Source organism: Danio aesculapii, unplaced genomic scaffold (assembly GCF_903798145.1).
Source record: "Danio aesculapii unplaced genomic scaffold, fDanAes4.1, whole genome shotgun sequence".
In the NCBI taxonomy this organism is placed as follows: Eukaryota; Metazoa; Chordata; class Actinopteri; order Cypriniformes; family Danionidae; genus Danio; species Danio aesculapii.
In genome coordinates, this window is record NW_026613662.1 from 472 (window position 1) to 72,560 (window position 72,089).

Here is a 72,089-nt window from a genome sequence, read left to right on the forward strand (position 1 = left end):
GCAACAGGTACAAATGATCATCTGACTCTCAGAAACAGCAAAATCCTTTGAGTAGCATTTCCTCAGCTCAGAGTCTATTTGGTCCCTCTCTAAATTGAGTTAAAGTAACTCAGCAGCAGAGTTAAGCCGCGGTCATACTGCACTGTTCTCCATTTATATACACTCGAATGTGACAGGAAATCAAGCTCGTGCGACATGTTTTGCAGTTCACTGCATTGCAAAGTTCAAGCTTGATGAACTCTGACATGCGAAATCGCATCATGTTACTGTAAGAGACAGCGATTTAATGTTTTTCCCCTTTTCAAAATATATACTCCACATAAAGACTTTACAAATAAGCGTTGCACAATATAAATAAAACGGATCTTAATAGGAATTTCAGCAAATAAACACCCTTAATGTGTTTATGCCTTTCATTATTTCATTTAGGGAAACTCCTGATATAAATAAGTTATATCTCTGAACTTTAATAATAAATCTATATAAAATGCTGCGCTCGCAATGACTTCTGGGACTTCTAGAGCGAGTTCAGTGCTCAAGTCTGCATTGGTGCATCCTCGATATCAAAAACACATCCAGGAAGTTTCACGTGTCCTTCGTTCTCGAGTATTGGAACCGAACTTTGGCAGTTGATGATGACGTTACGCGAGAACACAAGGATGCAAGATCACTGAAGAATGCATATTGAGAAACAGCCATGACCTCTCTGGATAGAAATGTAAAAAATTGCTTGCTTTCTTAAATGTCTCATCATCTTGTTTATTGCTTGACATATCGGCTCATTCTCATCCTGGATCACCAAACATGCAACAGACTAAGCCAGAAGAACCCGATTAAACTAGGTCATGCTGTGCTTTTTCTCTCATGCTGGCTTTCTTTATTACACTTTTGTGCAATACTCTCTGGTCAGCGCCCTGTTTTCCCTGTTGTTTGCTGCCTTATTGTTTGTTTTCTCCCATTGTGGAGTTTTCCTTTTTTGTTTATTTCTCTGTTGAAGCATTTGGTATATCTCAGTCTGAGAAGAACCTCAGTTGACTGTCCAGGTTGTGACAATATTCATTATCACTTATGAAACATTTTAAACAGCATTTGTTTAATTCTAGTTTTAATGATGAAATTTTATTTTGCACGCACATGTTCCTTGTACAAATTTGTAATGATAGAAATCTGTTTAACACTCTGGAATGGCATAGTCTGGAATTGTAACTTTCATCTTAAAAAACCTATAAGTTTTAATCACGTTTAAACTTATACATCTAATGTGTGAGGGAGCCGTAGGAGACGACATGGAAACAGTGTGAATCCAAATGCTGAAGGTTTAATAAACTAACACCAATGCAAAGGCGGAGTCGTAGTCATAAACAGGCAAATGTCGGTACAAACAATCAGGCAGTCCAAAACAGGCAAACAAAGCAGAGTTCAAAATCCAAAGAAGCAGTGGTCAAAGGCAGGCAAATGATCCTAACAACAAGGCAAACACAATAGTAAAGAAAACGCTCCGTAAGGCAGTGGAACTGGCAATACATTGCAAAGATAAGGTCCACATGGTGTGTTTATATATGGGGGTAACAGGAAGTACCACAGAGGAAGTGCAGAGTCATTATACTAGAGAGAGCTCCCTCTGGTGGTGGGATGAATGAGACTCTGCCTCATTCATTACAGAATCTCCCCCTCTATGAACACCTCCTGGTGTTCTTCTCAAGGGCCTGCCCCTGGGGCGTGGAGCGGGACGATTGGGATGTTGACGATGAAATTCCTGTATCAATGATGGGTCCAGTATGTCTTTGGAGGCCACCAAAGATCTCTCCTCTGGTCCATAGCCCTCCCAGTCCACCAAGTATTGCAACTGACCCCCTCTACGGCGTGAATCCAGGATATCATTGACTGAATATGCAAGTGCTCCGTCAATCTCCAGAGGTGGTGGAGGTTCGGGAGCCGAGGTGCCAGACAGTTGGGGTGGGGTTGCCTCCTGCGATCTGATTGTATCTGTTGAGCTCTTATTGCTTTTTGAAGCTTCAAATGAGTGCTGTCCAACATCCGTTTGCTCCGTTTAATCCAATCGTCCATTAATGGCACCATAGAGGGTTCTCCTGACCATGGGAGGTTGGTAGCCCAACACACATTGGAAAGGTGTGAGACCTGTAAATGAGTGAGTGAGGGAATTCTGGGTATATTCCCCCCATGGGAGGAAGTCACTCCCTTTATTCTGTTCTCTGCTGCAATAAGATCTCAGATAACATTTGATTTCTTAAATAACCCTCTCCACTTCACCGTTAGATTCGGGATGGCATCTCGACATTAAGCTGACGTTAATGTCCAGTTGTTTACAGAAGGCTTTCCACACCTTAGACGTGAACTGAGGACCCCGGTCCGAGAAAATGTCCTCTGGGATCCCGTAGGTTCTGAAAACGTGTTGGAAGAGTTTGACAGCTGTCTTTATGGCTGTGGGTAGTCCCTTTAGTGGGATTAGTCGGCGCGCTTTAGAGAAGCGGTCCACTATTACTTATATAGTTGAGAATCCATTGGATGGAGGCAGGTCTGTAATAAAATCAATGAATAGATGGGACCAGGGGCGGTGTGGTATGGGTACAGGCTGCAGCAGACCGGTGGGAAGTGTACGAGGGGTCTTGGTTTCGGTACAAATATGACAGGCTTTAACAAAATCAGTGGTATTTTTATTCATGGAAGGCCACCAAAATGCACTTCGTACCAGAGTTAGGGTTCAATGAATCCCTGGATGTCCTGAACCTAGTGAGGTGTGTATCCATTGGAGGGTGCGATTTCTGAGGGCTTCAGGAACGTACCGTCGATTAGGTGGGCATTCTGGTGGGGAAGGATCATCCTGTTGTGCTCGTTGTATTTCCGCCATTATGCCCCAACTTATCTGGGCAATGACCACTGTAGATGGAAGGATAGGAGCATTAGCTTGAGGGAAAAAATATGATCATGTCGGCGAGAGAGAGCTTTGAGGTTTTTAAGAACAAAGACCACCAAGCTTGCCTGGGGTTCATATGTTTGGCTCCCTTGATGTATTCTAGATTTCTATGGCCTGTGATAATTTGAAACGGGTGGACGGCTCCCTCGAGCGAGTGACGCCATTCTTCTAAAGCTGCCTTCATAGAGAGGAGTTCCTTATTTCCCACATCATAATTTCTTTCGGTAGTCGTTAATTTGCGTGAAAAAAAGGCACAGGGGTGGAACTTACCAGGGTTACCATGGCGTTGAGAAAACACTACTCCAATACCACAGTCTGAACCATCCACCTCCACCACAAAGGGTAATTCTGGGTTAAGATGTTTCAAAATAGTTGTAAAGCTACTTTTTACATGCTCAAAAGCCTTGATGGCGGCTGGGTTCCATGTTAATTTTCCAGGTTTACCTTTTAGGACTGATGTGTGTGGTGCTGCGATAGAAACGTATCCACGGATGAATCGTTTATAAAAGTTGCCGAACCCTAGAAATCGTTGGAGTTCTTTTATTGACTTGGGGAAAGGCCATTCGGTGACTGCCTGAATCTTTAATTCGTCCATTTCCACTCCCTTGATGGCTCACAAGGTATCCTAAAAATGACGTTTTATAGACATGAAATTCATGTTTGTCAGGCTTGGCAAACAGCTGGTGTTGTTGTAAACGATTTAACAGTTCTTACATCCTTGTTGTGTTGCTCTAGATTGGGAGAATTGGGATGTCATCAATATATGCAATGATGCATTTGTTCAGTAAATCATGAAAGATTTCATTGATGAATGATTGGAAGACTGCTGGTAAGTTTGCTAGCCCATATGGCATAACAAGATACTGCCCACTAGTGGTCAGAAAGGCTGTTTTCCACTCATCTCCTTCTCGGATTCGAATTAGGTTATATGTGCTCCTGAGGTCGAGTTTGGAGTAGATGTGAGCCTCTCGTAGCTGTTCCAATGCAGATGAGATAAGTGGCAATTTGTATCTGTATTTAGCTGTGACATTGTTTAACCCCCAATAATCAATGCAAGGACCGAGACCACCATCTTTCTTTTCAACAAAGAAAAATCCTGCGGCTCCTGGTGAGGTAAAGGGTCGAATGTATCCAGATGCAAGGACTTCCTAACGAATGCTTTAAAACTCTAAATCTCTTGAGCATGTTCCTCATCTGTTCTATTTCTTCTTGTGATAAGTAGAGCAAGTTTTGCTGGAGCAACTAAACAGTTGATGAACTGCCATTTCAGTTTGTGTTTCTGACTATAGCCAGCTCCAGAATAAACTTACACTGAGTCAAATTCTGTCCACATCTGCTCAACATATCAAACTATTGTGTTCAGCGTCTACACTCCAGATAGCGATGATCCACAGTCTCTCTCTATGTCCACAGAAGATACACTTGTCGTGGACACTAGAGTTAACAACACCTATGAAAGCATTAACTACCACAATCCCCTGCAGAATCCTCCACTGTAAATCCCCAACACGTTTTGTCAATGGTGCTTTATACAAAACTCTCCAAACTGGTTTCTCCCTACAGTACCATCAAATATCCATTCTTTCTGTTCATCTGCCTCTGTCTTCTCTCTGATCCCTGATAATAATCCTAATATTAGACATTTGTTTGGACATGATGTGCTCTCTTCAACAAGCAGCTTTTCTCTTCATTCTGCAGGCTGTTCGCTCTGCCAGTTGGTCAGACATTTGTAAGCTAGCCTATAATAAACAGCAAAGTTATTCTGCAATCAGGTGATGTGCTCCTCAGGCGCAGTCATCTGAATAGTATCTTGTAGTGTGCTGTGCTGCAGTTTTCAGATCTTGTAGTGTGTGCACGTTTAAGATTTGAGATAATATATGGGTCATTCCTGGCATTCGCTAATATTTCAGCTTGAGCAAACTCATGTTTAAAAGTGTATTGATTATATTGTTAAATAGCCTACATAATTAGGCACAATTTAAACATTCACAACATCATCTTTTCCCTCCTCAGGCATTAAAGTCTTTATAATATTTTCTCTTTTATTCTTATTTGGACAGCCATTATTGCTCATATGTCCCTCAAATCAGTTTAATGGCTAAAATATCACATTTCTGAGGAGTTTTAGATTTATATGTGATTTAAATTACAATTATACAACTTATGCATTCTGTGCTCTCTTCATTTCTCTAAAAAAGTTTTATATGTGGATGTCTTACCCAAACCACATATTCACAATTTTAGGCCTTAACATGCTGGTTGGTACTCAGCAAGAAGTTTTTCTATATTTAATTGTTTCCCAATATGAATGACACAGGGTCGAGAATACAGTGACGGGGTTGAAGACTGTGACAGGTTTGAGGGGACACTTTAATTTCAATTTTCATGTGTTTTAATTCATTTAAAATTAAATCTAAGACTTGACCAAAACACTTTATTTTAGTAAAACATTTAGCAAAGGCATTAATCACACTGAGAGGAAATTAAACTTCATTAAACCAAAATACAGTCAGAATTCAAGAAAGTAAACTGCTGCAGGTAACTGGACCGTTAGTAACCTTTAAAAATGCTGATGTAGGCCTATGTTACCAAATATATTGCTGAACAGAACCTACAGTGAACAGGAGCAACAGGTAAATCATGTCTAAAATTTTCTTTCCTGGAACATCAAGAAAAACTGCAGCAGAAAACGTTCTTTTTAATGAAATTGTTCATGAAAATTCTTAATAATGAAGATAAAATTAAATAGCCAGACAGGCTGGTCTGTGCTCTGAGTATTTCAGAAACTGCTGATCTACTAGGATTTTCACGCACAACCATCTCTAGGGGAGGAAATATCCAGTGAGCGGCAGTTCCGTGGGCGCAGATGCCTTGTTGATGCGGTCAAAGGAGAATGGCCAGACTGGTTCCAGCTGATAGAAAGGCAACAGTAACTCAAATAAGCACTCATTACAACCAGGTCTGCAGAAGAGCATCTCTGAACACACAACACGTCCAACCTTGAGACGGATGGGCTACAGCAGCAGAAGACCACCAGGGGATTCAACCAGGGATTCCTAAACCTTTTGAAAGCTCAACCCACTTTATCTATAATATTAATATGAATTCTGCCCTTAATGACCACCTCTCTAAAGTTGGCTAATTGTCACATGACATAGAGATAAACAAATTAACTATTTACATAATTAAAGTCTTTTTTTACTTCACATGTTCTGATTTTATCAGCTTTTCATTAACTCATGATGAAACTCGTGACACATTCAATATAAAATCTGCTGCTGATACGGGTGCCATGTCTGATATAAGATTGCATCACAGTTTAAGTGAAAACACTGCTTCAAATATTCTATCAGTGACTAAATGAAGTTATAGTCAGTATATATTTACTGAAATGTTTTTCAATTAAAATTCTTGATAAATGAGGAGAATATCTCAATCCTGTTACAAGTTTACAACCCCAAAACAATGAGATGTGTAACAGGGTTAAGTGTGATGAGGTTGAGTTTTAAAAACAAAATGGCCTCCTCGTGTGGTTTAAAAGAGAAGGCCCACATGGCAGCAATTAAACAACAATATGTCATATTGTTTGGAAATTAAAAAAAACTATCATAGTTAGTTTTACGTTACAGGGTTGAATTGTTAAGCTTGACCGTACCCCTTCCTAACCATAATAAATAAAAGAAATTAAATAAATTCAAATATATCTTGCCTTCTTTTGCACCATGCGGTTAAAGAGAGCTGAACGATGTCACTTCCTGTCTGTGATGTAATAATACATATAAATTGCTATAGGTGGAAAAATGCTAGCGTAATAGGGTTGAGTTTAAATTGAGGGACATAACTTTGTAGCCTGTTTTTATATTTTAAAAAATCTTATTTGTTATTGTATTTTTATTTATCACCAGAAAAGAACTCAAATAAATAGTTGTAATTCTGAAAAAAAATGTAGACACTGTGTGCATTTTATTAATGTTTTTCTACATGCGATTTCAGAGAAGTGCCTCAGGGACATGACAAACAGCTTGGTTTGTGACAGAAATGTTGAAAGTTCTAACAATTCTTTTTTTTCCTACCACACATTTATGCATGTGATAAAAATGTGCCACAATTCCACAAACATTCCACTGAACGTTAAATCACATGTAAATCTCTCATAACCTCATTCACTTACTGGTTTAAGAAATCCAAGGGGCGAGGGCCGGGACAAATTTAGTTTTTAGTTTACATTCACTAACATGGCTAGCAAGCCTCACTGATCTGGGCTACATCACTCTGTAAATGTGATTTGCATTTGTCAGATATGCTTCAGGCATTAGTGATGAGCCAGTCTAGTTAAAACACAATGACTCTTTGGTAGAATACTGAGTAACTGTTCTAATGCCCAGTCTTACTTTTGTCCTCACAGATAAAACTAAACAGAATGCTACCACAGCATAACAAACTTAAAGCATGACTTTCAGGACTGAGAGAAAAAAAACAACTATTAATTGAAGTAAAAGCACAAGTGGCCAGCACTTCTGTTGACATATAGTACATGAAGGGCTTTGTCCATGAGAGCAATAGCCTTGACCCCCTCAGTTCGGTATTCTGCTCAGTTGGCTTCAGCTCTTGTGACTTTTCTTGACTACTCAGCATTATTCTACACTTTTTGTACAAGCAAGCTTCCCCTGAAAGTAGATTTTATTTGTTTTTATTTTAGGGCTTGGTGCTTTCTATCCATCCAATATGTTGTCCAGATGCAATTTAATGTGCATGTCGATTGAACTACTTCAGCATTAACCCCATAAAAATAAGCTGACAATTTAGCCTACCCAATTCACCTGTACCGCATGTCTTTGGACTGTGGGGGAAACCGGAGCACCTGGAGGAAACCATGCAAATGCAGAATACTGGAATATAAATGACTCAGGAAGACATTTTCATCAAATCCAAAGGTAAATCTTTGAAGGAAGAGAAATGGGGAATAATCGTATGGAGGAAATGGTCATAACCGTCTCAAAATAGCACATACAGGACAAGAGAAAGTATTATTAGACATAATCTTACATTTACTCTGGAAAATATACTAGGGTCAACATATGTAGGCTTTAATAATTCACGTCTGAAAGAAACTGGGCCGTTAGAACGAATTTACAATTGAATTTTATGTTTAAACACAGTTTTCCCTTGGTTTTATAGTGTGGTTTGTTTTTCTCGTCTCCCTCCATGCCAGACTCCTGTTCCACACTCCAGTCCAGCAGGAGGCGGTAAAGCAACAACAAATAAGTTTCATAACCGCCAAAAAACTGAAGAAGAAGAGGAAGTTGACAAACCGAAAGCGTCAAAGAGCTCACCTCATGTTCCTGCTGCACAAGAGCATCTGTACTTCTGCATGTAAGTTTAACACTTCTACATTACGCTTATTTGTGGAGATGATGAAGGGTTTTATATGTGTTTATAAGCGAGTTTATAAGCGTGATTTATAGGACTGTCTGCTCCTGAAGCTCAAACGCCGATTAAACACGGTTCAAACACGGTCATTTTAACAATGTAATGGGTTATTTTTATCCCTTGAAAGTGTTTGTGCTCTTCTATATCAGGTTGACTCGATAATTTCACATCATTCAGCACAAAATAAACTTTAAACCGAGACGCGAAAGTGAAAGCAGAGCTTCCGTAAACAAAAGAATACGGATGATCCTTAAACTGCATTTTAAGAGTTCACACTTAGATATTGTTTGACAACTTTTAGCAGGTTTGGCATGCTGTCCTGGGAGAGAACCCTGAGCTCGGAGATAGGTGAGCCCAGGGCTCCCGCCTGGTCCATAGAGCATATGAGGGGAGTACGAGATCAGGTGGTTCTCGAGAGCTCCCCGTGGAAAAGGAAGAAAGGAGGAGAAGGGGTGGATGGGGGGTTTCTTCGGAAAACGAAGATATGAGAGTAGTTCTAGCTAGGCTACTTATAGTGAGTTGGGGTTAATCTGATTGGCTAACTAGTGAATGTAGATGATTGGCCAGCTGCAGTCAATCATATCACGTGCTCCTCTCGAAATTAGTTTGAAAACTTCACTTCAAGAGTTCACACTTAGATATTGTTTGACAGCTGTTGGCAGGTTTGGCATGCTGTCCCGGGAGAGAACCCTGAGCTCAGAGATAGGTGAGCCCAGGGCTCCCGCCTGGTCCATAGAGCATATGAGGGGAGTACGAGATCAGGTGGTTCTCGAGAGCTCCCCAAATGCAGGAGACTCGGGACAGCAGCCGTGTATTCGAAGAAACTCCCCAAAAGGCTTGGAAGGCTATATCCGGCTGCTGGATATAGTGGTTTTTCAGAAGGAAAGGTAAAGGGGGCTCCTGTGGGAGGAAAAGGTAATACAGACTTCTGCGGGAGCCCTAGCAGGGTTGGCGTGGGCTATGAATACTCCTGCGGGAGTAGAGACTCGGGGAGACCCCTGCGGGGGTTAGAGCCATGGGGTGGACAGGAATCCTGCTGGGGTAGTTAAAAATGGCGAAGGGTAAGTGAGGACTCCAGCTGGATAAGGGGGGTGAAGGGTGGCTGGGGTGGGGCATGGACTCCAAAGGAGTGGATTGCTCAAGGAACACTCCTTGCTGAGATAGAGCTGGGAGGTGGCAGCGCTATATATAAATATATATGTTTATATGAAAATATATAAATATATAATGGGGTAATCTAGTGCTTTGGGGGGTGGGAGATGGGTGGGGGGGGGTGGGGGGGGGGGGGGGGGGGGGGGGGGGGGGGGTTGGACTCCTGCGGGAGTCGAAGCTCCTGGGCACTCCTGCGGGAGATAGAGCTGAATGTGCCATCTCCAGCTGGAGTCGGGAAGAGGAAGGGCAGGTGAAAGCCCCAGCTGAAGGGTGAATGGCAGTTGGGCGATGACCCCTGCGGGGGACGATGCTCGGGACCACTCCTGCGGGAGTTAGAGCTTGAGGGTGACGGCACTATATGTAAATGTATATTTATATGCGTGGGTGCATATATATATATATATATATATATATATATATATATATATATATATATATATATATATACATATATAAATGAAATAAAATAAATGAAAGGTAAATGTGTAAAATAAATGTATAAGGAAATAAATTAAGCAAGGGCCGGGGAGGGTCGGTGACGTGACTCGTGCTCGTGTCACAGCTCGGGGTTGGTTGAGCTATTTTGGCCAGCTCCAGTAGGAGTCGGGAGAGATAAGGGGGAGGTGAAGACTCCTGCTGGAGGGTGACGGGCAGAATTGGTGCTCTGGGGGTGTTCCTGCGGGAACAGAGCGTGATGGTGGCAGTGCTATATATAAATTAATATTTATATGCGTGGGTGCATATAGATATGAATTTATATAAATAAAATAAAACAGTGAGCAAAAATAAGGCTATATTATATGTCATTGTTAAAATGACTTATAATATGTAAAAGCTAGGGCTGGGGGAGGGGCTGTGAGATGATTCCTGCGGGAACCGAAGCTCGGGGTAACACTCCTGCGGGAGTCAGAGCCGTGGGGGGGGCAGGGTCCTACAGAAGTCAGGGAAAGGTGGAGGGGTGGTGAAGACTTCTGTGGCAGCGGCCAGGGGGGGCGGGGGTGACAGGGGGGGGGCCTGGGCGGGAAAAAACTCCTGCTGAAGTTAGGTGAGTGAATAGGGAGAGAAAGCTGAGTGCGACTCAGAGCCAGAAGGAAGAAAGAAGGGTTAGGTGGCTGGGTCGTGCCCGCGCCCTTGGGTGGCTGAGTAGCTCCTCCGCCCTCTGGAAGCCGAGATGGCTGTGTCTTGTCTTATTCCTGGATTAGGCTCGTGCCCTTGGCCGCTGGGTTTAAGGTGTCTGCTGGTGAGGGTCCTTTGGGCTTCCTTTAGATGGCTGTGGCTGAGTCGAATGTAAGATTTGAAGGCGTCGGAAGACAACCTTCCTAGTGTTTGTATGTGTTGTTGGGATAGCCCTTTATGTGCAACTGTGGTGGCGGCTGCAAATCTGACTGGAGTATGATTCTGGTGGGAAGCCTGAATGGTGGAGGACTGCTTTAATGTGTTTTTGAAACCAAGATGTGTCACTGGATGGTGTGTGTCATCTATGAAAAAGGGGGGCTGGGGGACTTATGCTTAGCATTTTCCTATAGTGTATGTATGCTAGGAGTGTTTGGAATGGCTTGTGGGGGAGGGAATATTGAATATGTAGATGCATTGTCCTTTTCTGGATTGATCTGTTTATCTTGATTGATTGTTTCCTCGTCAATCAAAGTTAAATTTGTGATGGTGGGTGGATGTTGGGATCAAATTAGATGTTACTGTAATTTCACAACATCTGAGAAACTCAAAAACAAGAATAAACATTGCATCTAGAGTGTGATCTGTATGCAAGGATAGGTATCCTTTCGGAGTGTGGAAATGCATTGGAGAGTATGTAGGGAGAGATGGGCAGTCTGATGTCTGGGAGGGTGGGATGCCTTTAATAAAAAGACCGGTTTGTGAATTAGCAATAGAATCATAAATGGAGCCGTACGAAGCTTGTGAAAAATTATTTATTTTTTTTATTCCATTTAAATAACTCTTGATAGAGTTGGCTTAAATTGTTGTGTGAATGCAAGTATGTGATGAATAGACTGATTGTTTGTGGGGGCAAACGGGAATGAAGTGTTGTGTGGGGAGTGAAATGTTTGGATGTGTTCTGTAGTGAGGAACAATTGAGATGTTCTGGGATTACTTCCTAAAATATATTTATGGGTGTTGATGCAAATCATGTATGCAGCGATTGTGGGAATATCATCTTCAAAGGAGGGATGAGGTCAGGTGCGTGTCTGCTTCTGGTACCAGTTTCTAGAAACAAAAGCAAGAAAGGGAATCAGCAATTTCCTTATATAATTAGGAACATGTACAACAGTTATAAATTATTATTATTATTTTTTTTGTGTGCTTTCATTTCATTTAGTCCAAATGAAGAGATGGAGAAGCAGCCTTAAAGCATGATAATGATAACGCCTTTATTAGTGCAGTGGACAGCGGCTTCATTGTAACAGTAAATGAGAATCTTGGAGGCGGACTATTAATTTCTCCGCGATATGGTCTGTTGGTAGCGCGTCGGCAGTCCTGGTAACATCCCTCTAAGCCTATGGAGGTGGCGGCGTCTGTGTAATAAAGATATGTACGGAGGATGAAATTGGATCGCTTATAAATAAGTGGGCAGCAATTCCAGCGCTTAGGAAGGAAAGCATAAGCCGGTCGCACGCCATAAGCGCTGTTCGGTGATGTGCTGCGTTGCGCCATGCATTTAGAATTCTAAACATATGTTCTGTCAGGGTACGCGCGCCGGTGCCGCAAGTCGGGGGCTGTCCGCAGTGCCTAGTCACAATTCAGGACTCGACGAAGCGCTATGTGAATAATTTAGTTTAAATGACATATGAGTTTGTGTGTCTGGTGTGCATTAGCCTACTATCCCCTGTCATGTGCGCACCCCGTCGCCGCGCTGAGCGGTGCCTCCGGTGCACGACGCCCTTCAGGCCGAGATCGGATAGAGATATATTCTTATTTAATCCGGGGACTGATGCTGCGAGCTGAGGGTGGTGAGTGACGAAAAGGCATCCCAGCGGGATAATGCGCGTGTGAGTTTTGATGTCCTGAGATGGACAGTTTGTGCTTAGCACAATCTTTTCTCTTCAAGAAGATAGAAGGGAACTAAATTTCAGTCGATTTATTTAGGTATGGATGTATGCAATTCTGCGAATCCAAATTGATGCTTAGGAATGCAAGAAAGTGCTTGAGCCGGAGGTTCTTCCACGATGGAAATGCCAATATTAGAAAGACTTGTCACTAAGTTTTCTTATATCTTCGGATATATTATATCTTCAGAACTTATATCTCTGTCACTAAGAGATACAAGAAATCATCTAGTAGATGAACTACGTGGGAAGTATAAATGTGGTTACTTCTGCGTCCGAATGTTAGACAGACTGCGAAGTAGAATTGTGATGCCTGATTAATGCCAGAAATCGGAGATACCAGAGATCAGGGTTTAATGGAATGACTTAAAGGCAGGGGTGATGTTGACTGCGAGCCAAGCTTTGCAGCAGACTAGATTAAATAAAGAGATTGCTTGGTTTATGGCGTGGTAATTTAAGGCATCTTCGTTCGGCGTAATGAATAATGCTGAAAGAGGCGGAATTATGAGGAGATGAAAGATCCGTTATTAGACGTTTTTAGAAACGTTCTAATGCCCATTTCAGTAGGGCTAATGTGAATGTGCTTGACAAAGGAGCAAGAATGAGGGGATCGAACATAAATTTATTGTCGATCTCTTTTTCTATAATAGCTCTGTGATTTCTGGTTGATGGAGGGCTGGGAAGGGAGCGCCAAGATACCGGGCTTGGATCCGTTATCCAGACCTGGAATGAGAAATTCAGAAAAATTAGATCAGGGTGCAAACGTAATTCAGTATAAAGATTAAAAAATGTTGACAGAAGTTGACAAGTAATTTGTTTTCATTAGACTTAGCACTTGGCTGACGGCGTGCTTGTCGCCGCAGTAGTAACAAGTGTGTAGAAGTGAGAGGAGGGAGAGCTGGGATAGTGTCTATAGCAGGGTAGATGGGCGGGTACGTAGCCGGTGGATCTTGGGATGGAAAATTCTTATGAGCTGGGTTAATGTAGGAGGTTTGGAAGAGAGAATTGAAGAGGGTTTAGAGTGGTAAGGATTGCTGGAAGAGGAGGGCTGGAGTTTGCACTGGATTGGGGAGCTGCAGGCTAGAAGAGTTGTGTTATTGTCCGGGGGATTCCTTTAGGGCTTTCTTTGGTGGCCCGGGGTGGCGCAGTGTTTGTGGGCTGTAGTACGTAGGGTTTAGGGGCGTAGCAGGAGAGTGTGGTTGTAATGTCCTAGGGGGGCGGAGTCGGTGAAGACATGGATTCGTAAGGTCTTTATGAAATGGAATTTGTGTTTCCGGCGTCTAGGAGTTTGGAGAAGTTCCGTGACTGTCGTTTGTTGGATACGAGAGACGTATGATGATGCTGGAGAAGGTACGTGGCGGTTTGAAATAGCGGGAGATGAGGATTGTATAAAACACTGTGTTCTGGCTGGAGTAGCTAGGCCTTTGGCCTCTTACTGGAGCCTCAGTCTCGGGCCGACTTCCAGGCTGAGCTGAGTGTTGTTGAGATGGGGCTGATGTTTCAGGGAGCGCCGAGCTTTCTTTCTTGTCCGTGGCTGCGCTGTTGCTGTTGTGATCTCCGCCGCCTCCGTTGTTGTTTTCGTTGTAGTTGACGACGATATGATGATGATGATGATGATAATAATAATGGTGGTGGTGTGGTTGAAAATAGTAGGAGGTTGGTTGTCAGTGAGTAGCTTTCGGAGGAGCTGGAGCGGACTTGTCTTTAGTTTCTTCGGAAAACGAAGATATGAGAGTAGTTCTAGCTAGGCTGCTTATAGTGAGTTGGGGTTAATCTGATTGGGTAACTAGTGAATGCAGGTGATTGGCCAGCTGCAGTCAATCATATCACGTGCTCCTCTCGAAATTAGTTTGAAAACTTCACTTAACTGGTAACGTTTTAGTACTAACTAACTACTAACTAAGCTAATAAATAGTTAAAATAATAAGTTAATAGTTGTCTAAAGCAGAAGTTATCGTGACAGACACATACATATCAAATGATCAAATCTAAAATATCTGAGGTGTCAGATCAGGGATTAAACCAACTGCATTAATCTTAATCATTATATATATATATTTATCTGCAGTGAAATGACTGAAAGTCGGTTTGTGGTCTCCCTCATCATGTGGTCTGTTTCAGTAAGGTCTTGTTTGTGAAGTCAGCAGTGATTGCTATAAAGTGTGATGTTCTTAATCTCAGTATATTGTCATCTCCAGGTGATGGTCAGCGGCTGATTGTTTCCTCAAAGCTCTGCTAATGTCTGCATTGGTGTTTTAGCTGCAGTATGGCAGAGGAGCGAGTAAAGGACTCTCTCTCAGAGAAACACAGGTATTGACTCTGTTTTTACACTATTATTTCAACACTTTCTCTGAAGAACAAAGAGCAACAACAATGCACTTATTTGTGTTGCTATTGCTTGATTAAATGATGGACAAAGCTTCAGTTTAACTTCAGGAAATGTGTTTAGATCAGTCTAGATTACAGACAGCTTGAACTGGTGTCATATTTACCAGAGCTCAGTATGTGTCGTATTTACCCATGATTCCTGTGTAACAGACCTGATCAGACAGACCTTCAGCCAACAATTAGTTAGTGCTGAATTAAACTACACAAACTCATAAAACTCTTAAAGGAGACTGAAGTTTGTCCTGCAGTTTATTCCTCTGGTGTGTTTGTGTCTTCAGGGTGAGATCAGGATCATGCGTGTCTCTGAAGAGTGACCGGTCTAAAGAACATGATCCACCAACCTTCAGAGAAAAAACACCATCGTCTGCCATCAGGTATTTAGTGTTTTACATTATTGCTAACACATGGACTGTTTCAGTATTCATCAGGAGATTTTTATTATACTTGCACAACATTTTAAAGGCACAGTATGTAAGAAACACTGGAATGGTGTTATATAATTTTCTGATTTGAATTATTCTGCATTCATCCATAGTCCTGATAAGGACAGATGTCTGACCATAAAACATTTCCTTATTGTTTACTGTAAGTTTAAATAATGCATGTGAACAATTCAGGTAGTACAATGTCCTCTTTGTCATGGCCAGTTTGAAATAAAGAGACAGAAGATCCATCTGCAACATCCATTATATAAAAATTCAAACTATAAGATGAAGATCAAAGCAAAACAAAATAATCCAAGTAACAAGGTGGCAGACAAACAACAAAAATAGAAACCACAGAACCGAGAGACAGAGATGCAAACACATTGAGCCTAATTTGTTAATCCAATAAAGAAACAAGCGCAGATCCGAACACAAAAATCAACTTATGACAAGGTTTACGAAACATCTTGATTTATGAAACAACCATATGCAGACAATCTAATCTAGGGTTTACACAGAATGGTCCGACAAAGAGGAAATATCCAGTGAGCGGCAGTTCTGTGGGTGCAAATGCCTTGTTGATGCCAGAGGTCAAAAGGAGAATTGCCAGACTGGTTCCAGCTGATAGAAAGGCAACAGTAACTCAAATAAGCACTCGTTACAACCGAGGTCTGCAGAAGAGCATCTCTGAACACACCTTGAGGCGGATGGGCTACAGCAGCAGAAGACCACACCGGGTGCCACTCCTGTCAGCTAAGAACAGGAAACAGGCTACAATTCACACAGGCTCACCAAAACTGGACAATAGAAGATTGGAGAAACATTGCCTAGTCTGATGAGTCTCCATTTCTGCTGCCACATTCGGATGGTAGGGTCAGAATTTGGCCTCAACAACATGAAAGCATGGATCCATCCTGCCTTGTATCAGCGGTTCAGGCTGCTGGTGGTGGTGTAATGGTGTGGGGGATATTTTCTTGGCACACTTTGGGTCCATTAGTACCAATTGAGCATTTTGTCAACGCCACAGCCTACCTGAGTATTGTTGCTGACCATGTCCATCCCTTTATGACCACAGTGTACACATCTTCTGATGGCTACTTCCAGCAGGATAACGCGCCATGTCATAAAGCGAGAATCATCTCAGACTGGTTTCTTGAACATGACAATGAGTTCACTGTACTCAAATGGCCTCCACAGTCACCAGAGCTCAATCCAATAGAGCACCTCTGGGTTGTGGTGAAATGGGAGATTGGCATCATGGATGTGCAGCCGACAAATCTGAAGCAACTGCGTGATGCTATCATGCCACTATAGAGCAAAATCTCTGAGGAATATTTCCAGTAGCTTGTTGAATCTTTGCCAGTGATGATATGGAGCCATATGGCACTGCTACTCATGTGATGCTGCGTTTATACAACAGTGCAACAGCATAATCATGTATATATAAAAAAAGAAAATCAAACACGGAGAGTCTAAAAACCCTTTTGTATGAGGAACTACTTTCTTCTACAGCTGACATCAGAACAGCAGAAACCGTTTCTACTTCACTAATGTCACTTTTATAGTATTTTAGTATTTGAATGATTCTCTAGCGTAATGTCTAATGTGATAACAAAACAGCTGATTTTGCTCACATTTATTTCTCTTTTGCAATTGGGAGATTATAATAATTATCCCTGAACAAGCCAAAACAGCTCTAACACAACCAGATTACTGTTGTGTTTGTGATAAGGAAAAACACTAAACACCAGCAGGCATTTCTTCTTTCATTCTGATTACTGATCTAGTCTGCAGTGATGAAAACAGGAGACTCATTAAAAGCAGATGGCCAACCAAAAAGTAACTCAGAGTTACATGTAATGAGAGAATCGCCGATGAGTCACAGACACCTGTGAGATATTTGGCATGCTACATATCTGGAGCTGTTGGGGATTTATATCATGCTGTGTGAAATGTGTTCTGACTGTAAATAACATCAGCGATCACCTACAGCCAATAAAAGAGCAGCATTCACTAGTACGGCTATCTGCAGGCCAGCAGGAGGTTGGGGGAGAAGTTAAAATAGTTTTTTTCAGTTTATTTGGACACAGGAAATGGTGGAAAACTAGTGTAAATCTGGCAGGAGGACCCGTGTCTGTTTGACATGTCATCTGAGCAATATCACAACCGGGTCAAAAAAGAAAAAGTTGAAGAGAAATTGCTAATTCCCTTCAAAGGCCATGAGAGCAAATATGTAGATTTTCTACCCCATTAAAGGCTTCTCTCTCATTATGTTGTAATAGCACAATATATATTTTTTGTTTTTGGCTGTGAGACGTAGTTTGGACAAAGTTGTCAGCGATTCTTCCTATTGTAAAGTCATGCAATGTAAAAGCTCCTATCGCCGATCCATCTTGCAAGCAAAGCAGTGATAAAACGCTAGCCCAGATAGTCATGCAGTGTGAAAACATCCGTGACACGACTATTTGAAAATCCTGCAGTCTGAACTCAGCATTAAGCTACGGTCATACTGGGCTTTGTGTGTGCGAAATTCTGTTGTACTGCTCTGCGAAAAGGGGCAGGTTTAAACAAGATGATTAGACATTTAAAAAAGCGAGCGATTGCCCCATGTTTTAAATTTCTGTCCAGAGAGGTTGTGTTTTGATCCTTGATTGGTCTCACGCAGTCAAGTGATGCGATTTCGCAGGTCAGAGTTCACCAAGCTTGAACTTTGCACCGCAGCATTAATCTATTCTCAAAGTTGGGTTAGGAGCTGGGTCTATTCTATGCAAGCTATGATGACTTTCACCTTGATATTTTATCACTGATGTATACTTCTGCATTTTCCAGTGTGTGTGTGTGGTCCTTTACTAACAGCCGTATGTGGATCTTGGTGTAAAATATATTGAAAAGTCCTGCATGACAATAATAGTTTGATTGCGGTGTTTACTTCAGTAATTCCACTAATATCTGCATACTTCACATCTTATTTCCATTTCTGTTTAGTTCAGTTATGACTTTAGTCAGATTAAGGTCATCAATAATCTCTGTTTGGAGTTTATGTAGGCCGACAGTTCAACATTCATGTTTAACTGAATAAACAGTGATTAAACACAAGCACATCTTATTGAACATCATTTATTTTCATCGGCAATTATCATAGTAGAACAGTTTCTCAAGCAGTTTGTGATGCATTTTTTAAAGGGAGGTGAGCCCCTGGTCTAATGCGCCACCTAGCTTGACAAACCCGCTCTCAAAGACATTATTTGGGTAGCACACATATTCTGAAATCCTTCTGCAGAATTCAAATGAGCCATTTTAATCTAGATTAAATCAGAGACAGGGTCTTCCATGTAAGTGTTTATCAATAAATCTACATGTTTGATAACTCCTGTGCCTTCCCGAGAGAGCCCAGGCATGACAATATAGAGCGGAAAGATTAGGAACTTCATTTATGAGCAAATAATGAACAATTTGAAGTGTGATACAAGTAATGCTTCATTAACTACACTGAACACTTAAACTAATCTAACACACATTCAGTTGGTATAGAGAGAGGCAATACAAGTTAAGAAGTATTGTTAGCTAAGTAAGCCTTAGCTAATTGAGCTCATAGGAAATTATGAGTAATTAATCATTCATAATTCTCTATGAGCTAATTTTGCTACAAAGAGACAATCAGGAGCACAGAGGCTGATGGGGAAATGAAACCCCTGTGCCCTCTAGTGTTCATAAGAGAGACTGCAGCAGGTGGTGACACTTTTTTTTTCTCTGGTGTGTTTGTGTCTTCAGCGTAAGATCAGGATCATGTGTGTCCAGCTCTGTGTCTCTGAAGAGTGACTGGTCAAAAAATCATCCACCAAACTTCAGTGAGGAAACCTCATCATCTGCTGAAAGGTATTTAGTGTTTTACATTATCGCTCACACATGGACTGTTTTGAACATATTAGTCCAAAAACATGCGCTATAGGGGAAATGAATAAACTAAAATGGCTAGTGTGTGTGTGTGTGTGTGTGTGTGTGTGTGTGTGAGAAAATGAGTGTATGGGTGTTTCCCAGTACTGGGTTGCAGCTGGAAGGGCAGCCGTTGTGTAAAACGTATGCAGGAATAGCTGGTAGTTCATTCCGCTGTGGTAAGAGGTGTGTTTGCCTCTAAATGTATTATTACAGTAGTTTTATTTGTTAACAGTGATGAATATGAGACAGCAGATTCAGGAGACGAGACTCACAGGAGACACAAGAGCTTCACTGACAATCTCCAGTGGATCTTTCAGGTAGGAAAAACTCATTTGAGTCATAAAATCACTGAAATAACTCCATGAAACACAGAAATATTTGTTTACAAGACTGTAGAGAACTAAATCTTGTACCCTTGTAACCACACAACTAAAAACCTCTGCAAAATAGTTTTAATCTATGGAGCGCCATGCATTAAAATATATTTTCTCTCTTGTTTTCTTGTGATCACGACTTAATTTTTCTTGATTTCAACATAGCAAATAGTTGCTTTCTAGTTATACCAAAATTTTTGCTTCTATTTATTTATTTATTAATTATTGTTATTATTATATATTATTATTATTATTATTATTATTATTATTATGTCTTTCTGGAATTACCTAATTTTTCTGGTTCTTCTAAGATGTTGCCCTAGACATGCATACCGTACCTTCATGTCGCATTATTTGCAGGGATTCACTTTTTAAAGTAATAGTAAATCACTTGCAGAAAGGACACATTAAGGCTTCATCGAGGCAAGATGGCGGCGCATACACATCGCAAGGCTTAGTGTCTCTCCAGCTTCTGCAGTTTTGCAGTATTATTCCTGCTCATTTCGGGTCTGTTCGTGCAGAACAGTAGTGCCTTTACATCGTACACCTGACAGGAGATCTTGGTTTGTACTTTCCGGACAGTTTTTTTAGCAATCTTCGACTCATCCCTAAGATCGCCAGAACACCCGGGTCTGAGTGCCCTGCCCGGCCGGGCGGAAGTGCTCGAAGGCGGTGTCGAGACCGTAAACAAAGGCGGGGGAAGCACGGCGGCCTAAGAGCTAAGCTAAAGCTAACACCACACCGGCTCTCTTTACCTAGCATCTTTCTCACTAATGTACGGTCACTGGTGAACAAAATGGATGAGATTCAACTGCGCATCAACCACAGCAAAAGATTATGGAACTGTAATGTCATGATTTTCACAGAAACATGGCTAAACAGCGGGATACCAGACAACGCTATCTCGCTAACTGAGCACCACACATTCCGAGCAGACAGAATGGCGGATGACTCCGGTAAGACCAGAGGCGGAGGATTATGCATTTATATTAACAAAGCTTGGTGCACAAACCCTGTCGTCGTTGGGAGACATTGCTCTGTTAACCTGGAATTTCTAATGGTTAAATGTAGACCGTTTTATCTAACAAGGTAGTTCACATCCACCGTTGTAGATGCTGCTTATATTTCTCCTGATGCTGATGCCAAGCTTGCTATGAATGAACTTCATGCAGCCATTAGCAGCCAACAGACTGCTCACCCGGAGGCTGCTTTTATTGTTGCGGGGGATTTTAATCACTCAAACTTAAAGACAGTGCTCCCCAAATTATAACAAAACATCTCTGCCACACAAGGGGAAACAAACTTTAGACCAAGTTTACACAAACATGGCTGAAGCATACGCTGCGACCCCCCCCCCCCTTCCCCCACTGGAGTATGTTTGCTTCCCAGGCCACATGTGGCTCTCACACAGACATTGACAGTTACACTTCCTCTGTTCTGGAATATATCAACACCACCATAGACAGTGTTACAACCCAGAAACAGAAAACTACATACCCGAATCAAAAGCCATGGATGAACAAGAAGGTGCGCCTCCTGCTGAAGGCACGCAACATTGCCTTCAGATCAGGGGATGCAAAGGCCTACAGCACTTCCAGGGCTAATCTGAAGAGGGGAATCAAAAACGCCAAGCACTGTTACAAGCTAAAGCTAGAGGAGGACTTTTCCAACACTGATCCTTGGCGCATGTGGCAGGGCATCTAGGCCATCAGCAACTACAAACCCAGCCAGTCCACCCCCACAGCCACAAATGTCTCCTTCCTGAACGAGCTAAATTACTTTTAGGCCCGCTTTGAAAGAGACAATAAAGAACCAGAATCACTTCTTCCGACCACTCAGTTATCACACTCACCTCCTCAGAAGTCTACAGCCACTGAGTCGGATCAATGTGCGTAAGGCTGCTGGACCAGATGGTATTCCTGGGCGCGTCCTCAAAGCATGTGCAGAACAGCTCGCTGGGGTATTCACAGACATTTTCAACCTGTCTCTTAACCTAGCAGCTGTGATTAGATTAGATTAGGTTAGATTCAACTTTATTGTCATTACACATGTACAAGTACAAGGCAACGAAATGCAGTTTAGGTCTAACCAGCAGTGCAATAGCAGCAAGTGCAGGATACAGGTATAAGTTATAAAGTGCATTTATAGAAAAACTATGGTAATATTTACAGATGGATGTACTATGAACATTATATACAGGTTGTATTAGCTACGAACAGATTTACAATAAATGAATATATGTACAGGATGCTATTAATAATCAGGAGTGTGCAGATAAATAAACATAATTACAAATGTCCATGTGCAGTGGTTATGTACAGTTCAAATAAGTGAATCAGTGCAATGTAGTTTAACTTTAAATGTGCAAATGTTAAATAGTGCGGTGATTGTGAGGAGTATAAGTTAGAGGAGTGTGGGGGTGTATTGGGGGGCAAAAGAGTCAGTGAGGGGCAGAGTTCAAAAGGGAGACAGCTCTGGGGATAAAGCTGTTCCTCAGTCTGCTGGTTTTTGTCCGGGGGAGCCTGAAGCGCCTGCCGGAAGGCAGGAGAGAAAACAGTCTGTGAGCAGGGTGAGAGGTGTCCTTAAGAATACTGCGTGCTCGGCGCAGACAGTGTTTCTTCTGGATGTCCTCAATGGCTGGCAGTGTAGTCCCTGTGATGCGTTGGGCAGTTTTCACCACCCGCTGCAGTGCCTTACGCTCAGCAACAGAGCAGCTTCCATACCAGACTGTGATGCAGTTGGTCAGGATGCTTTCTATTGTGCAGCAGTAGAAGTTCACCAAGACAGCTGATGAAAGCTGGTTCTTCTTAAGTTGCCTCAAGAAGAATAGGCGCTGGTGAGCCTTCTTGACCAGGCTGGAGGTGTTGGTGGTCCAGGAAAGGTCCTTTGAGATGTGGGTCCCCAGGAACTTGATGGATGAGACAGGCTCAACGGCCATCCCATTAATGTGGATGGGATCATGTGAGCCTGTTCGTCCCTTCCTGAAGTCCACAATGAGCTCCTTGGTCTTGTTGGTGTTAAGGAGCAGATTATTGTCAGTGCACCAAGTGGCCAGATGCTGTATCTCCTCCCTGTTGGCAGTCTCATCATCAGTCTCGTGTTTGATGCTCATCCATTTTGTCCACCCAATCACCCCCACTCTACTCTAACTTATACTCCTCACAATCACTGCACTGTTTAACATTTGCACATTTAAATTTGCACATATTCATTGCACTACATTGCACTGATTCACTTATTTGAACTGTACCCACTGCACATGGACATTTGTAATTATGTACACACCCACTGTACATATACATTTGTAATTATGTTTATCTATTTGCACACTTCTGATTATTAATATCATCCTGTACATATATTAATTTATTGAAAATATCTGTTCATAGCTAATACAACCTGTATATAATGTTCATAGTACATCCATCTGTAAATATTACCATAGTTTTTCTATAACTACACTTTATAACTTATACCTGTATCCTGCACTTGCTGCTATTGCACTGCTGGTTAGACCTAAACTGCAATTTGTTGCCTTGTACTTGTACATCAGAATCAGAATCCGTTTTATTGCCAAGTGTGCTTCACACACACAAGGAATTTGTTTTGGCTACAGAAGCTTCCAGTGTACATAAAGTGACAAGTGACAACACAAAATAAATCTGGAAAAAAAGAAAATAATAATAATTAAAAAAAAATTTTTTTTTAAATGATGAACATTAAACAGATGCGGTTAGTGAAGAAACCTGGATGTTGAGTTGTATGTACAGATTGTTATAAATATACAGGTTATAAGGTGCTGTGTACAAGTGCGAATGTAGAAAGTATTGCATTGTATATTGATATAAGGTGCCGTGTACAAGTGCGTATGAGAAGTATTGCACATATATATTGCACAGTAGGGGAATATTTAACTGTTCATAAGGTAGACAGCCTGAGGAAAGAAACTTTTCCTGTGTCTGGCTGTTTTTGTGCTTGGTGCTCTGAAGCGCCGACCAGACGGTAACAGTTCAAACAGGTAGTGTGCTGGGTGTAAGGCGTCCAGAGTGATTTTGCGAGCCCTTTTACTCACTCTGGAAGAGTACAGTTCTTGAAGTGTAGGAAGGGTTGTGCCAGTGATTCGTTCAGCAGTCCGGACTATTCGCTGTAGTCTACGGAGGTCGAGTTTGGCAGCTGAGCCGAACCAGACGGTGATTGAAGTGCAGAGGATGGATTGGATGAAAGCTGAGTAGAACTGTACGAGTAGCTCCTGTGGCAGGTTGAACTTCCTCAGCTGACGAAAGAAGTAGAGTCTCTGCTGGGCTTTCTTCACAATAGAGTCTATATGAATGTCCCACTTCAGATCCTGAGAGATGGTGGTGCCCAGGAACCTGAATGACTCTACTGCAGCCACAGTGCTGTTCATGATGGTGAGTGGGGGGAGTGCAGGGGGGTTTCTCCTGAAGTCCACTATCATCTCCACTGTTTTTAGCGTGTTCAGCTCCAGGTTGTTGTATCTGCACCATAACGCCAGCCGCTCCACCTCCTGTCTGTATGCAGACTCGTCACCGTTTTGGATGAGGCCAATAACAGTAGTGTCGTCTGCAAATTTAATGAGTTTGATGGAGGGGTCTTTTGAAGTGCAGTCGTTGGTGTACAGGGAGAAGAGCAGTGGAGAAAGAACACATCCCTGGGGGGCACCAGTGCTGATGGTGTGGCTGTCGGATGTGATTTTGCCCATTCTGACTAGCTGTTGTCTATCTGTCAGAAAGCTGGTGATCCATTGACAGACAGAGCTAGGAACAGAGAGCTGGGCCAGTTTGTACTCAAGCAGTGATGGGACGATGGTGTTAAAGGCAGAACTGAAGTCCACAAACAGAATCCTTGCGTAGTTCCCTGGTTTGTCCAGATGTTGTAGGGTATAATGCAGTCCCATGTTGACTGCATCATCCACAGACCGGTTTGCTCTATAGGTGAACTGCAGGGGGTCCAGCAGGGGTCCAGTGATGTCCTTCAGATATGCTAGCACCAGTCTTTCGAATGACTTCATGGCCACAGATGTTAAGGCCACAGGTCTGTAGTCATTGAGTCCTGTGATCTTTGGCTTCTTCGGGATTGGGATGATGGTGGAGTGCTTAAAGCAGGATGGAACTTTGCGCTGTTCCAGTGATCTATTAAAGATATGTGAGAAAATGGGAGCCAGCTGGTCAGCGCAGGTTCTCAGACAGGCTGGTGAGACACCATCTGGCCCTGGTGCTTTCCTTCTCTTCTGTTTACTGAAGATCTGACGCACATTATCCTCACTGATCTGAAGAGCAGGGGGGGGGGGAGAGGAAGATGGCTGGAGGTGTTGATGGCTGTGTAGGGAGATGGTCCAGGCTGTGTTGATGTGGTGTTGATGGCTGTGTAGGGAGATGGTCCGGGCTGTGTTGATGTGGTGTTGATGGCTGTGTAGGGAGATGGTCCGGGCGGTTGTGAGGTGTCTGGTCATAGGTGTCAAACCTACAGTAGAACATATTCAGCTCGTTTGCAATATGTTTATTGCTGTCGATACTAGGGGACGGTGTCTTGTAATTAGTGAAATATTTTAAGCCTCTCCACACTGATGCAGGGTCGTTAGCTGAAAACTGGTTTTGCAGCTTTTTGGCATAGCTTTTCTTAGCCACACCAATCTCCTTTGTCAATGTGTTCCTGGCCTGATTGTACAGGATCCTGTCACCACTCCTGTAAGCATCCTCTTTGGCCTGACGAAGCTGTCTGAGTTTTGGTGTGAACCATGGTTTATCATTGTTAAATGACAAGTAGGTCCTGGTAGGGATGCATAACTCCTCACAGAAACTGATGTATGATGTTACAGTCTCTGTGAGCTCATCTAGATCTGTGGCTGCAGCTTCAAAAACATTCCAGTCAGTGCATTCAAAATAGGCTTGTAAGACCTGCTCTGTGTCGTTGGCAGTGTTGTGCAAGTTACTTCCAAACTGTAATACATTACAGATTACTTATTACTGTGATTTAAAAGTAATCCCTTACCTTACAATATTACTGTCTCAAAATTGTAATATGTTACATTACTCTTATATTACTTTTTAGTTACTTTCACCAAAACAACTACAGAATTAGAACTTAACATTCTAAAATGACTAAATGTACTGCAGAGCATTTTACATCCAGTAGAAAGCGATATGATGTAGCAGAACGACGGTGACCTATCCAGGCTACTAACAATATAGTATATATTTGAAAACGTGAAGGCTCAAGACAATGCAAGAAAGGATAAGTCTGTTGAAAGTATGGTAAAGGTAAAGTGATTACCTGGCAATATCTGTGAATAGCTTGGCTATTTTCATATTAGACACAACAGGCCTATATGTAAACTCCAATGCCATGACGAGATGCATTTTTTTCTTAATCTTGCCATTATTCTATTCACTTTAAATTCAGGTTCACAACACAAAACTGTCATGCACAAAGTGAGCATGATGAACATAGCTTTCTCAATATAATGCTCGTGCACCGATTTCCTCTGTGGACAAAACTGCTTGTGAGCTCTCAAATATACGCTGCTCGCGTGCAAATTTTCTCATGCTCTCTCAAATATGCACTGCTCACGCACAAAATTTCTTGTGCGCTCACAGTACACTACTCGCTCAGTGAGATTATATGCAGACTCACAATTTGTGTCTTGTGTTCCCTCTTCCTTTCATGCTTTTTGATATAATTTATATTTGTACACTATTTATTAACAATAACCAAAATACTAAAATAGACTTACATATAACATTTTTAATCTAATCCACTATAACCTTTTTTGTTGTTTGTTATATGATGAAATATTTCCAATTTCAAACACTTAAGACACAGAGAAAAGAAGTTGAATGCAAAGAATACATTTTTAAAAAACATTTATTAAACATCCAAAAGGTGCACCATACTAATCAAATAAAACAACATTTAAACAAAAGTAAATGCAAGCAAGCAGAAATGTAACCGATAAAAATAGGGGAAAACTTGATGAGGTATTATAGCCTACTGAACTATTCACTCCTCAAATAAATCTCACTATCAATCCCATTTTATCATGGCAACTAAAATAAATTGAACACGTCTCTGTTGTCTTCCACATTGCTGATGAGATTGTGGAGGACATTTTCCCCGTCATGTACAGTGTTTTGAACAGTTCTACAGTAAAATACTTCAATTAATCAGTTGTGCTAATACTAGTTGCTATGGTAACACAAGCGTAATATAAACAAATTACCCAGTGCGGAATTTTTTTTTTTTACAATATAGGATACTATACTACAATTCACCACAGTTTACTGTAGTAAAACTACACTTTGTATTTCATTTTATCAGTTCACTATTCTTAATACTACAGTATGCTGAAGCATTCATTAACAAATTGTAAATAATACTAGCCTAAAACATAGGCAGTATATCTAACACTCAAAAACACAAGTATTTATTATAGAATTTATCATAACCTTTTAGTGTTTCGTGTATTGCTAATAAATACTGTAGCAATATATAAACCATATCAACATTCTTGGGATAACCAATTGAACAGGAGGATCTGGAGTGCAAAAGCACGAAAAGAAGAGGAAACATGAGGCACAAAATGTGAGTCTGCATCATCTGACGGAGCCAGAGCAGATCATTCGCACGTGAGCAGCCGTGTTTTGAATGCATGCGACTGCGAAAAAAAAATTGCGGTCGAGTTGTCCACGAACAGAGAATTACATGAATATGCTCTTGTAAAACTGCGCTTACGACTGTTGTCAGTGAAATAACGCCATATGCACATACATCCATCTCGCGAATGTACTGTCTTCTGCTCATCTATTTTGCAGCTCTTCTGCTGCACGTCAGGGCTTGACCTTACTGTGAACCGGGCTGAGCCATTAGCCTCGGACCTCGAGCTCAGAGGCTGAAATCATTCCGCGTTCAAAGTAAAAAAGTTCCAATAGCCAGATGCATACTGATGACAACACGCGCATATATTCACTAACCACGAACAGAAAATAGAACTTACTTGCGGTATTTTTTATTTGGTAATGTCTTGCGGGCGAAAAGTTTGTTGTAACGCACGCGTTACTGAACATGTACCGAGTAAAATATTACTGAAAATGTATAAGTAATGCCTTACACTACTGCGTTACAGGAAAATGTAATACATTACTGTAATACATTACTTTTGTAACGCATTACTCCCAACACTGGTCGTTGGTCCATCTCTTGACAGTCCTTAATACTGGCTTAGTAGTTTTAAGTTTTTGCCTGTAAGTTGGTATAAGATGAACCAGGCAGTGATCGGAGAGTCCTAGAGCTGCTCTGGCGACGGAGCGATATGCATCCTTTATTGTGGTGTAGCAATAGTCCAAATTGTTATTGTCTCTGGTGGGGCATGTAATGTGCTGTTTGAATTTAGGCAGCTCATGTGTGAGTTTTGCCTGATTAAAGTCCCCAAGTATGATAAAAACAGAGTCCGGGTGTTGTTGTTCTGTCTCTGTGATCAGATCAGCCAGCTGTTGCAGTGCAGTACTCACTTGTGCTTGCGGTGGAATGTAAACACAGACGAGAATGAACGACGAAAACTCTCTTGGTGAATAAAAAGGCTTACAGTTAATGAAAAGCACTTCCACATCAGGACAGCACATCTTCTTTAACACAGTTACATCCGTACACCACCTTCTGTTGATGTAAAAGCATGTCCCATCACCGCGCGTTTTGCCCGTTGACTCTGTATCGCGATCTGCTCTGTACAGCTGAAAGTCCGGTAGGTTTAATGCGCTGTCCGGAATGGCTTCGTTTAGCCAGGTTTCCGTGAAACACAGGACAGAACAACAAGTTCTTGTTTTTGCATGTGAGCAGAAGTAGTTCGTCCATTTTGTTAGGAAGAGAGCGGAGATTCGCCAGGTGGATGCTGGGCAGCGCCGTTCTGAAGCCCCGCTGTCTTAGCCTGACGAGCGCGCCGGCTCGCTTCCCACGCTTGCGCGTCTTGTAGCGTTTCCACAATGCGGCTGCTCCGCCGACCACAATGTTCCGCAAAACGCCACAAAAATCAAAATCCAGTTCTTGATTAGTTGGTGTGCACTGCTGAATGTTCAGCAGCTCGTCCCTGGTGTAACTGATCGTGTTTGATAAACATAAAACAGGACAGACTAACAAAAACAGTGCAAACACTGGAGAGCCCCACACCGAAGCGGCCATCCGCGGCGCCATCTTGATGACATGTGTAATGACTATAAAGTTGAATCTAATCTAATCTAATTAAAGCATAAGCAGGATCTTCATAATTCGTCATAATCTAATTTATTCATTTAGCAGCTTATTTTGAGCCATACAGAACTATGCTTTAAAATGGTGACAAATAATGAGATGTAATATTATACATGAATATAATAATGAATGTACATTAATCATGAGTAGGGCTGGGTGATGCAGCAAATATTACATTTTAATATGTCTCGCATATTGAATATTTTAAAGGGCACCTATGGTGAAAAATCTACTTTTCAAACTGTTTGGACAGAAATGTGTGTAAGTATAGTGTATAAACTGTCATATTGGGGTGAAATAAACACACTCAGTCCATTTTTTTCAAATTTAACAACATAAAAAATCGATGGACCAATTGGAGCGGTTTTTTAGATCGACCGCAACTTTACGTAGGTGTGCGGTCCCCCCGCCCACCAATATTGATTGGCAGCTGCACACATTAACATGTCCGGTAGTCACGTGTATAATCATATCAACAAGAGAGGACGAGCACAAAGCAGCCGGGAATAAAAGGTGTGTTCAGTTCGCTAGGATCATCAATCATCAACAAACGTGACCAAGAGTGAGTTTCACAAGTTTAAAATGGTTTAAAACAGAGCATGTGTGTAATGAATTACAGCGATTCACTTCATCAGCACAGCCGCGTGTCAGAACAATTATAAAGGAAGACGCTTCAATCGCGGTTTGTGGACGTTAAATCAGGTTTATTTTGTACATTAATATAAGAGATATTCATACAGCAGTGGAGATTACCAGTATCATGTCACATATGCGTGCAAAACGAGTGCAAAGCTTAACGCTCTCTCTCTCTCTCTCTGTGTGTGTGTGTGTGTGTGTCTGCGTGTCTGAGCTATGTGTGAGTGTGTGTGTATGTCTGCGCTACGTTTGTGTGTGTATGTGTCTACGCTATGTGTTTGTGTCCTTGCTGTGTGTATGCGTGAACTTTGTAATGACAATAGCCGCGTTTCCACTATCGCGCCTAAAGCGAGCGAGCCAGGGCGAGCCAAGGCCAGTCGCGTTTCCACTATCACTTCCGGGGCGTAATCGGGCCAAAGCGGGGCTTCCTTGGGGCCAGCGTCCGGCCTTTTTCGGCCCGCCGAATACCTTGGGCCAAGGAGGGACAACTGGGGCTTCGGGGCGGGGTTACGTACAAAGGCGGAGTTTTCCTGTCAGGTAAAGAGGAGACAAGATGCTTTCTTCCCTTACATTTGTTTTGCTATCACGCTTGATCAACTCATTAAGAAGAAGAAAAAATGGATAGCAGACAGTACTGGTCAGTTGAGGACACCAGGGCTCTTCTGAACATTTGGGCCGAGGAAAATGTTCAGAGGCAAATAGACGGCATTTGCAGAAATGAGGACGTTATCAAGTACATCAAAAACAGTACAAACACCACAAACAGTAAAAAAGCAATCACTTCGGTGTTCTCCATCTTCCAGCTCTCGTAGTGATGCCAGGTTGTGTTTGTGGTTATAATTTGAGTTTTTTGTTCCCGCTGAAGTGGGTGGGTTGTGTGACGGGTTGTGTGACGTTTGATTCGGGGGACGTTCTGGGGGCGGTGTTTGCGTGACGCGCTGCGAGCAACTAGCCCGACAGTGGAAACGCGACATGATTTCGGCCTCATTTCTCAACCTCCCGGGCTATTGGCCCGGCTTGGCCCGATTAAAGCCCTGGCTCGCACTGGCCCGATAGTGGAAATGCGGCTATTGTGTGTGACTCATTGTTGCAACTCCACAAAAAAATGCATCAAATACTGATTGTTAAAGTTCTTACTGTAGGATTTCTCACACACATTATGTGAGATCTGCTTCCTGAGGCAGCCGAGGGTGGCGATTGCTGACAGGCACGTGGGAATGGTGGGCGGGGAGGACTAGCCTTAAAGGGCCAGTATAAAAAAACAGCAAAACCTATTTTCCAGCTATTATATAGACATTTTAAACAGCTATAATAAATAATCTGATGGGTGTTTTGAGCTGAAACTTTACAGACACATTCTGGGGACACAAAAGACTTATATTAAATATGAAAAAAGGGGTAACCTATGTGCCCTTTAATATTATTCCCCCCTTAAACATTACCGTGTACACAAGAGATGTGAGGTGAGGGAGGACCTTATTTAACACCTTTCTGAAATGCAGGCTGGAGATGACAAACAGCAGAGTAGAAACAGATAGCTCTGCTCAAAGTTGCTAAATGTCACTAGGTGACGTATGCATACATTTGCATATCTGAATCGGAAAAAAACCCAGCTGACACTGTGCAATGGCGGCTGCTTATATAGCCATGTGATAAGGATTGATAAGCCATGAAAAATCGGACTCCTCCCAAAATGTTGTGATCGTGGTCCAGAGACATCTGCAGGGGAATTCACTACACTTTATATCTCTGTGACTACCAAGCTACCAAATAATACCTGCCATGAGTAGAATTGCATTCACCATCAGGACGCGCTATAATCACTCTCGTGGGAGAATTTTGCTTTCACTATCCAAAATAAAGTAACTCAACAGTATGTCTGCCCCTTTCGCGACATGAGCAAAGCAGCAGCTGTTGAGTGCGTGAAGTGTCCATCATTACACACTTCTGTTTACCAGTTGAATGAGTGCATCATCCGGGTAATTAAAGTGCACTTATTATTGTTAGAGTTTCAATGTGAATGCACTACTTACACTATTAATACTACAAAATGGTGTAGAATAGCTCATGAGACTTTGCTTCTGAAGCTGTTTTGAAATAAAGTTGCTAAATAATTTGCAGTTGGTATTTGGAAATGGGTGGAAATCCCTGCTCATTGAGAAGAGCAGGAACGGTACAGTACAGACCAATGACTGTATAAAATAAGGACGACGCAACATCGCCTTTTCCCATTGAATGCTTTGAAGGCAAAACGCCTCGTGACGGGTACAAACTGTCAGAAAACACTGCTGAAATTGGAGCCTGGGCATGCGCAGAAGAACTGCCTGATGGAGCCAGAGGCGGAGCCACAGAATCAAGCTTCCAATCAAAAGCTTCTGCGTCAAATCAACCACGCCCCCTGAACTTCTCACTTGACCACCCGGATCTGCACTGTAACAAAGACTCACTAATATAAATATAAGCACTTACATTTAAAAACATGTAATAATGATTTATTAAAAAACTGTGTGATGTTAGCTGTTATAATTTAATAAAAACAATACATGTTGGTCTGCATAAATAAACGGTCTTTAGTTTAGACTCAGCTATGAGCTAAAAACACTCTGTTTACAGAAATGAAGATCTGCAACTGTATCAGCATAACCAGTGCCTTAAGTGACCAGAACCATATTTCAGGAAATTTTATTGCAAGTGTAAAGAATTTTTTTATTTGGGCTCAAGTCTCTTTCAGTAAACGGAGGAGGCAGCCAGCCCCCAGGGGGTGATCTAATGGCCGGGACTTTACTCAAATGCAGGCATGTGACACACTTGGTACAGACACACATCAAAGTCTCCAAAATCTCCAGTGACTTAAAACTTTTTTTTTTTAATTTGTCACTTTTTTGACATCTTGTTACTGGGAAAGTCTGCAAAGCCGCTAAAAATAGCAACAAAGACAGTAAATTAGCAAAACTTTTGACATATGTGTTCATTCATGTGTATTTGATGACTAGTCTAGATTAGGGCTAATCTTAGACGCCTATTAGGTTTTCACTGACAGTCCAAATTTAGCAGAGATGTCTTTGTTTAGATGTTATTAGACTCTGGTTTCCACAGCCGTTCAGATGTTGTGTTTCAGACATTTGTCAGGTATTTGTTCTCAAACTGCTCCTGTGTGTAGGACTAGTCTCTTAAACATCTTATCCAATGACTGTTGTCTTTTGTAGCTGTGAAATTTCATTTTTAATAACATGTGAACATTTCAAACACACGTCTGGTGTGTGATACTACCAGCTGTCACGTGTGTGCTGCATTGCGTATCCGGTGTGCGACCCCCTTTAGTGTAATGTGCTCAAAACCTGCCTGGATCTACTTTAACTGTGTGTTTATCTGAAAATAACCTTTGAATGTTCATCAGCTAATCAGAATCAAGCATTTAACAGACTCGTAGTATCATGTATTATAATGTATTTTCATTTATTGAGTAGTTTGTGAGTGTACAACTGTGTGTGAATGAATCTTTTGGATAAATATTGTTGTTGTTGTTGTTCTCTTTTCTTCACTCATAGAATCTTGAGAGTAAAATGTTCAGATTTCTGAAGAATGAACTGGAGAAATTTAAGAAAATCTTACAGGAAGAAAACAGTCAAGAGTTTGTAAAGGAGTTTAATGAGAACAGAAGCAGAATCACAGAAGCAGCTCTTGATCTCACACTCTTCTTCCTGAGAGAGATGAAGCAAGATCAAGCTGCTGATACTCTTGAGGGTAAGAGACTCATGGCTAGACCTACACAAAACCTGCAGATTTCCAAAGATTTTTAGTCCATCATTGAGTTTATTTATTTACTGTGTAAATGTGTGTACATTTATATTCATTCAGTTTGTTAATTTCAGTAATATTGTTGACTAATATGAAAATGTTCATGATTTATTTACAGTACAGTTTGTAAAGTCATATTTTCTGTCCTTTAGTAGATATATTATATGAGACTTGTGCTTTGTTTACCAATTAAGTAAGTCTAATTGGATTTGTATTGTAAACATTAAATATTATTATTAAAGTTAAAAAGGTGTTTTTTTTTTATTTCGTATATTAAGTTTTTAGTTATGATATTCCCTAAATCTTTCCACAGTTATCTGCAGATTGTTTACAAAATTCTCAACAGAAATGGCAAAAAATGTCTGAAAATTCTAGGCGTGTAACGGATCACGGTTGATCCATGATTCGAATGGATCACAACCCATGGTTAGGAAGACACGTGACCTGCGGATTAAATTTGTAACGATTGTTGAGAGATCTATATAAATTATGGTGATTTGCATATGATTATTAATCCTTCCAATCGCTGCATTCAAATCTGAAAATGCAAAATGAAGTTACAAACAGTCAAATAACACAGAAGTACTGGGAGAACAGTTTATAGTTCAGATAAAATCACTGATGTTTATGTTGAAGATTAAAATCACCATCATATGCTCGGAAATTAAACTTGTAGGCAGCAAAAAATCATCTAGCAATAAAACGAAGATTTATGAGTGAATAACTGAATCATTTTTTTGAAAATGAGACTACAAATAAATATGGGCTGTACAGATGATAATGTTAGATTTCTAAATTCAGCATTATCAGCAACAGTAGCAGTAACAGTGAATTTTTCACAGCAATGAATATTTTAATATTTATTTTTATTCAGCTGATTATTTCTTTATTTTATTGTTAATAATATTACACTTTATTAGTTCTGTTTCTTAAAGCCAAAGGTGTCCTGCAGTGCTGTTTCTGTAATAAATGGAAAGCAAATAACATTCGTCTCCTCTTCTTTTTGGCCGATCCGAAAAATGGCCCAATCTGTGACTAAAAAACCATAAAGTGATCTGAACCCTGAGATTTGTTCAGAGTTCTTTGATCTGTTACACCACTAGGAAATTCTGTCTGGCCCTACTCATGGCCATCTGTCAGACTGTCACTCACCAATTCAAGACTAAACCTTTCTGTTTCTTTGCTCCTGTGTTTAGATGAGCTGTTCTTCATCAATCAGCTTAAATGTAGCCTGAAGAAGAAATATCAAAGTGTGTTTGAAGGAATTGCTCAGCAAGGAGACTCCACCCTTCTGAATAACATCTACACAGATCTCTATATCACTCAGGGTGCGAGTGAACAGGTCAACACTGAACATGAGATCAGACAGATTGAAGCTGCTTCCAGACGTCATCAGTCACTAGAGATACAGGTTGAATGCAAACATTTGTTTGAAGCACCTGAACAAGACGAGCAGATCAGAACTGTCCTGACAAAAGGAGTTGCTGGCATTGGGAAATCAGTCTCTGTGCAAAAGTTTGTTCTGGATTGGGCTGAAGGAAGAGAAAATCAAGACATCAGCTTCATATTTCCTCTTCCATTCAGAGAGATCAACTTAAAGGAGAAAGAAAGACAAAGTTTAAAAGACCTCATAACTCAGTTTTTCCCAGAGACTAAAGGACTGGACCTTACAAGAAGCACACGATTCAAAGTCCTGTTCATCCTTGATGGATTGGATGAATGTCGTCTTCCTCTGAACTTTGCTGGTAATGAGACGTGTCGTGATGTATCTTCAGCAGTCTCACTGGATGTTCTCCTGACGAACCTCATCAAGGGAAATCTGCTTCCTTCTGCTCTCATCTGGATCACCAGCAGACCAGCAGCTGCCAGTAAGATTCCTGCTGACTGTATCGACCGGCTGACAGAGATACGAGGATTCAATGATGCCCAAAAGGAGGAGTACTTCAGAAAGAGACTCACAGATCAGAATCAGGCCAGAGAAATCATTGATCACATTAAACAGTCAAAGAGTCTCTTTATTATGTGCCACATCCCAGTCTTCTGCTGGATTTCAGCCACTGTTCTCCAGAACATATTAAAACTGAAACACAGGGCTAACGCCGAAACACTGCAGGAATCACCCACGACTCTGACACAGATGTACACACACTTTTTCCACTTTCAGATCCAGCAGAGCAGAAGAAAGTATGATGGAGAAAACACACCAGATGTCTCCTGGGATCCAAACCTCATCCTTTCACTGGGGAAACTGGCCTTCCAGCAGCTGGAAAGAAACAATGTGATCTTCTATGAGAGCGATCTGAAAGACTGTGGCATTGACGTCTATAAGGCATCGGTGTACTCAGGCATGTGTACCCAGATCTTTGAGGAGACGGGAATCATTCTTAGTACCATGTACTGCTTTCTTCACTTAAGCATTCAAGAGTTCATTGCAGCCCTTTATCAACATCTGTTTCTAGACATCAACAGGAAACGAGCAGAAAAAAACAGAAATGTGTCCATGATTGTTTTGCTGAAGACTGCAGTGGACAAGGCTCTGAAAAGTGAGAATGGACATCTGGACCTTTACCTTCGCTTCCTTCTCGGTCTGTCACTCCAGTCCAATCGACAACTCTTACAAGGCCTGTTGACACGGCAGGATGACAGAGACCAGAGCAAAAAGAAAATAATTGCGTACATCAAGAAGAAACTTGAAGGCAATCTGTCTCCAGAGAGATCCATCAATCTGTTCTACTGTCTGAATGAACTGAGCGACCAAACTCTGCTGAAAGAGATTCAGTCTCACCTCAGTAGAGGAAGTCTGTCACCTGCTGACCTTTCACCTGCCCAGTGGTCTGCTCTGGTCTTTGTGTTGTTGACCTCAGAGGAGGAGCTGGAGGAGTTTGAGCTTCAGAAATTCCAGAGATCAGACGAGTGTCTCATCAGACTATCAGCAGTCATCAAATCCTCCAAAAGAGCTCAGTAAGTCAAAGTGCTTCTTTCTCAAATTAAATAATATAGTATATCATGTTAATGAACATGCACAATAGTGATATCATCTGCACTTGAAAATACATTAATAATTGTTTCTTATTTAATATTTTAGTGTTTTTTTTATAACCGTTTAGATTCATGTTTTGGCAGTGGTTGTTTAAGGATAGTTTACCCAAAAAATAAATGTACAAATTTTTACTCACCCTCAAGGGGTTATAAACCTTTCTCAAACTTTATTTCTTCTGTTAAACATAAAAGAAGATGCCTGTAGACTGAAGCCTGTAACTATTTTCTTGCACACCAGTTGTTTTTCATACCATGTAGGTCAATGGCTAATGGTTTTCAGCTGTCATAAAAAACTTTTTTCTTTTAAGCAGAATAAAAAGATCATCAAGGTTTGGAACCACTTATGGTTAAGTAAATGTTCAGGAGAACTATCTCTTAAGAAGCAGCAAATAAGCCAGTAAACTACATGGTCTATTAGCAGAAATTGCACACAAGTCAGCTATAAAATGATACAGCACCTTAAAAGTCCTTTCTGGTAAGAGTGGAATGATCACACTGATGTTGTTTTCTCCATTCTGTCTTTGACCCATCTCTATGTTGATAATTATCAGGTAACACTGACTACGTTTACATGGACATCAGTAATGGAGTTCCCCTTCATATGGGAACTTCTACGTGTGTCTGTATTAAACAGACTTTTGGGAGTGCTTTAGACGACCAATCACTTCTGAAGATAAGAAAACGGGCCAATGAAATACCAATTGAATTGGCGGAGCTTAGCTCCACAGCTGAAACTGATGAGCCAATTAGGGCTATATCAGTCGGCTGCTGGAGCCAGCTCATCAGAATTGTTGCTTCAGACCCGATCTGAGACTGAAGAAACCTTCTGCTGAGCTGACTTCCAACTTTGAAAGAAAGCATTATTCTCACCAGTGCGAGGGAAGACGTTCTAGCGGCGGTCGAGCTGGGTTTCCCGTCCCCTTGGCGTTTCGCTGGTGACCTGAAAGAGCAGTTTGTTAAAAGAGCAGAATTCCCTAAGAGAGCACACGGTCGTGCAGCACGTCTTTTTAAAGATGTCGTTTTGACCGTGCGTTTCTGGATGCGGTGGTTTCCTCTCCCCGGATGACAGGCACGAGTACTGCGTCACATGCTTGGGGGTCCAACATGTTGATGCGGTGCTCGCGGACAGTTCTTGCCCGCATTGCGATGGCTTGACTGTTGCGCAACTGAGGTCGCGGCGAGCTCTTTTATTAGGGCAAGTCACCCCTGCTGCTCCCCGCCAAGCGGTTAGCACTCGGGCAGGCCTGAGGGTTACAGTGGGGGCTAATCCGTCGCCTTCGGGCCCGCGGACCCCTCGCTCCTCGTCAGTGCGCTCTGTTTCTGCTTCGAGTGTTAGCACTGGTCCATCCTCTGGGTTGGCCGCGCTCTCATTAGATGACACCGGGGACGTGATGTCCATCGCTGCATCGGAGGGCGGGCTGACATGCTCTGATGAAGATCCGGACCCCCTGCCACCCTCCGGGGTTGTCAGTGAGGTTCCGGATCTGGAGTAGGACATGTTAGCCGTGTTATTCCGGGCTGCTTCGGCCGTGGGACTGGAGATGGCTTGTCCCCCAGAACCTCGGCCGGGCCGCTTTGATGGGTGTTACGTGGGGGTGAAGAAGGCGAAGCCAGATTAGCATTGTGTTATCCTTCCTTCAGGATAAGCTGGAGCGTAGGCTGTCACCCTCCACACTCAAGGTTTACGTGGCTGCGATCTCCGCTCATCATGACGCGGTGGATGGCAACACGCTCGGGAAGCATGATCTAATCATCCGATTCCTCAGAGGCGCGCGACGATTAAATCCGTCCCGCCCCCCTCTCATGCCCTCTTGGGACCTCTCTATAGTCCTGGCAGGTCTGCAGAGAGATCCGTTCGAGCCACTCGATTCGGTATCCCTTAGATTTCTGTCATTTAAGACAGCTCTGCTGATCGCATTGGCGTCATTCAAGAGAGTTGGGGATCTGGAGGCATTTTCGGTCAGCGAATCGTGCCTTGAATTCGGGCCGGGTTACTCTCACGTTGTCCTGAGACCCCGACCTGGCTATGTGCCCAAGGTTACCTCATGGGCGTTAGCACGCGGCGCCTCTCTCACAGATATCTGCAGAGCTGCAGGTTGGGCGACACCTAACACATTTGCGAGGTTCTATAACCTCCGAGTGGAGCCAGTTTTCTCCCGGTTATTGGGTAATCCCAGTCAATCGGGGGAGAATTAAGCTCGGTGTCACAAACGCTTGCTGCGCCAGGCTCCCTAAACCGGAGATGCGTGCGCTTTTTCCTATTCTACTAGTAAGTTTCCCTTTCCAGGCGAACCCTAGAGAATTCCTCCGAGGCCCCCAGCATCGACTCAGCGGAGGAGTCGAGTGCATGGCTCAGTGTGCGGTTGGTATGCCCATTAGGTCTACACGCATATTGAGGATCGGTGCCAGCTATGTGCATCCCCATTTGGTGATGTCATATGCATTATTACCACGGTGTGTTCGCCCTTATTAGACGGTCCCGTGTCTTCCCTAAACCGCTAACCAGCTTATCATATGTAGCACTCCCCCTTATTAGGGCTAGTCCATATGTCTCCTTACCATCAGGTCTCCCCTTTTAGGGTAGCAGGTGGTCTCCGCTGCGTCCTCCCCCTTCGGGGACTGGCACGCTTCCCAACGTACTGTCGTATTTCCAAAAATCCCTAGTCTATATTAGCTAGGTAAAAGCACACTTACGACCCCCGTTTTAAAACTTTTATTCCCATGTAATGGTAATATGTTGGGCCTAGGGGACGTTGGAAGGTTGCGCTCTTGGTGATGTCAGTGCGCTCACGCTTTGGCTTGGCAAACTACACATCAGGAGCGCGACAGGCTTAGCTGCTGTGGCGCTTTCCATACAGTCTCCCAAAAGTCTGTTTAATACAGACACACGTAGAAGTTCCCATATGAAGGGGAACGTCCTGGTTACGTACGTAACCCACGTTCCCCGAATAGGGAACGGAGACGTGTGTCTCCACTGCCACAGCACCTGAGTCTCCAGCTGGGAGCTGAGCGATCGGCTCTTCAGCAGGCAAATTCTGATGAGCTGGCTCCAGCAGCCGACTGATATAGCCCTAATTGGCTCATCAGTTTCAGCTGTGGAGCTAAGCTCCGCCAATTCAGTTGGCATTTCATTGGCCCGTTTTCTTATCTTCAGAAGTGATTGGTCATCTAAAGCACTCCCAAAAGTCTGTTTAATACAGACACACGTCTCCGTTCCCTATTCGGGGAACGTACGTAACCAGGACGTTATTTGCCTTAATCTAATTAAGACAATAATAAGATTAAGGTGTTTACATGAGCTGCTTTTTGAATTATAAGTTGCTTTCATGTTGCACATAATTCAATTATTGTCATCAAGTCACCACACTATCCGCATTTTTTCCAGGGTTTCCTGTAATTTCAGGTGTTTTATTTTTAATTTATCGACTTTACGTACAGTTTGGCACTTTCACTTTCATTCTGGAGCATTTCCTGCATGCCCCCTGTGACAAAAGAGATATTAGATGCATCTATGAACTGCTGGAAGAGTGTTGTTTTAATGGAAGTTCATACCGCATGCTGAACGAAAGAAAAAACCTCCGCATTTCATGTTGCAGCCGTCTGTGGTCTGTACTGACTCTGTAGGTGCAGAGTGTCAAACAGCTGTGTGTGTGTGTATAGACTATCCTGTTCGAAACGCGCCGATAAGTCCTACATGACGGTAATAGTTCATTTAATGTGTTTACATGTCTGTACTGCACTTTAAAAATGCGACTAAAATCAGCATACTCCACACGTCTTAATTCGATTTCACTTTAGTTTGATTATCCTTAATCGGATAAAGTTAATCAAAAAACACTGTTTATATGGTTAATTCTTAATCACAGTATTGTCTTAATCACATTAAAATCAAATTATTGGTATCCATGCAGTGTTGGGCAGTAGCGTCACTACTTGAACTTAACTACATTTCTCAGTAGCGTGGCGGTAGCGTCGCTACTTTCAAATCAAATGTAAAAATCAATGTAAAAGTAGCTTACTTTTAAATCAAATAGCTTTTCAGTAGCAAAGCTATTTTATTAGTAAAGTAGCGCAGTAGCGTCCACACAAGCTACATTTACCGATCACAGATCAATAAGTGACGGCACCGACACTCACGGAGCTGTGAGGCCAGTGTCTAGCCGATGAAAGTAAATCCATATGATGGCGAGAATGATGATTTCTTCTTCTTCTTCCTGTTTTACGGTGTTCGACAACAAAGGTTTTGGTGCATTACTGCCACCTCTGGTGAAACTTGCTTGATGGAAAGATGACTGAGGGAGAGGAGTTATTTCCTCATGACCATACCTCCAGGAGTACATGTTAAGATGCAATACCTTAATTCCTGATGCTGTGCTCAAAAAATAAAAATAATTTAGTGTGTGTGTATATATATATGTTTCCCTTTACTATTAATGACTATAGTATTTTAAATGAGTAACACCTGGTGTTATTGGATTGTTTGTTTTAGCTGTTATATACTATAATGTGTCTCTGTTTAGTACAGCATATTATTTACAGTGAATAACTGAACTGAACTATTCTGCCTCATATGTTTCATTAACAGTTTTATTGATCACTAAGATGTGATTGACTTGGATTTAAGTTGCTTTGATTTAAAAATGAAAATTGCAAAAATAGTTTAGATGTAGCTAAGCCTCTTTTGCCAAGTAGCTTTTAACTTAGGTTGCTACATTTCCTAGTGGGTAGCTTTTAGTGTAGTTAAGCTACATTTTAAGTAGAGTAGCTAATAGCTTAGCTCAGTACATTTTTCAAGTAACTTGCCCAACTCTGTGTCCATGTAAACGCACTCAGACACAGACACACACTCATACACACTGATACACTATCGTCAGTTTTGTTTACCCAATTCACCTATACTGTATGTATTCGCGCTGTGGGGAAAACTGGAGCTGGGACTCAAACCAGCGACCTTCTTGTTGTTAGGCGAAAGTGCTAACCACTGAACCACAGTGCCGCCCTCTTCTTTATCATATCTTCCTCTAATCATGCAGGCAGGCAAAGCAAATGTAAGAGGTGGATCTAGGTGCAGTTCTAATGTTAAATAAAATCCATACACAAAGAAAATGACAGAGCTGAAGACCAGAAAACACAGACAAGAGAAACATACACACATACAGCAAACTCTGATCAACACATAATGACTGAAACAGAGGAGCTTAAACACACAGAAGCTAGTAATTTAACAGGGGTGAAGAGTAACTGGGCAACTAACAAGGGGAAAACTGAAGTGAACACAGAGAATACAAGGATAATACAACAGTACAAGGACAGGACAACCAGGACCATGACATAGCTCCCTTATAGGAGAAGATTCTAGATGATCCTCAGAGGAAAACACAAAACAAGAGTGAGTTCAGCAAGCTGGAGGTGCTACAGTGGACAAGGGTAATGGGGGAGAGGCAGGTAAATGAAACCATGACAGGGTACAGGACAGATGGTGAGGGGGAAACTGACAGACAGGTGAACAGGAAGGAGGACAAAGCCAAGGCAGGGACAACTGGACAGTAAACCAGGGCAGATCGTGTGGATCAGGATAAACAGCTGGAGCACAGAGATATAATGTGTCCTTAAATTTTGCATTCACAGGTGAGGCAGTCCTTATCACTGGCACTTCTAAATAGATGTATTTATTTTCTATATTTCTGTATCTCTGTTTGCTTTTATTTGTCTGTTGATATGCAGCTTTTAAATGTGCTAAAGGAAATTATTATTATTTAGTTTGTTCATGTGTTTTATTGTCTGTCATCTGTGGACCTTTGTGTAGGATCTTCTCGTCTTTTGATAAAAATATTTCTTCATCTATTCAGACATCTGAAGGAAGCCATTTACTTTTGTTGCATAAACCTAAATCCTATTAAAAGCTCAAATCACCAGATGTGCTCACTAATTGGTGAAGTTAAACCAGTCACTACAGTCAGATGTGCTTCAGACTATTAAACACACCAGATGAACACATACATATTGTGTTTGTCCTCTACACAGGCTACAGGGCTGTAAACTCACTGTTCGGGCCTGTGAGAGTTTGTCTTCAGCTCTACAATCTTCAAACTGTGTCCTGAGAGAGCTGGAGCTGAGTAACAATGACCTGCAGGATTCAGGAGTGAAGCTTCTCTCTGATGGACTGAAGAGTCAACAATGTAAACTGGAGACACTGAGGTCTGAGTTTAAACACCTGATTGATTGATTAATTGATTGATTGCTTGATTGATTGCGTTTTTGTTTTGTTACATCAGACAGATCACATTAAAGCTGCGGTCACACTGGGCTGTGTGTGTGCTAAATTCTGTCGTACGGCGCTGTGAATAGGGGCGGGATTAAACATGCTTATTAGACATTTAAAAAAGCGAGCGATTGCTCTGTTTTAAATTTCTGCCCAGAGAGGTCGTGTTTTGATCCTCAATTGGTCTCATAAAGTCAAGTGATGCGATTTCACAGGTTATAGTTCACCAAGCTTGAACTTTGCACTGCAGAACCTGCGAAACTCGACGCATGACCCTGCATTTCCGCATTCGCGTGCGTATGAATGGAAGTCTATGGGAGGAAAAGCCCAGTGAGACCGCAGCTTAACAGTGTGGTTTTTAGTAATGTGTGCTCTTTCTCAGATTGGTCATGTGTAATCTCACTGTTCAGTCCTGTGAGAGTTTGTCTTCAGTTCTTCAGTCGTCAAACTGTGTCCTGAGAGAGCTGGACCTGAGTAACAATGACCTGCAGGATTCAGGAGTGAAGCTTCTCTCTGATGGACTGAAGAGTCAACACTGTGAACTGGAGACACTGAGGTAAATGATTCTCTACTCGGCAATATCACACAGACATTTGCAGGGATGTGATTTTATTCATATCTACACATTGAAAATTATTATATGATTATGTCTATGTGTTGACTCAGAATAAAAAAAGACAAATCTATTTAAATGTATTACTGAATAAACTGCATGAAGCTGCATTTTCAGAATTGAAGTAACTCTTTTCCTGATGTACACCATAAGGGTGTCAAAACAGTTCGGCATCTGTTCAGTAATAGATCATAACTGGTTGTAACATACTGATGTAATTTATCTCATATGTGCTTTGTCATTGTAGATGACTATGGTGAGGGAGGTGAGCACGGTTAAGTTATGTTTTATGAGCTGCGCATGCGTAAGAAAATGTGTGCACTAGCGCGGGTTTTTTTGGGGATAAAAAAAAGGATCCCTGTCTGTTTTTTCGGGAGTTATGTGTTGGAGAGAATAAAGTGTGTTACAAATAAAAAGAACCGCTGTAGTGATTTGATTTAACATTGGTAGCGGAGGATGGCTGCTGCTGGGAATTACAAAAATCCGCCATTGTTTGACGAATAAACAGCTTATGAAAGTTGGAAAAATGAGATTGAAATCTGGAAACGCGTCACAGACCTGGACAAAAAGAAACAAGCCTTGGCAGTTACCTTGTCACTAACAGGCTGAACAAGAAACAGCGCACTGGAAATACCCGCGGATGATTTGAATGCTGACAATGGTATGCAAACATTAATAGAAAAATTGGACTCTGTGTTTTTAAAAGAAGAAAAAGAGATCGACAATACGAAGCGTACACAGAGTTTGACCGGATCACAAGAGAAAGCGGTGTTTCTATGGTGGGCTACATCGTCAAGTTAAAAGTCGATACAACAGTGTGCGTAAGTTCAAAATGGAGCTCCCAGATGTTGTACTAGCTTTCAAGTTACTCGATACCGCTGGTCTTACTGTTAAAGATAAACAATTAGCGCTAACAGCTTGCCCCACCGTTTCTTTCACGGACATGAAATCAGCCTTGAAAAGAATAATTGTCGATAATGTTACTTCACCACAAGAGGGCGCCAGTACTCTGCAGAGCGCAGATGACGCTTACTACATAGGATACTTAGGCAAACGGGGAACTAAGCTAAATACTACACAGCAATTCCAAACTGTAGCTCAAGGTACAAATCCCCTTGATAAATATGGGAGAATAACAAAATGTGCTATTGCCAAAGCACATTTCACTGGGCAAAGGACTGTCCAAATAAAATGGAACATGTAAAAATGACAAAAGATGTAAGATTAAAAGATGACATTGAAGAACGTAACATCACTTTGTTTTCAAATGATTCTATGTCTAACTAGGAAATCTTCATGGTGGAGGCTTTAGGATCAGCTGTGATAGACACAGCCTGTACAAGAACCGTGTGTGGGGAAAAATGGCTTGAAGATTACACAAGTGGGCTAACAGAGAGTGAGTTCCAAAAAATAAGTGAGAAACAAAGTGCAAGACCTTTTAGATTTGGTGATGGCAAAGTTGTTCACTCCACAAAGAAAGTTACTATTGCAGCAAGAATAGGACACACCAAATGCAAAATATAGACAGAAGTTGTTCCTGCTGATATACCAATGCTTTTAAGCAAAGCATCACTCAAAAGAGCAAGTGCAGTTCTGGACATTGCACATGACAAAGCAACAAAAACAACCTGTTAAACTTGAGCTAACATCTTCAGGACATTTCTGTGTGAACTTGAGAGATGACCGCATTCTAGATGAAAAGGAGACAAGTGAGACCAAGACACCAAATGAAGAAAATCTGTCTGTAACAGAAAACATGACAACTAAAAAAAAGGAGAGAGTACTGTTGAAACTACACAGAGAATTTGGACATGCTTCAGCCGATAGACTAAAAAAATTACTGGCCTGCTCAGGTAATCATGATGATGAAAGCAACACTGTTCTCGTGAACATTGTGAAAAACTGTGATACATGTAGTAGATACAGTAAGCCAAAACATAACCCTGTTGTAGGTTTGCCTATGGCATCAACATATAATGAGACTGTGGCAGTGGACTTGCATGAGCTTGGGCCTGGAATATGGTATTTGCATGCTATTGACCACTTCACATGCTTCAGTGCAGGGAGTATTGTCACCACAAAGAACCCAAGAGAGATAGTGAATCACTTTATTCACTGTTGGATAAGTGTTCATGGTCCTCCATGCAGACTGTTTAGTGACAACGGAGGTGAATTTAATAATGATGAAATGAGGGATATGGCTGAAAATGTTAACATTGAAGTTAAAACAACTGCGGCTCACAGCCCATGGAGCAATGGGCTTTTAGAAAGGCATAATCAGACCCTCACTAAAATTTTGCTGAAGGTGAAAAAGGACAACAACTGTGACTGGAAAACAGCCCTTGACTGGGCATTAATGGCTAAGAACACAATGCATAATGTACACGGTTTCAACCCTTACCAGCTAGTGTTTGAGCAAAACCCGAATCTGCTTTCAGTTCTCACTGATAAGCCACCAGCTCTGGAAACAAGTACAAGTACCAGGGTTGCTAAACAAATTGAAACACTGCATGCAATGAGAAAAGCATTCACAGAAGCCGAATGCTCAGAAAGAATCAGAAGAGCCCTTCGTAAGCAACTGCGACCTGTTCATGATAGATATTAGACGGGAGACAAAGTATATTAAAAGAGAATAGACTGCAGTGAGTGGAAAGGTCCAGGTGTGGTCCTAGGCCAAGATGGTGTAGTTGTATTTGTCAGGCATGGCGGAACCTACAGTATGTACGAGTGCATCAGTCTAGACTAAGAAAGGTTGGACAAATATTGTGGGCTGCCAGACAAAGCAGACCTGACATAATGTGTGACATGCTTCTTGGCATCTAACACAAAGCATGCTACTGTTCAGACCCTGCATTGTGCAAATAAACTTATCACAAAACTCAAATCAGTAGAGGTTAACTTGAGGTTTCAGTACTTGGGGAACAACAGCTCTGTTAAGCTAGTAGTGTTCAGTAATTCCTCAATGGGAAACCTACCAGATGGTGGCACACAAGGTGGACATTTCATCATGCTTATGGGAGAAAATGGAAAATTCTCACCAATATCCTGGCAGTCAAAATGCATCAGGAGAGTTGTATGAAATACCTTAGCAGGAGAGGCTTTGGCACTTGCAGACGGGATTGACAATGCAGTTTTCTTTGCTACACTCTACTCAGAGGTCACCACTGGTGACTGCTCATGCAACAACTTGCCCATTGTATGTATAACAGACAATCATTCTCTTCTCGATGCTCTCAAATCTACAAAATCTGTTACTGAAAAGAGACTGCACCTAGAAATCAGCAGCACGAAAGAGCTTATGCACTCTGGAACTATTGAGCAGATCTTGTGGTCAGAGACCAAAGAGCAGTTGGCTAACTGTTTGACAAAAAAGGGGGCATCTGCACTTGGCCTTCTGAAAGCTCTCAGCACAGGCGTTTGCAATCTCAACTTTTGAATGTACTTTTAAAATGTTTTGCTTTTGTTGATGTTTAGTTTTTCTGACTGGGACTATAAAGTTTTATATATATATATATATATATATATATATATATATATATATATATATATATATATATATATATATATATATATATATATAAATTATTATTATTTTTTTTTAAAGGGGGAGTTTAAGTTATGTTTTATGAGCTGCGCATGCGTAAGAAAAGTGTGTGCGCTAGCAGGGTTTTTTCGGGGGGATATAAAAAAGGATCCCTGTCTGTGTTAGAGAGAGTAAAGTGTGTTACAAATAAGAAGAACCGCTGTAGTGATTTGATTTAACAAGCACGAATGCTGCGCGCACACGCACACACACAAACACATGCTCTCTCTCTCTCTCACACACACACACAGCTGTGGTTATAAATGTGTGTGTTCTTGTGTTCAGGGCTGTTTCCTCACACTGGATCCAAACACAGCACACACTCGGCTCATTCTGTCTGAGGAGAACAGAGAGGTGAAGAGTGTGTTAGAGGATCAGCTGTATCCTGATCATCCAGACAGATTTGATGATCATCCTCAGGTGTTGTGCAGAGAGAGTGTGTGTGGACGCTGTTACTGGGAGATTGACTGGAGTGGAGATGATTATGTGTGTATATCAGTGTCATATAAGAGCATCAGGAGGAAGGGAAAAGGTGCTGAGTGTTGGTTTGGATATAATGCTCAGTCCTGGAGTCCTGGACACACACACTGATATCCCAGTAGAGCCGCTCAGCAGTAGAATAGGAGTGTTTGTGGATCACAGTGCAGGAACTCTGATCTTCTACAACATCTATAGAGACACAATGAGCCTCATCCACTCAGTCCAGACCACATTCACTGAGCCGCTCTATGCTGGATTTAATGTATATTCTGGATCATCAGTGAAACTGTGCTGAAGACTGAGAGACTGAGGAGAGATTTACTCATAATCCTCTGTAGGATCAGTCAGCAGCGGTGTGTGTGTGTGTGTGTGTGTGTGACAGATTTTTTTTGCTGTTGATTTTTTATAAAATACTTTATTACATGATTTTTCATTTCACACATTGTAACTCCACAGCAGATGTAACAGCAGCTCTCCTTCCTCCACATTCCAGACAGCGTCCTTATAACACCACTGTTGTTCAAAGTTTTCAGCATCATTTATGGCCTTGTAATACTTCAAATCTATTGTAATTCTTGATCTTACGAATGCTTTAAACATTAAATCTCTTGATCATGTACATCATCTATTTAGTTTCTTCTTGGATAAGTAGAGCAAGTTTTGCTGGAGCAACTAAACAGTTAATGCATTGCCATTTCAGTTTGTGTTTCTGACTATAGCCCGCTCCAGAATAAACTTACACTGAGTCAAATTCCCTCCACATTTCAGGAAAACTCTGCTCAACATATCAAACTATTGTGTTAAGCATGTACACTCCAAATAGCACTGATACACAGTCTCTCTATGTCCACAGAAGATACACTTGTCATGGACACTAGAGTTAACAACACATATGAAAGCATTCACTGCCACAATCCCCTGCTAAATCCTCCACTGTAAATCCCCAACACGTTTTGTCAATGGTGGTTTAAACAAAACTCTTCACACTGGTTTCCCCCCCCCCCCTAAAGTATCATTAAATATCCATTCTTTCTGTTAATCTGCCTTTGTCTTCTCTCTGATCCGTAATAATAATAATAACATTAGACATTTGTTTGTACATGATGTGCTCTCTTCAACAAGCAGCTTTTCTCTTCATTCTGCAGGCTGTTTGCTCTGGCAGTTGGTCAAATATTTGTAAGCTAGCCTTAAAGAGCCCATATTATGGGTTTTTGAAAATGCCCTTCCATGTAGTGTGTAACACAGCTCTAAGTGAAGTGAAATATCCAGCTAAGGCTTAAATCTGTAAGTGTACAGTGTTTAAAACTATTGATTCATCTATAAAAGAGTCGACTCATAGTGCTTCAAACGAGTCGTCTTGATAACGAGTCATTAGGTGTTTCGCGATGACGCAGCTAGGAAACACAAGTAGTTGGGCACGCAAACCCGGTAGATTTGAAACCTGCGGCCCCGCCCACTAACAGAAAAAAAGTCTCACACACACACACACACACACACACAGACAGACACCGGTCGAATGAAGTCACGCTGTGCAGATGGATATTATTGAGTCTAATTAAAGAGGAAACCTCAGCATTATAGCCCAGCCTTGAGCAGTTCTGAGTGCTTCTGAAAACTATCTGCTTTCAAAGAAGACTTCATCAGTTTGTTAAAGGAAGGATCAGTGAAGACTGTCTGAACATGGATCAGTGGATCATGGATCAGTTTCTTCCCCCATTTCACCAGTGTAAGTACGTGCGATTAAAATTATTGCCTCGTTTACTCTATCTTGCAAATGATGTATTTAGTTGTGTTTTGTTACTTGTAACCGTGTGTGCTGTATCAGGTTAACTCTTTATATTCTCATATCGCGTGTACAGCCACGTTGAAAACGCGACGCGTGCCGCTTTGATTACGGATCGTCAGCTGTTTACACACATGCAACGGTCAAGTAATGTGTGTGTGTGTCTCCCCGTGTGTGTAACGCACAGGTATTCGCGGATATAACTGAGCGCCGCGCCGCCTCAATTCAGCCGCTCATTTATGGACGCGCTGGCCCTGTGTGTGTGTGTCTCCTCGTGTGTGTAGCGCACGGGTAGTCGCGGATATAACTGAGCGCCGCGCCGCCTCAATTCAGCCGCTCCTTTATGGACGCGCCGGCCCTGTGTGTGTGTGTGTGTAACGCACGGGTATTCGCGGATATAACCGAGCGCCGCGCCGCCTCAATTCAGCCGCTCATTTATGGACGCGCCGGCCCTGTGTGTGTGTGTCTCTTCGTGTGTGCAACGCACGGGTATTCGCGGATATAACTGAGCGCCGCGCCGCCTCAATTCAGCCGCTCCTTTATGGACGCGCCGGCCCTGTGTGTGTGTGTGTGTAACGGACGGGTATTCGCGGATATAACTGAGCGCCGCGCCCTCTCTATTCAGCCGCTCATTTATGGACGCGCAGGCCCTTTGTGTGTGTGTGTGAAAAGAGTAAGAAGACTGTGACTAGGAGGCTAGGAGATCTCCTCGCCAGTTCTTGGACTTTTTGCTCAATAAAATAGTTCGTCGTCAGTATTTTCTAGTCCATCGTCTGTGTTTACATTCACCCACTGGCAGCCAAAATCCACTATAAAGCGTGTATACACTGTGACTACTTTTATATTGTAGATTAGCAGCTGGGCATTTCACTCTGTCTCGCGCTGAAGCCTGTCACTGTCGACCAATCGCAGCAGGCTGCCATTGGTCCAATCAGCGCAGATTAGCTTCGCGCTGAGGAGGGGTTTGGGAACAAATGAATCGCTGAACGATTCATATGGGAGTCGCTGGGATAATTAGGTAAAAATAAATGCATATTATAAGACCATCAAAGTGTTGTTTGACCTTGCATGCATATTAGACTGTTGTTGGAGACCCTTACAACCTAAATATGACCCTATTTCATGTATAATATGGGCTCTTTAAATAAAAATCAGTTATTCTGCAATCAGGTGATGTGCTCCATCAGGCACAATCATCTTAATAGTATCTTGTAGTGTGCTGTGCTGCAGTTTTTATATCTTGTAGTTAGTGCACGTTTAAGATTTGAGATAATATATGAGCAATATCACACTCGTAGCAGTGCGATCACGCCGTCCTCAACCCGAAAGTGAAAAAGAAAGTGACCTTTTTGCTGATGAAAGCGAGGACCATGAGGGAGAGGGTCGGTGTAGCTGATGAAAGTAAAGACCGTGGGGTTCGCTCACTATTCTGCTGCCAAAGGTGGCCGCCCAGGTTGCTTCAAAGCAAGCGCCATCCCTGAACACACGTCGGCCACAACAGGAAATAAAAAAAAACTGCAACTGCGTAATTTTTTTTAACGCGTTAAATATTTAAAATTCATCACGTGCGTCAACGCGCTAATTTTGACAGCCCTAATATATATATATGGTGTGCAAAGCAGCCAGTATTTGTATCTGTATTTGTTGAGGGGGAAAAGTATTTGTATTTGTAAGCAAGTAAAATTCTAAATGGGCGTAAAAATCCTTTTTTTTTTTTTTGCAGGTGCAGGTATTCTTTAATTATACCCATTATAATAATTAAGGATATGCAATATTGGTTGATGTTTTCGAACATGTAACAAGGAACATCATTGAAAAGTAAATAACATAACAGCCATTACTTCATCCATGGTTAACCCAACAACTACTACAATACCATTGTGAACATTATGAACCCCACCACCACCTATCCTTGTTGAAGGACGCTGAACAGATACAATAATAATTCTTCAAACAACTGTTCTTCTTCTGAAATAACTTCTTTCTAATGCAAAGAATTACAAGAACTAAAATTTATTAACCCCTGACTGGGAGAGCTGGCAGAACAACAGTTGTATTCTATATAATACTAAAAGATACAGCCCTGATATTGTCAACTGTCTGCCAAAAAAACAGACACAAAAGGACTTGTTTCATGTTTTATGTTTTTTATTTATTTATTTATTTTTGATAGTTGGTTGGATAAGCCTGTTTCACATTAAATGCAGCTAATATGTGATTAAAACTGACTTGGGTCAGAACATGGCTGTGTTGATGGTTTGGTGCTGGTGGGGGATTGGTGCTTGTGGGGGTTGGCAGACAGTACCAGAGGGAGGATGCTTTAAGTCCATGTGATAATGCATAGCAGATGATGACAGATGTTTGATATCTCTGCCTCTGCTGATTTCTCTTTTGCACACATTACATATCATATCACTTTGGTTTTGTCTGCAGAACACAGAATTTGAGCAAGTTTTTTGACTGGTGCAGGACCAAGAGATGGATCAGCAGCAGCCACACTTTTTTCTATTTGGTTGCCCAAATCCATGTGATGAGTTTCAACTAAGTTAAGTTAATGAGTGACAAGAAGCTATGCTAAAGTTAACTAGCCTATAGCTGTCTGCAAAAGACAGAGTATTTAAACGTACCATATAACTACTACGTAAACAGAGCGAACATGAGAGCACCTGACTGCAGATGTCAATAATGCAGCTCCCGATCAAACTTCCCTTCCCGCTTCCCAAAACTGTCTCCAGAACCCAGTTAAGGTACAAAAATCTATTGAACTAAAATAGTGAAGAACTGAAGTCTTTTTTTTTCTCTCAGCTGAGCCTACTCACGCAGTCATGCACTGCGGTCACATGAGGAAACACAACTTTCTGACATTGTTTTTATATATAATAAAATATATTAAATTTTCTCAAATTAATCAAAATAAATGTGTAGTGTTTTGAAACCAAAGTCTTCATTTGTTACCCACAACACATCAAGATTTGATCAAGTCAAAATCTCATAATCTGACACAAATCTGATCAGTCGTTACTGGCAAATGGCATTGTATAGTCTGAACAGGGCTTTAGGGAGAGTCTGCATCAGTTGCTCACTGTCATTGCCTTATGGCGAGTTCACACTGCACGAGTTTAGCCAGACTTTCATTCGCCAACAAGTTTTGTGATATTGCAGACAAAAGCCCAAAATTGGAGGTAAATCAGTGTTTGTTCACGCAATTAGACAATGTGAATGATCAAAAACACAATGTAAGGGTGTAGAACAGTGTTCCTGCATCTCCCCAAACATTTTCTCCTCCCTAATAGTTCTAATTCTGTTCAGAGCCGACCATTTGATTGGTAAGTTAATAAACTATTTGCAAGGGCATTCAAAAATATGTATGTATTTTTTACTTGTTCAAACTACGTAATTAAAATGAGCTGAAATAACATGATTCTTGAAATATCATTGGGACAACTTAATTTTTTTATGTTCAATCCACATAAATTTGTTAAGTGTTAAGTTAAATTAAATTTGTGTTGTGAGAACATGAGAGAATTGTGTAGAACCCTGCAGTTTTTACAGTGTGTGCAATGAGCACAAATAGGGATATCGGTTCATAATAAGTTGAAACACATTGTCAGATTTTGCTGTATTTGGCTTAACCATTCTTGGGTGGCTTACCAATGTATAGATGACTCTAATACATCAAATAAGTAAGCTGACCAAAGTTCTTATGAAAAGAAGACTTTATTATAGACAAGGAATAGTGCAGATCCTCTGAAGTCGTCGGTCTTCAAGTAACTTAATCCAAAGTACTGCCTGCGAGACTCTACTTTGTAACAAAGGATGTAACCCCTCGGAGATTACCCAACTGCTGTGGTTGGGTCACAACATTTGAGTCCCTGTAGGTCATTTGGTTCACACCTTTTCAGATGCAGATACTTGTTTGCATGTGAAACAAGCCACACAATCTATCAACATATAGAGTTATATTGCATTCTTGTAGCCCGGTAGCAACTCTCACAACCTGGTACTGGGCTGTGGGCCCTGATCTACAGTACAAAACAGTTGTCAAAATCTTCACCCCTCTTCAGCTATTGAGTTTACATCTTCAGGTGTTCAAAGGGTTTCATTATCAGTAACTTGATATGTATTCAAAAGTTCACACTTGTTTGGTATGCTGTCCCGGGAGAGAGCCCTAAGCTCATAAGATCCTCGAGGCCTGGGCTCCCTCTCGTAAGCAGGGTGAGAGGGGAGTTTGAGGTCAGGTAGATCTTGATGAACTCCCCAGACTTGTTTCTGTTCTAATGACACATATAGGAATGGCTAAAGAGAGATATACGGCTTACTAAGAGCTCGACTATGGTGCCAATTTAGAATGTTCAGTTTACTTAGCTCGTGTGTTTTGGACTGTGGGAGGAAATATGGGAACCAATGAGCACAAATAGGGATATCGGTCATGGTGTGCATGCTCGAGTGACGTCACTGTCACTGGACGATAGCTTCGCTGCGTTTGTTTGGAGTTCGCTGCGTTTGTTTGGAGTTTAGATTCGCAATTTACATTTTTATCATAAAATACCTCCTCATTCACTAAATATTTATCTCTCCTACTTGGGGTGAACAATCCCCTAACACACTCATACAAACAAATCTGCAACCGCGTCTGCAACCGCGTAAGGTGCTTGCCAGGTCCCGGGGCAGAACGTCTCCTCCTCCGGTGTTCGAGATCCCCACGGAGAACCGCTTCGCCCCTCTCCGCGAGACGGGCCGCGATGTTGCCATCATTGGCGACTCAATCGTCCGCCACGTCCGCTCCACTTCCTCCAAAGGTAACAAAGTACGCACTTTCTGCTTCCCTGGTGCCCGAGTTAAGAATATTTCTGCAGATACCTACTATCCTGAGCGCTGCCGAGAGCCTCGGTGCCGCCGTCCTCCACGTGGGGACGAACGACACCGGGCTCCGGCAGACGGAGATCCTGAAGAAGGACTTCAGGAGCCTGATTGAGACGGTTCGACGCACTTCGCCCGCCACGCAGATCATCGTTTCTGGACCGCTTCCTACCTACCGCCGAGGAAATGAAAGGTTCAGTAGACTTTTTGCTCTGAATGAATGGCTATTAACATGGTGTGAAGAACAGAAATTGCTCTTTGCCAATAACTGGAATCTTTTCTGGGAGCGTCCTAGGCTTTTCCGCGCTGATGGGCTGCACCCCAGTCGAGCTGGAGCTGAACTCCTGTCGGACAACATCACCAGAATACTTCGCTCTATCTGACTAGTAAGTAAAAATTCACAAAATTCACAATTTAGCCACACAGACTCCTATTCGTCCCACATAAATAACAGTAATGCATACCTAACTAACCACATAGAGGCTGTGTCTGTTCCTCGTATTATTAGATCAAGAAACAAACGTACTGTGTGCTCCAGAAATAATCTATTAAGAATTAAACCAGAAAAAACACTAAAAAGTGAAAATACAAATTTCATGAAGCTTGGTCTCCTAAACATCAGGTCACTAGCACCTAAAGCACTTATCATAAATGAAATAATAACAGACAACAATCTTAATGCACTCTGTCTCACTGAAACCTGGCTGAAACAAAATGACTATATTAGTTTAAATGAGGCAACTCCTCCAGGATTCTTATATAAACATGAGGCTCGTCAAACTGGTCGTGGTGGTGGAGTCGCGTCAATCTTTAGTGATATTCTTAATGTTAATCAGAGAAACAGACTTATGTTTAGCTCCTTTGAAGTACTAGCGCTTAATGTTGTCCTTCCAAACACTATGCAAAAACCTATGTTATCTCTCGCTCTAATCACCATATATAGACCTCCAGGACCCTATGTCAATTTTCTAAAAGAGTTTTCTGATTTTATCTCTGACTTACTAGTTAAAACTGATAAAATACTAATTGTAGGAGACTTTAACATCCACATAGATGACGCTAACGACACATTAGGGCTCGCGTTTACGGACTTGCTGGTCTCACTAGGAATAAAGCAAAATGTTATTGGTCCAACTCATCGCCTAAAGCATACACTAGATCTAATTCTGTCTTATGGAATTGAGGTCACTGATGTAGACATTATACCACAAAGTGATGATATTACAGACCACTACCTCTTACTATATAAGCTGTGTTTACCTGAAATTAGCAGATCCGCTCCGATATATCGTCCTAGTAGAACTATTGTTCCATCCACTAAAGATGAATTTATAAATAACTTACCTGATCTTTCTCTACTTCGAAATGCACCCGCAAACGCAAATGACCTTGATGTAGTAACCAGCAGTATGGATGCCATCTTTACTAGCACTTTAAATACTGTGGCACCCATCATACTAAAAAAGGCTAGAGAGAATAAAACTACACCGTGGTATAATAGTCATACCCGCGCTCTCAAAACAGCAACCCGTGCCCTGGAACGTAAATGGAAAAAAACTAATTTAGAAGTCTTTAGAATTGCATACAAAGACAGTATGTCCAGCTATAGGAGGGCTTTAAAATCTGCCAGGGCTGAGCACCTCCGCAAACTGATAGAAAATAATCATAACAATCCTAGATTCTTATTTAACACCATCGCTAAATTAACAAATAATCGGTCATCTTTGGAACAAAACGTTCCACCGCAAATTAGTAGTGATGACTTCATGAATTTTTTCAGTGATAAAATAGAAGGCTTTAGACAGAAAATAGGAGATATTAAACTTTCTGCACCGCCTTATACTTCAGATCCAGTAAACACGTCTCTGAATCTAAATAACCTACAGTGCTTTAAAATCATAAAACAGGAAGAGCTAGACAAAATTATAAATAGCTCTAAATCAGCTACGTGTATATTGGACCCAATTCCAACAAAGTTACTTAAAGAATTGCTATCTGTTATAGGAGAACCTCTTCTTAACATTATCAACTCTTCTTTATCTTTAGGCCATGTTCCAAATCCCTACAAGTTAGCTGTTATTAAACCTATTATTAAGAAACCACAACTGGAACCCAGCAACTTAGCTAATTATAGGCCTATTTCAAACCTTCCATTTATATCTAAAATACTAGAAAAAGTTGTTTCTGCTCAATTATGCTCCTTTCTGCAGACCAACAATGTTTTTGAAGTGTTTCAGTCAGGTTTCAGAGCTCATCACAGTACAGAAACTGCATTAGTGAAAATAACCAACGATTTACTCTTAGCTGCTGACCAAGGGTGCATCTCGCTATTAGTTCTACTCGATCTTAGTGCGGCATTTGACACCATTGACCATGGTATCCTTATTAATCGCTTAAAGTCTACAGGTGTCCAGGGACAGGCCCTACAATGGTTTAAGTCATACTTATCTGACCGTTACCAGTTTGTGAATATTAATGGACAGCCTTCACAAATCAGCCCAGTAAAATACGGGGTGCCTCAAGGATCAGTTTTAGGCCCTTTGCTGTTTACAATATACATGCTACCCCTGGGAGACATTATTAGAAGACATGGGATCAGCTTTCACTGCTATGCAGATGATACTCAATTATATATTTCAACTAAACCTGACGAGACGTCTATTCTGTCCAAGCTAACTGAGTGTATTAAAGATGTTAAAGACTGGATGACCAACAATTATCTTCTCTTAAACTCAGACAAAACAGAATTATTACTTATTGGGCCTAAATCCTGTACACAGCAGATCTCAAAACTCGACCTACAATTAGAGGGATACAAAGTTAGCGTTAGCTCTACTATAAAAGATCTGGGTGTCATATTAGACAGTAATTTAACTTTTAAAAATCATATATCCCGTCACAAAAACTGCTTTCTTTCATCTGAGAAATATTGCTAAGTTACAAAGTATGCTATCCATCTCAGATGCAGAAAAGCTAGTCCATGCTTTTATGACTTCTAGGCTGGACTACTGTAATGCACTGTTTGCTGGCTGCCCAGCATCCTCTATTAACAAACTTCAGCTAGTACAAAATGCAGCTGCCAGAGTTCTTACCAGGTCTAGAAAATTTGATCACATCACCCCAATTTTATCCTCCTTACACTGGCTGCCTGTTAAGTTTCGTATTGAATTTAAAATATTGCTTCTTACATATAAAGCTTTAAATAATCTAGCTCCTGTTTATCTAACCAATCTTCTGTCTCGCTACAATCCAACTCGCTCTTTAAGGTCTCAAAACTCAGGGCTTCTGGTAGTACCTAGAATAACAAAGTCGAGTAAAGGAGGTCGAGCCTTCTCATTTATAGCTCCTAAATTCTGGAATAGCCTTCCTGATAACGTCCGAGGCTCAGACACACTCTCCCAATTCAAAACTAGATTAAAGACCTATCTGTTCAGTAAAGCATACACTTAGTGCACCACTTGGGGGCTTCCACACAGGTTATGCATCTTGTTGATATACACTGTGAACATCAGCTACGCTAATTATTTTCTTTATTCTCCATTTCCACCTGGGGATACTCTTCCCGAGGCCCTCAGACTATGCAGAGTCACTGATTCGATCCAAGACCAACGACGAGATGATCCCAAGGTTTTTTATATCCTGGACCTGGCCGAATCCTGAGCAGCTACTGTGATGGTCATGGAGGAGTGGAGAACATGAGACTGATTCCTGTGACGCTCCAGAGACAGACGAGTCTTCGCTGAGGCCAGCTTCCAGCCTCCGCCACTGAGACTACAGCTCTGCACAAAAGTTTGGCCAGCGGAGAAATTAAAATGGTCGTGCCCAACTGAGCCTGGTTTCTCTCAAGGTTTTTTTTCTTCACTTCCGCCTTTAGTGAAGTTTTTTTTCCCTCTCCGCTGTCGCCACTGGCTTGCATGTTTCGGGATCTATAGAGCTGCGCATCGTTGGATTTGCTCTTCAGTATTTGGACTCTCAGTAGTGATTATTAAACCACACTGAACTGAACTAAACTGCACTGAACTCAACACTATAAACTGAACTACACTGTTCCTATTTACTGTGACCTTTTATGTGAAGCTGCTTTGACACAATCTACATTGTATAAGCGCTATACAAATAAAGGTGAATTGAATTGAATTGAATTGAATTGTGAAGTTTCTAAAATGTAACGTTTACTGATTCAAGCAGTTAAAGTTATTTCTATTTAACTAGCCTTCATTATTATAGGCTGTATTGTGTTGTTTTATCAACGAAAGTTAAACAACAAACATGTTCGTTTGTACGGATATTTAGCATAATACTTTGGTCTTTTTTGATTTCTTATTTTTTACATGAAATGTAAATTAACTTAGGTAGGCTACTTGGGTACAGGGGCGTAATTTGTTGGTAGTATACCGAGGAATGCTTAGATAGTGAATATTGTCATCATTATTTAAAAAATTATAAATAAATAAATAAATAAAACACCTTACGGAAAGGATGAAATAAAGGAAAAGCATGCTCTTAATCATTCTTCATAATCTGATTCGTAGCTATACATGCAATAAACTTATATTGCGCCGACAAGAACAAGCTCTAAAAGGTAAAGTCTAAAGCGAGAGGAGTTATTGATATTAATGTTAGTTGTTAATATGATCGTAAACACTGCGTTGTATAATTAACGCCGTCATTGTGTCGTGTCTGCGATTTTTTTTTCTCATTGAAGAACAGAAAATTCATGTTATCGCCGTCTTCCCAGCCAGGTTTTCATGCAGTTTCCGTTTTTGTTTCTTCTCAAACAATAAAGTTTTGCTATAGCAGGCCCGGCGGCAGGATATCATAAATGAGGGCGCAAGGGCGATGTTTTTATATGACGTGCTAAAATTGAAAAATTAAATTTACATGAAGAGCTTTATTAGTGAAAAGCTGCCGAGAGCAACGAAATGGGCTATAAGCTATATTTGCTCTTATGTGCTGAAATACTTAACACTTTCCTTAAGACCACAGAATAATATGCAACATCTAAATGTCATATAGCCAATAAGGAAAAATTAACATGTTTCAGGTCTCTCCAGTGCATTTGGACTGAATATTTGACTGTGTCTTACTGGATGTCTCCAGTAACTCTATAAACATAGAGGCACAAGCAGACTGTAGAATTCATTCATTAATTCTTTCTTTTATTTATTTATTGTCAACCAAATATATATGAATTAATATGTGTGTGTGTGTGTGTGTGTGTGTGTGTGTGTGTGTGTGTGTGTGTGTGTGTGTGATTGCAGCAGACTGAAGAAGTTGTGCATTGGGTGGGTGGCATCTGCTGTTATGCAGAGGGCTCTACGGGTAAGACGTGTGCTGTAAATGTCCTGAAGGGAGGGGAGAGAGACACCAACGATCTTCTCAGGTGTTCTCACTATGCATTGAAGTGTTTTCCTGCAGAAAATCCAAGGTTCCATACCACACAGTGATGCAGCTGGTCAGGATGCTCTCAATAGTGCCTCTGTAGAAGGTGTACATGATTGGGGCTGGTGCTCTTGCTCTTTTGAGTGGCAGCCTGTTTGAACATATCCCAGTCTGTGGTATTGAAGCAGTCTTGTAAAGCCTCTGAAGAACCTTCTGGCCACACTTGTATCTCCTTGCAAACCGGTTTGGTGACTTTAACTATCGGTCTGTAAGCAGGCATTAGCATGACAGTTAAGTGGTCCACCAAGGTGGGGGAGGGGGAAAGCTTTGTAAGCTCCTCTCTGTGTGGTGTAAACAAAGTCCATTGTGTTATTGCCCCGTGTTGGAAAGTCTATGTGTTGTTGTATTTTTGGAAACACACTCTTTAGGTCTGCATGGTTAAAGTCCCCTGCCAGGATGAGAAAAGCATCGGGGTGGGCTGTCTGCTGCTCACTAATGTGCAGTTTCCGTAAACACAAAAGCACAACAGTCCTTTACAGTCCTATGTGATGAACGAAGTAGACGGATGTAGTCCAGTTTGTTGTCTAGCGAGCGTACGTTCGCTAGAATGATGGAGGGGATTGCGGGTTTGTGGGGGTTAGCCGCTAGCCTTGTTCGGATACCCCCGCGCTTACCCCTCTTCTGCTTCCTCTCGCGCCGCTTGAAGCGCCTCCATTGTGGGCGAGGTGGTGAGGTGGGGGTCGGAGGATGGGTACGCATCCGGAGCAAGCCGAAATCTTGCAGCTCATCAGTGTCCGCGGAGTTTAACTTGTGAAGTTTGTTTCTACCGATGTCGAGCAGAAATGTTCGACTATATGCGCGCTTAAGGACAGATAAACGTGACGTTGACGCACAATAACACGGCGATGTACAAGACGAGGAACACAAAAACACATTAATAACACATTAATAAATAATACCAAGTTTTAACACATCTGCTACATTCCAGTGGAGCCTCCGTTGCGCTCTACCACAGCTGGCAAAACTTTCTGAAGGTGGTTTAAGCACCAAATAAGTGTTTTAAATTATGTTAGTCTCCTTATTTCTTTCCGTTTTATTTTAAATATTATAAATGTTTAAAGTTTTAGGTAAAGACGTCAAAATATGACCACACATGCAAGCTAAACTAGATCATATCCGAGTCATCACGCTTTATTACCCAACCAAAATCAGCGAGGAAAAAATAAATGTTTTAAATTAAATTATATTTAAATGTTAAATTAAATAAAAAAATGAATTTAAAATTTAAATGCCATTTAAAAATAGTTGCTAAAATAAATGTGTTACTTACTTACATTTTTAGGCATTAGCCAAACAGAAAGCCTGTCTACTGTAAATCCACACGCACTAAATAGCCTACCTTTTTCTTTTATAACACTGTAAACATAACTTCGCAGGTCGATCATCTTCAAACGCAAAAGGCATTTTTAAGTGTCCTAACTTAACTGCTGCTGTAGAATGGGATGTTTTTTTACATAACTTTAAACGTGTGCTTTAGCTATGTCAAAATGAAAGCAAATTTTTTAAGGGCTCTGCGTTTTGTCAATTGTATAGCTTTAAAGAGCCCATATTATGGGTTTTTGAAAATGCCCTTCCATGTAGTGTGTAACACAGCTCTAAGTGAAGTGAAATATCCAGCTAAGGCTTAAATCTGTAAGTGTACAGTGTTTAAAACTATTGATTCATCTATAAAAGAGTCGACTCATAGTGCTTCAAACGAGTCGTCTTGATAACGAGTCATTAGGTGTTTCGCGATGACGCAGCCACGAAACACAAGCCTCGCCAGTAGTTACGCGCGCAAACCAGGGAGATTTGAAACCTGCGGCCCCGCCCACTAACACAGAAAAAACACTAGACACACACACACGCTGCCGGTCCAATGAAGTCACACTGTGCTCAGATGGATAATATTGACAGTCTCTACCCAAAGATGAGTTGTTAACCTGGTACAGTACACGCGGTTACTCTTTATATTCTCTTATCACATGTAAGCCACGTTAAAAACGCGACGTGTGCCGCTTTGTTTACGGATTTAACGTTAAAGGCTTTTGTGAGCTCGCGTTCCACTGCCGTTTGTTGTTGCTATGGCGATCGATCGTAAGCTAGGAGACAGGAGACTCGTGTCACTTTCCCTAGTTCTGAGGAGCGTTGTGTGTGTGTGTGTGTGTGTGTGTGTGTGTGTGAGAGAGAGAGAGAGACTCGCGTCGCTTTCCCTAGTTTTTCTGAGGAGCGTTGTGTGTGTGTGTGTGTGTGTGTGTGTGTGTGTGTGTGTGTGTGTGACAGAGAGAGAGAGAGAGAGAGAGAGAGACTCGCGTCGCTTTCCCTAGTTTTTCTGAGGAGGGTTGTGTGTGTGTGTGAGAGAGAGAGAGAGAGAGAGACTCGCGTCGCTTTCCCTAGTTTTTCTGAGGAGCGTTGTGTGTGTGTGTGTGTGTGAGAGAGAGAGAGAGAGAGAGAGAGAGAGAGAGAGAGAGATTTTTTGAGATTTTACAAATACTTTTATTAACAAGCTATTTTATAACAATTGCTTTACAGCTCAAATCAACTCATTTATAAAATGCAACTCTTCATTAATGACAGAACACAACCCATCATCACAACACCATTCAATTTTAAACACATTAATTGCCTTCATCATTTTATAGTAATTAAAATCAACAATAATTCTTGATTTTACTAGGTTTTTAAAAACTACTACAATGTTCTTACCATTCCTTTTTTCTATTTCATTTTTTCTTGTAATATAAATAGCTGATTTTGCTTGACCAATGATAAAATTCATTAATTGACATTTATATTTTTGTTGTTTTTTGTATTTAAAACCTAAAATAAAACATTGTTTCGTAAATAAAAAACCAAGTAAAAAAGCTAAAACATTTAACAGATCAAACAGAGGAGCAAGTCTTTCACAATACATAAAACAGTGAAAAATTGTTTCCCTTTCTAAACAAAATGGACATTGATCACTGACATTAGAATTTATTTTAGTCACAAATGCATTAACAGCTATAGCGCCATGTAAAATCCTCCACTGCAAATCTCCTGTTTTTTTGTTCAATGGTGGTTTATACAATATTCTCCATTCTGGTTTTTCTTCTTCTCCTAAACACAGTTTATCTCTCCACACCGTGTCAGATCTCTCTTTTAAAGTATACTTATTATTTAGTTTCACAATATTTTTATAAAGCACTTTCCCTTTAACTGTACTAAAATCAACATTCACATTTTCTTTGAAACACAACAATGGACTATTAATCCCAGCATTTTCAATGTTAGGTGTAATTCTAATGTCTGGGAAACAGTCTTGCTCATCAGGGAAAATAATATCTTGGCTGTAATCATCAAGTAAAGTTTTTTCTTTTTCATTTAAAAGACATTTCAGTTTATCCAAAAATTTTGTGACAAATCTCACCGATCTAATTCCCATATATGAAGCAACGTTTTCTGCATCTTTTAGTCCAAAACCTGCCTTGTCAACAATGTCTCTTAATCGTGCCATCTTGTTAGAAATAAGCAAATCTTTTAGTCCTGGGGTATCATCCCTTGTCACATCAAGGCAACTGCCAAAAAATACTGGTTCTTCAAGCAACCAGAAAAGAGATGTATCTGAATCTGCCCACGAATGTTTAAAAAGTCTCCATACTTTAAAAATACTTTTGAAGAAAGAAGGTATTCCAGTCAGGTCTAGATGTACCATGTCTGTCAAGAAGAGTGAAGCATGAAGATTCAAGCCATTTATTCTACGTAGGATGCAATGAGCTAAAGGCCTCCACACGAGACTTTCAGGTCCATATAACAACTTCTGAATGAACTGTAGTCTATATGTGGCTCCCCTGCTTACAAGATTCACCAACCCTTGGCCACCTTCATCTCTCGGCAGAAACAGAACACTTTGAGGTGTCCAGTGCAAATTGTTCCAAAAGAAATTGACCAGTTCTCCTTGAAGCTTTGGTAAGAGTCCAGCAGGTGGATCAACACAAGCAAGTTTATGCCAAATAGAGGAACTCATCAAATTGTTAACAATGAGTGCTCGTCCTCTGTAAGAAAGTTGTGGAAGCAACCATTTCCACTTCTGTAAACGACTTTGGATTTTCTCAAACATTCCGTTCCAGTTTTGTTGAACAAATTCATCTTCACCTAGGTAGACTCCAAGGTATTTTAAAAAACCACTCTTCCATTTTAATCCTCCAGGTAATAAGGGAGGGTCTCTTTTCCAGTCACCTATGAGAAGGGCTTCACTTTTTCCCCAATTAACTTTGGCAGAAGAAATCTTTTTAAACTCGTTAATAATACATTCCAGTCTTCTTACATCATCAGTGTTAGTTATAAAAACAATAACATCATCTGCATAAGCAGAAAGTTGCACTTGAGCATTACTGTGAGGTATAGAAAAACCTTTTAACTCTGCTCTTAATCTGTGGAGAAGAGGTTCAATAGCAATGGAATATAACATTCCCGACATAGCACAACCATGTCTAACACCTCTCTGCACATCAAAAGGAGCGCTTAAACCACCATTGATTTTGAGTACACTTTGAATGTTACTATACATTACCTCAATCATTTTTATAAAATGACTACTAAAACCAAAAACATTTAAAACTTTTTTCAAATATTCATGTTCAACACGATCAAAAGCTTTCTCTTGATCTAATGAGATCAATCCACAGTTAATACCAAATAATTTAGCAACTTCTAAAGCATCTCTAATTAAAGAAATATTATCAAAACTTGATCTATTTGGTATAGAGTAATTTTGGTTAGGCTGTATAATTTGGTCTAGTACTTTACTTAGTCTTACAGCTAAAGCCTTTGATAAAATTTTATAATCTGAACACAAAAGTGACACAGGTCTCCAGTTACCTATTTTTTGAAGATCTCCTTTATTTGGGTAAAAGAGTAATAACTGCTCTTCTACAACTTAAAGGCAATACTCCTTAATTTAAACTGTCATTTAAAACTAAAAACAAATCTTCACCAATCACTGGCCACAAAATTTTATAAAGATTAACAGGAATCCCATCAATGCCAGGCGATTTGCCATTTTCCATACTCATCATGACTGTATAGAACTCATCTTGTGATACAGGTGTCTCAAGCATTGCATTAGATTCATCATCAGTTTTAGAGAGATTTCAAAGAAAAACTGAGTTTTCAATATCACTCTGTAATCAACCCGATCTCATCAATCTGCGTACAAATAACACGACTTTACACTTTCCATTTGCGTGCAATGCTTACGCCAAAATCCATTTTTGCGTGCATATGATACGCCAATTCTCCCCATTCGCTTCTGTTGAGAACAGATGCGTACAAATACCACGCACCAACTCTACGGCGATGACGTCATGAACAAGACGCTCGGTTCCAACGCACAGTACACCTGATGAGGGTCCATATTGCAGCAAGTAAGTCTTTTTTCTCCTTTTTGTAAAGAAATCACGGCGTTAACCGTATTATTTTGATAGATTTTATGTTTCTGCATCACGTCACATGGAGTCGTGTGTTAGAAACGGCAGATTGTGCGTTCAAAGTTGTTATTCAAGTGGTCGTTCGGTTAGCACAGCTGGTAGCCTAGCATTCACAGCCTGTTGCCATTGGTGATACAAAAATTAATCCGTTTTTATCATGTTGTGATATAATTAGACGGTTTTAAACATCAGAGATGACGGCAGATCAACAAATTAAATCATATGCATGCATTTTTTTAATGAATCTTTAATATAACTCGGGCACAACGTTCCGGTTCTTCTTCGCTGATTTCGTTATATAATCAATTACGGATATATAACGCTGGTTATTCTAAATTATAATCAACCCTTGTGTAATCGGTGGAGGTAATTCGCTATCATTAATTAATTATTGGGGAAATGATTCGTTCATCTTGCTGGACGAGATTTAAAGATTCGAATCAGTTGAAAGTGAGTTGGGACACAGGCAGGCATCATTAGTTGCGTGCAGATCGATGATCTCGTATTATGCTCCTTTTCCAGAATATTTTTTGTCTCATCGTAGATTATCAGCATATGATTTTACCTAAAGGAAATTAAAGCAAGAATAACAGTAGTCTTCGTCTCAAAAAGAAAAAGTAGAATATATATATATATGAATAAAATGAACATGAACAAAGGAACACATTTCTGAGTTAATGTATGACTGTTATAATGAGAATGAATAGTTACATATTTATGTGCAAAATGACTCAAATTTAAGAGTTACAAAGTTACAATACTATTTATTATATATGTGTATATTATTTATATATAAGGGACATGAAATATAACAATAGTAACAAAAAGGATTGTAACTTAATGCTTAAATTTGAGTCGTTTTGCACATAAATATGTAACTATTCATTCTCAATTATAACAGTCATACATTAACTCAGAAATGTGTTCCTTTGTTCATGTTCATTTTATATATATTAGGAATACGGCATTTTGTTAAATGGGAAATTGATTATTATAAATTATTTTTCTTTTGTTTGTAGATAAATGCCCGGAGCTTCAACATTTGGGAAGTGCTCCATTGTGTGGAAAAACTCAACAGTGCAAATAGAAGATGCCCAAAGGTAAATAATGTAAAATAGGCTGTATGAAACAGCAAACTTCCATTTTAATGAATTCAAGTCAGAGTAATTTATTCCAAAATCAAATAGTCTTCATACACTTGTTATGACTGACATAACATTTCATAGTTCCAGGGTCCAAACACTATATACTGTGATGCTCAACAGTGTGCTTTACTACTTTTGGAAAATCATCATTTATATCATGCATAATATCAGATCGCCTGGTTGTGATAAAATGTTTTAAATCATTAAAATATTTGTGTTTGGGAATCAGCAAATTGATATAGTGAAGTTTTCAAACTAATTTCGAGAGGAGCACGTGATATGATTGACCGCAGCTGGCCACTCATTTACATTCACTAGTTAGCCAATCAGATTAACCCCAACTCACTATAAGTAGCCTAGCTAGAACTACTCTCTTATCTTCGTTTTCCGAAGAAACTAACGACAAGTCCGCTCCAGCTCTTCCGAAAGCTACTCACGGACAAAACAACCTCCTACTATTTTCAATCATCATCATCATCATATCGTCGTCAACTACAACGAAAACAACAACGGAGGCGGCGGAGATCACAACAGCGCAGCAACGGGCAAGAAAGAAAGCTCCGCGCTCCCTGAAACATCAGCCCCATCTCAACAACACCCAGCTCAGCCTGGAAGTCTGCCCGAGACTGAGGCTCCAGTAAGAGGCCAAAGGCCTAGCTACTCCAGCCAGAGCACAATGTTTTATTCAATCCTCTATCTCCCGCTACTCCAAACCGCCACGTACCTTCTCCAGCGTCATCATACGTCTCTCGTATCCAACAAACGACAGTCACAGAACTCTTCTAGCCTGCAGCTCCCCAATCCAGTACAAACTCCAGCCCTCCTCTTCTAGCAAACCACTCTAAACCCAGCCTTCCCTCCTCTCACACTTGCTACTACTGCGGCGACAGGCACGCCGTCAGCCAAGTCTAAAGAAAACAAATTACTTGTCAACATTTTTAATCTTTATACTGATTTACGTTTGCACCCTGACCTAATTTTTCTGAATTTCTCATTCCAGGTCTGTATAACGGATCCAAGCCCGGTATCTTGGCGCTCCCTTCCCAGCCCTCCACCAACGCTGAACCAGAAATCACAGAGCTATTATAGAAAAAGAGATCGACAATAAATTCATGTTCGATCCCCTCATTCTTGCTGCTTCGTCAAGCACATTCACATTAGCCTACTGAAATGGGCATTAGAACGTTCTAAAAACGTCTAATAACGGATCTTTCATCTTCTCCATAATTCCGCCTTTTTCAGCATTATTCATCACGCCGAACGAAGATGCCCTAAAGAGATTTCTTGGTTTGTGGCGTGATATTTAATTAATCTAGTCCGCTGCAAAGCTTCGCAGTCGACATCACCCCCGCCTTTTAAGTAATTCCATTAAACCCTGATCTCTGGTATCTCCGATTTCTGGCATTAATCAAGCATCACAATTCTACTTCGCAGTCTGTCTATCATTTGGACGCAGAAGTAACCACCATTTCAGAAACAATTTGCGGGATTCCTCGCCAATAACTACGGCGTTTCGCACGTAGTTCATCTACTAGACGTTTACACGTATCTCTGAGATATAGTTCTGAAGATATAATATAGCTGAAGACATAAGAAAACTTAGTGACAAGTCTTTCTAATATTGGCATTTCCATCGTGGAGAACCTCCGGCTCAAGCACTTCTATAAAATTCCTAAGCATCAATTTGGATTCGCAGAATTGCATACATGCATACCTAAATAAATCGACTGAAATTTAGTTCCCTTACATATTCTTGAAGAGAAAAGATCGCGCTAAGCACAAACTGTCTATCTTAGGACATCAAAACTCACACGCGCATTATCCTGCAGGGACCGCCTTTTTGTCACGCACCTCCAACTCGCAGCATCAGTCCCCGGATTAGATGAGAATATATCTCTATCCGATCTCGGCCATATCAACTCGGTCTGTAGGGCGTCGCTCACCGGAGGCAAACCTGCTCAGCGCGGCGACGGGGTGCGCACATGACAGGGGGAAGGCTAATGCACACCAGACACGCAAATTCATATGTAATTTAAACTAAACTATTTACATAGCGCTCCGTGGCGCGGCAGAATACAAATAGAGTCCTGAATTGTGACTAAGCACTGCGGACAGCCCCCGACGCGCACCCTGATAGAACATATGTTTTGAATTCTAAATGCATGGCGCAACGCAGCACGTCACCGAACAGCGCTTAAGGCGTGCGACCGGCTTATTGCTTTCCTTCCTAAGCGCTGGAATTGCTGCCCACTCATTTATAAACGATCCAATTTCATCCTCAGTACATATCTTTAATACACAGACGCCGCCCCCGCCGTAGGCTTAGAGGGATGTTATCAGGACTGCCGACGCGCTACCAACGGACCATATCGCGGAGAAATTAATAGTCCGCCTCCAAAATTCTCATTTACCGTTACAATGAAGCCGCTGTCCACTGCACTAACAAAAGGCGTTATCATTATCATTATCATGCTTAAATTCATATACAACTCTTCATTTGGACTTCAGCAAAAAAAAAAAAAAAAAAAAAAAAAAAATTTATAACTGTTGTACATGTTCCTAATTATATAAGGAAATGCTGATTCCCTTTCTTGCTTTTGTTTCTAGAAACTGGTACCAGAAGCAGAGCCGCACCTGACCTCATCCCTCCTTTGAAGATGACATTCCACATACATGATTTGCATCAACACCTATAAATATATTTTAGGAAGTAACCCCAGAATATCTCATAGTTCCTCCTACAGAACACATCCAAACATTTCATTCCCCACATAACACTTCATTCCCGTTTGCCCCCGCAAACAATCAGTCTATTCATCACATACTTGCATTCACACAAACTATGATTCTATTGCTAATTCACAAACCGGCCTTCTTAAAGGCATCCCACCCTCCCAGACATCAGACTGCCCATCTCGCCCTACATACTCTCCAACGCATTTCCACACTCAGAAGGATACCTATCCTTGCATACAGACCACACTCTAGATGCAATGTTTATTCTTGTTTTGTTTTTTTCCGAGTTTCTCAGATGTTGTGAAATTACAGTAACATCTAATTTGATCCCAACATCCACCCCACCATCTCAGATCTACCTTTGATTGACGAGGAAACTATCAATCATGATAAACAGATCAATCCAGAAAAGGACAATGCATCTACATATTCAATATTCCCTCCCCCACAAGCCATTCCAAACACTCCTAGCATACATACACTATAGGAAATGCTAAGCTTAAGTCCCCCAGCCCCCCTTTTTCACACACCATCCAGTGACACGCCTTGGTTTCAAAACACATTAAAGCAGTCCTCCACCATTCAGGCTTCCCACCAGATTCATACTCCAGTCAGATTTGGAGCCGCCACCACAGTTACACATAAAGGGCTATCTCAACAACACATACAAACAATAGGAAGGTGGTCTTCCGATACCTTCAAATCTTACATTCGACTCAGCCACAGCCATCTAAAGGAAGCCCAAAGGACCCTCACCAGCAGACACCTTAAACCTAGCGGCCAAAGGCACGAGCCTAATCCAGGGGTAAGACAAGACACAGCCATCCCGGCTCCCAGAGGGCGGAGGAGCTACTCAGCCACCCAAGGGCGCGGGCACGACCCAGCCACCTAACCCTGCTTTCTTCCTTCTGGCTCTGAGTCGCACTCAGCTTTCTCTCCCTATTCACTCACCTAACTCCAGCAGGAGTTTTTCCCGCCCAGGCCCCCCCTGTCACCTCCGCCCCCCCTGGCCGCAGCCACAGAAGTCTTCACCACCCCTCCACCTTTCCCTGACTTCTGTAGGACCCTGCCCCACCCCATGGCTCTGACTCCCGCAGGAGTGTTACCCCGAGCTTCGGTTCCCGCAGGAATCATCTCACAGCCCCTCCCCCAGCCCTAGCTTTTACATATTATAAGTCATTTTAACAATGACATATAATATTGCCTTTATTTTTCTCTCTGTTTGATTTTATTTATAAATTCATATCTATATGCACCCACGCATATAGATATGAATTTATATAGCGCTGCCACCATCACGCTCTGTTCCCGCAGGAACACCCCCAGAGCACCAATTCTGCCCGTCACCCTCCAGCAGGAGTCTTCACCTCCCCCTCATCTCTCCCGACTCCTACTGGAGCTGGCCAAAATAGCTCAACCAACCCCGAGCTGTGACACGAGCACGAGTCACGTCACCGACCCTCCCCGGCCCTAGCTTATTTTATTTTCTTATACATTTATTTTACACATTTACCTTTCATTTATTTTATTTCATTTATATATGTATATATATATGCACCCACGCATATAAATATACATTTATATATAGTGCCGTCACCCTCAAGCTCTAACTCCCGCAGGAGTGGTCCCGAGCATCGACCCCCGCAGGGGTCATCGCCCAACTGCCATTCACCCTTCAGCTGGGGCCTTCACCTGCCCTGCCTCTTCCCGACTCCAGCTGGAGATGGCACATACAGCTCTATCTCCCGCAGGAGTGCCCAGGAGCTTCGACTCCCGCAGGAGTCCAAAAAAATCCCCCCCCCCCCCCCAAGGCACTAGATTACCCCATTATATATTTATATATCTATATATTTTCATATATACATATATTATTATATAGCGCTGCCACCTCCCAGCTATATCTCCGCAAGGAGTGTTCCTTGAGCAATCCACTCCTTTGGAGTCCCTGCCCCCCCCCCCCCCCCCCCCCCCCCCCCCCCTTATCCAGCTGAAGTCCTCAATTCCTCTTCCCCATTTTTAACTACCCCAGCAGGATTCCTGTCCATCCCATGGCTCTAACCCCCGCAGGGGTCTTCCCGAATCTACTCCCGCAGGAGTATTCATAGCCCATGCCAACCCTGCTCGGGCTCCCACAGGAGCCCCCTTTTCCTTTCCTTCTGAAAAACCAATATATCCAGCAGCCGGATATAGCCTTCCAAGCCTTTTGGGGAGTTTCTTCGAATACACGGCTGCTGTCCCGAGTCTCCTGCATTTGGGGAGCTCTCGAGAACCACCTGATCTCGTACTCCCCGCATATGCTCTATGGACCAGGCGGGAGCCCTGGGCTCACCTATCTCCGAGCTCAGGGTTCTCTCCCGGGACAGCATGCCAAACCTGCTAACAGTTGTCAAACAATATCTAAGTGTGAACTCTTGAAGTGAAGTTTTCAAACTAATTTCGAGAGGAGCACGTGATATGATTGACTGCAGCTGGCCACTCATCTACATTCACTAGTTAGCCAATCAGATTAACCCCAACTCACTATAAGTAGCCTAGCTAGAACTACTCTCTTATCTTCGTTTTCCGAAGAAACCCCCCATCCACCCCATCTCCTCCTCCTTTCTACCTCTTACCACGGGGAGCTCTCGAGAACCACCTGATCTCGTACTCCCCGCATATGCTCTATGGACCAGGCGGGAGCCCTGGGCTCACCTATCTCCGAGCTCAGGGTTCTCTCCCGGGACAGCATGCCAAACCTGCTAACAGTTGTCAAACAATATCTAAGTGTGAACTCTTGAAAAAATGTTGTAGTGTGAGGAACACAATTTAATCAAAGACCTTGGTCAAATTCCTTTTTTTGTACTATGCATTTAAAAAATGTATCTCAAACTATGAATCAATTCCTGGCTGTTTCATTCTTCATACATGAAAGACTTAAGTTAGATCATGGGTATTTTTTGTTTTGTTTTGATTGTTTCGGTCTTAAAACGCTTCCCAGACCCCGGGCAACAGGTCTGTAAGCTCAAACCTGCAGAAGCAGCCTATTTAATATAAACAGGATTATATTGTGGTAAATCTAATTACAAGTAAAGGTGGTACACAAAGTCTGTATATTTAGTTATTGGAGTATTGTAATGAATTGAGAAAGATTAATGTCAATAATAATAAAAAAAACATTAATCATCCTCTTTAAAACAAATTTGAAACTTATACATTACACACTAAGAAATAAAAATACAACAACTATCATATGAGTGATAATTATTTAAAATGGTACACTTTTGTATTTTCATTTAAAGATAAATACGTATACTTGAAGTACTAAC

At 41.4% G+C, this 72,089-nt stretch overlaps 1 protein-coding gene across 1 annotated transcript; it reads left to right on the forward strand.

The window, feature by feature from the left end:
• Nucleotides 1-7,805: 7,805 nt before the first annotated feature.
• LOC130220144 (NLR family CARD domain-containing protein 3-like) lies at nt 7,806-43,161 on the forward strand. The gene is made up of 9 exons (XM_056452527.1): nt 7,806-7,869; nt 8,148-8,308; nt 14,778-14,889; nt 15,246-15,341; nt 19,164-19,268; nt 19,561-19,645; nt 33,145-33,340; nt 34,591-36,355; nt 42,458-43,161. Exons 3-9 carry the CDS (start codon nt 14,846-14,848, stop codon nt 42,657-42,659), a joined length of 2,493 nt encoding a protein of 830 aa, XP_056308502.1. The 5' UTR covers nt 7,806-7,869; nt 8,148-8,308; nt 14,778-14,845; the 3' UTR covers nt 42,660-43,161.
• The last annotated feature ends 28,928 nt before the right edge of the window (nt 43,162-72,089 follow it).

What these genes read in the sequence shown, in the direction of transcription:
- LOC130220144 (XM_056452527.1), top strand. Translation starts at nt 14,846, where the DNA reads ATGGCAGAGGAGCGAGTAAAGGACTCTCTCTCAGAGAAACACAG. An exon ending in ATCTCCAGTGGATCTTTCAG is followed by an intron (nt 19,646 to 33,144) that starts GTAGGAAAAACT and finishes CTTCACTCATAG; the next exon opens with AATCTTGAGAGTAAAATGTT. An exon ending in AAATCCTCCAAAAGAGCTCA is followed by an intron (nt 36,356 to 42,457) that starts GTAAGTCAAAGT and finishes TCCTCTACACAG; the next exon opens with GCTACAGGGCTGTAAACTCA.